Source organism: Prinia subflava, chromosome 4 (genome assembly GCF_021018805.1).
Source record: "Prinia subflava isolate CZ2003 ecotype Zambia chromosome 4, Cam_Psub_1.2, whole genome shotgun sequence".
NCBI classification, from domain to species: domain Eukaryota; kingdom Metazoa; phylum Chordata; class Aves; order Passeriformes; family Cisticolidae; genus Prinia; species Prinia subflava.
In genome coordinates this window covers 15,298,191-15,370,279 of record NC_086250.1, presented here as the reverse complement: position 1 = coordinate 15,370,279, position 72,089 = coordinate 15,298,191, and the positions used below count along the sequence as shown (strand labels likewise).

Here is a 72,089-nt window from a genome sequence, read left to right as displayed (position 1 = left end):
GCACTGGATGCAGTGTCAGAGGCAAGCAGCTGGCGCTGATCCCACTGCAGAGGTTATCAGAGTAGACCAAATGTATTTTCCAATGGTGCTAGTGCAGGGTAGGGCTCTCACCTGCTGTTTCTCATTGACTGCATCTTATGGACCTCATTTATAGACTTGGGACTTTTCTTACCTGGTTTACTGAAGTGAAGTAACACGAATATAAAATGTCCTGCTAAGAGAAGAAAAGATGTATTTCAAAGCCTGGTCTCTAAAAAACCTGCTGATTAGTGCTAAAGAAATCAATTTAACTCAAGAAAACTTCATAGAAGCCTATTGACTCTGCAGAAAAGAAGTGTGTTATTCCATGGGGAAGTAAATGAAAGAAGCAAATATCTATCCAGACAGCCTCTACAAGATTTTCCTTCCCTAAAGGGTCCTTCTGTGTGTAAATTAAACCATTCTACTTGAAAGTAGTTGACTCAAAGAGAGAGTTGTTTAAAAAACTGACTTGCTATTATGCACATACTTTAGGGTCCTGGGTTTGAAAGATTTATTTTATATAAGGTGCATATGATATTTATTTAATTCATTACACAAATAGTCAAGGAACCTACTGCAATATTGCTGACTTAAAAATTAGGAATCTCTTCAAGAAAGTTTGTCACTTCAAATGGAAAACAACAGAAAACAACTGAAAAGCCTTCAAAGAACATCAAAACCCCTTAGATAGTAAACAAAAAATGTATAGAATTTATAAATACTTTATAAATGTTTAAACACATGGACACAAGTGGGTTTTTTTTTCCCTTGTGTGATTTAATTTTTGTATTTTGTCATTTTTTGCTTCTATCTTAGAAAAGCTGCTGATTTGTCCAAGGGAAAATATAAATACCTCATGCCATCACATATCCACTTTTTCTTGATTTTCAGGATTTTTTGGAAAACATAGGCAATCAAGAACAGCTTTATTGCTGCCAGGAAGTTTTTCTTGGTGTCACCCTGCCTAGTATCACTGACTTCAACTGTGTTTGCATATTTGTTCTGCCAGAGAATCTGGTCAAATAATTGCCAAATGTAGGTCTAAGAAAGAAATGTTAGAATCCACATTTGCACAATCCAGATCTAGAAATCACTCCCTAATAAAATTTAGACTTTGATGTTGATGTCCCCATTTTTCAAAATTTCCGTCCCTGTTGTTAGGAGACAACAACAAAAAACCAGCAACTCAGGACATGTTTGCTATAAACTTTATCAACTTTTTAAGAAAATTACTTTTTCTCATGAAATCTCTGCCACATACAAATCAGAACTTGGGGGAAAAAAAGTACAACTGGTGTCAAAGTAATGAAAGAAACTTTCTATCTGACAATTCAAATTTCAACACCCATGTCTCCATGTCATGAAAGCTGCAACTTTGGGTCCTCTTGTGTTAAACTCCAGCTTCTGTCACTCTTTTTTTTTCAGTGTTTAGTCTTTAGGTAAGTTTTTTGGTTTATTGATTTATATTCTAATAATATCATGTAAAACATCCTGGAACTATAATTTATATATATATTTCTTTGAGGTCCAAATTCTCCTTAGACTTTGCAGAGAAAGGAGAAGGCATTCTGGGATGAGTCTGGGGCCTTTTGTCTTCCTGCAAAGATCAGATAAATTTTTATTTTTTACACTTATGTGAGACAAGAAATTGACTTCAAAGACATAAATAAGGGACTAAGGTAAGGTAAGAAAGGTGAGTCCGCCAGGTTAAGCTTTCTATGTGAAGATGCCCACCTCTAACAGAAGACTTTTGGGTTCTGGATCCTGGAACTAAGGAACTGTTCAAGCCTGTTCCTCTCAGTCACTTGTCAGTTTCCAGTCTTGTCGGAGGATTATGGAAATTCATGCCAATTAAAGCTATTTTTGTCTGAAGTTAAACGTTATTTATAATGCACCCAAACTGTTAATTATACAGTTAACTTTCAGATCAGTTGTTTACTAAATGAATTGTTTGATATCTAGCAAAGACATTTTCTGCAGAGCTGTCAAACCAAAACATTTTATCTAAGACATATAGTATGTGGTCTTCAACTTTGTACATCAGATTCTGCCATGACTTCTGGCCAAATGTTCACTGTAGTCAGTGGATTTGAGTTGGCTATGGAATACAGCTCAGTTTTATGACATTTTTGATAAATGAAAATGAAAATCCCAACCCCAAACTCCAGGACTATTTGTAGCCTCACAACAATCTAACAGTAAAACTGACAACACAGAAACCAGAAGAAACTGAAGTCATAGAACTGGTGCTGAGTTTTTACCATTACCATTTAATTTGAAAGCAAAATAGTAATAAACAGAAAATAAAAGAATCACAGCAAACCAGCAGGGAAGGATGTTAAAATGTTCCTCATCAATCTGCTAGAAGGGCAAGACTGGACTGGAACTACTATGACTCAAAATTTTATTAAAAAAATTATTGCTACTGTTTTTCTCTAGAGAAGAGGAGAAATAAAAACAACTTACTTATGATAGATGTAGAACAGTACAGACTTCAAATTATAGTTTTAGGAAGGGTCCTCTTGAGGGTCATCCTCTGTCCATGATAAACCTGTGTTGCTCATAAGCAAGTCTCCTCATTCTTTTCAAATTTTACTTAGTAAAGTTATCCATGTTCTTCGTTACACCCCTCGTGTTGCTGGTGAACTTGGCACAGTGTCGCAGAGTCCCAGGAGTGGAGAGGGCTCCTCTGTGTCACGGCTCCCTGAGGTCTGGCAGGGACACAGCTGCTGAGGAGAGGTACAAAAGGAGAGGTACAAAGGACCTCTTGCCATGAAAGAGTCTGGTTCATCTGATTTGGGCACTTCCTTCACACATGAAAGCCTTCCTATTGTTGCATTTCACCTCTCCATTCTTCTATGGTCTTTATTTTTCACCTCTTCCCACTGTAGATTGGTATAATTTTTTCTTACTGTTTTCCTGATCTCTTCATTCCTCATTTTTTATCATAACTGTTACTCTTAGTGAAACCTATACCATGTTATCATGGTACACAAAAGAGATTCAGGTAAGGGCTGACCTTTTATTTATAAGGATAGTCAAAAGTCAAACACCGCTTCCAGCTGAAGGAGGATCAGGTAACATCTGGTAGCACAGCTTCTGCACGGTATGGTAAGTATTTGCAGTGGAAATAGGAAAGATAGACAGGACCTCAGTGCCAACACACCCCATTTGTACCATTCAGAAACTGCAAAGGGCCCAGATTTGCCTTCTCAGCAGAACCACCTTAGTTAAAGAGAAGTTTATCACAAATAAAACCTTGTAGCTGCTGGCCACACACTCTCCATCTTCCAAATCCCAGGGAAGAAGGCATTCAAGAAGTGTTGTTATGGTTTACAGACAGCATGGAATAACGACATTGACTCTCAATGAAGAGCAGAAATGAGAGCAATCTTTATTCTTCCATATCTTCCTTTTATACAGTACTTCGGTACAGTGAATATGATTGGTCATTCAGAGCCTACATCCCTTTGTAAACAACTTTCCAGAAAGCAAGTTAAAAAACACCACCTGCTGATGGTTTTTCACTTCTCAAGGATTGTTTGACTTCTTCCTTACGATTTTCCCAGGCCAGAATGAGAAAGTTGCTCGCTTGTCTTTCACACAGACTCTAGCAGTGCCCGAAGCCTAAAATCTGACCACTGTCAGTACCCACAAAGAAGAGGCCAGAGTCTGTGAGGAAAGTATGCCTGATGTGTTCCAGTGCTCCTGGCTGCTTTAACATCACTGTGGAGCAAACTAAAATGGGCAGAATTGACTCCCAGAATTTTTCACTTGAGCAGCACTTGGATGCAGTGAAGGATTTTCTGACACATATGGCAATTGCTCTCAAATCCACATGGTGCTGGCTTAGCTCACGACTGACTCACTGGTGCAGTGACTGGCTTTTTCTGAGACACAGGCCTTCAGGTAAACACAAAACTTCTCTTCTGCATAGATCAGCCTTTTGCAGGACTTTAGAAGTTATATTAATTCAAGTTTCTTTCTTCTTAGCTTTTCCAGTGAAGCCAATTATTCGGCTATGTGAACAGTCAATTAGCTGGTGCTTATTCTTTCTGTATCTGACAGTCACCTTTTTGAAAGTACACAATGGGAAGCGTCCCATGATGACACTATAATCAACAAAAGTGCCAAATGTTCCTCTAATGAGTTACACCTCCAGTGCTGAATGCACAGGATTCACACTTCAAGTTTTCTTAGCACGATTTAACAATGGCAGAAGCAGAAATAACAACCTTCTTTTATCCTGATTGACAACTCTTCATTTGCAGGACAAAATGCATCAGGACGACCACAATACTTTTTTCTCTCTTTATTCCTAATTTTTGTGCCTATTAACCCAGCATTTTATTTTTGGAATTCAGGATCATGAGAGAGACACACAGAAATCTAAAGTCTAATTAATTTCAAGTGAACAAGGAACACATCCTATAACCTCATTTTAGAAACTTTTTGAGGCTTTTTTTTTTCTTTCCTGTTTTAAAGGTCTTCTACCATTTTTCATTAAAATAAAGATTCCAGGTGAAACAGGAAGTTTTTAGAGTGTGGACTGCTGGGTTGGATACAGTTTTCATTTACTGAGTTTTTGCTGTACCTGTGTGGTCACAGCTACTCTGAACTACTACAGTGGCCTCACTGGCCACTGCTCGTGTGGTTTGCAGGGCATGGCAACTGAACATGTGACAAAAAACAGTGACAAAACCATTTCCCACCATTCTTCTCCTCTCCCCCTTGAATCATAGCATTATGTAGTGCCTTCATTTTCGTGGGTTTTTGTGGCTATGCTAGACTGCTGGAGCACTGTTAAGCTGTTGGCTACCTGAAGGCAACTTCATGTGCCCCAGGCAAGATGTGCACTCCCAACCTTTTCCCATGGAGAGGTATTTGAAAGATACACAAACTTCAAAGAAAGAAACACTTCAGAAGACATCTACAAGCTTGTACCGAGGCTCTGAGCAACACTGAAGAGGGTTCAGTCTGGCTGCAGAGATGCTAATACTCTTAGAAACAAAGTTCAGAGATTCTTCCTATCTCAACATAGAAGCAGAATGAAATGAAGAAAATGACATAATTTAAAGTAGTCATTATCTTAAGGATAAGAATTTTCTTGGGCTCTGTATGCATGAACAAGACAGAGAAAGTGTCAGATCTATGTTAGCATTACATCTGAGATAGCTGTCCTTCAAAGCTATTTCAACGCCCAGCACACTCTGGATATCTGGCATCTCATGTGCCCATTGACCTCCTTGGCAACTGATGCTCAGCTGGAATTTCAAAAGAATACAGACCCAGCTGTCTTTTCAACCCTCACCACATTTTTTTCCATCAGGAAGCCATGACAGAGTGTCTTGTCCACCTGTCATGGTCACAGGACTGCAGCACACAGAGTTTAGATGAAGGCTGTGGGCTAGACAAAGAATTACAACCTTGTGTGGTATTTTATATGTGGCGAGTGTTTCCACGTGGACAAGGGGTACATCTGAGGGTAGATAAAGTGGATGAAAAATTTGGCCTTGATCTTGGTAGTTTTCTAAAGCACAAACCTTAAGGCTGAACTCTGAGAACTCCCTATTTTTATTTGAAGAAGCAAAGGTGATAGGGAAGAGGGGAAAAACTTATTCAAAGGACAACTAGTTTTAAAATAATGGAAGTGCATTGACTGGAGACAAAACTCTTATTCTGAGCATCTAAAATTACAAAAGCTAGTTATTTCTAGCTACTTTAGATGCATGTATCTATATTTTGTAGTATTTATAAAAAGTAGGAACATCTGAGATGACTGTCCCTAGCCACTGCTTGACATTTGTCCATGTTCTTCCATGATCCACATTGCTGCTCCAGCCTTTGGGTGTTTCTGGGTGACACCTGAGCAGGCAGCCATTCCAATGACCTCCATCCCTGCTCACTTGCAAAGTAGTCCTTGAATTCTCTGGAAGGCGTTCACACAGGTGGCTGCAACTTGATGTAGGCAGATCAAACACTGTCTCTGTTGTGTGTTTGCTTTTATGTGAGAGGCCTTTGTAAACTCCGTAGCATAGACGTAACAAAAATGCTTACAGAAATTTGGCTTATTCTAAATGATTTCTCATTCCTTTATTTTTCATGAAGACTGTGTTACTTAACTGTGTTTATACATATTTAGACTACATATGTGGCTTTATAAACTGTAAATTTTTAAATTTTTTTCATTTTTCTTGGGTGTTTTTGTTTGTTTGGTGGGCTTTTTTTTACCTACTTAGCAATTGCAAGCACACTGCAAGAAGACAGACCAAAGAACGAAAGATGAGGAGAGAAAAGATGTTTGCTCTGATGCAGCTGAGTTTGCTCTGATGCAGCTGACAGTCGTGCAATTAAACTGCCAGGAAAGAAAACCAACATGCTTTACTTGTCTAAAGAATGGTTTTAAGCCAAGCACATTTTGTACTGCATATTCAAGGAAGTAATTAGCATATCTGGCATTGTAATAGCCCAGCTGAGGGGCAACAAGATATTAGTCACTGCAAATAGCTGCAGTTTGTGACTAAAGTAAATTACACGGATGCTTGTTTGACACCATTTATTTGATGAGAAAGAGCACAAAAATGCATCCAAATAAATTAGAATGCAAAATTACATTTGTGCCTTCCTTTGGAGAGCAGGATTAAATTTATTGAAATAAATTTTACGTGCTTGCCTCACATTGTCTTGTGTATTTTTTAAGACTAAATGGGCTGGACACAGTGGGCAATCAGAGATCCTCTAGCTTGTGCATTAGCACATTTGCTCTAAGAGCAGCAGAGGTAGGGATTATTCTGAGTTCCTGGCTTACAGTAATCATATGGACAAATCCAGTAACGTCCCATATAATTTTTTGTGTAGGACTCTATGTTCCTCATGTGAGTCAAAAACCAACTCATCTGAATCAGGTAATCATGAAAATGCAGGTATAATACATATAATAATAATTCCTTCCTGACCTTGGCAGTGAAGAGTAATGCCAGGGTAAGGAAGGAAATTGTTGCAAGGAACTACACTCAGGCCCAAAATGTCAGTGTCAAATGGGAAATAGGTCAGCCTCTCTCCTCACACTGGAAAGACTGAGATCAAGGACAGCCACATTATTTCTTTTTCTGATGGAAGCAAAACAAAACACAACAAAAGCCAAACCATAGAAGGAAAATTTAGTTTTCTTTCCAAGTATTTATTTGCATAAAGTTTCCACTGGGGTGGTTATTTGAGTCTTTAAAAAGCCTGTGTGTCCCTCCATACTCAAGGATATCACATGCTCAGCTGACACAGTATAAATGGCAGGTCTGATAAAATAAGTACGTGTCAGCTCACAAGTGACAGCAAGCTCAGAATTAAATTATCCATAACCACTCACTAGATGAGTCTTTATACAAGTAAGGTCACAATGCACAGCAGATCCCTGTGCATTGAGGGATACTAACAAAAGTTCTTTGCTAAACAGGACTGTTGGTACAGAGGCCATGGCATTGGCTGTAATCACCTTTTACAAGATGCTAATCTTAGATAAAACTCACCATAGACAGAGTGACAGAATGGACCTATCAAACAATCCCACATATGGCAAGGCAGAGATTCTATTTTCACCCAGAAAAAATCTGATTTTAGGCACCCAGTGAAATGTCAGCTGTGATTATCAAGATTACTGCTGTAGGCAGGTATCCATAGGCAAATTGTGGAAAAGAGACAAAGCAGCATATTACCTGCATCTATTATTGATGACATAAGAAATTCTGGGTACATAAGGGGCTCTGAAGAAGACATCCAAGAGGGATATGTTTACTTTTCCTAAATGCCTCAAAAGGCACCAAATCAGTTTAGTTGTTTGTCAGAGGACTCATTTCCATTTTATTGACCAAATCAAATTGAACTTCAGTAGTTTTAGATATAGTGTTCTTGGAGGAGTCATCTATTAGGAATCTCTCTGTATAGCCCCTGCTGGCATGAATGTTAGCATTTTTGGTGGAGAAACACAGACGTAGAACTGCAGACTCGCAGGTGGAATTGCAGTTTATGTGTAAGGAGGAACCACAGGGGAAATTTAATTCTCTTCAGGGGAAAAATTCTCTTCAGAAAGGATGGCATTCTCTCTTATGTCTCAAGAATTTCTTCCCTCCTGCTGCTTTTATTTTGATTCTTTTTTGGTTCTTGGCGGCAGTTTATGCTTTTATAAATTGGCAGTGGGAATACTTCATGCTTCCAAATTCTCACTACTGCAAATGTTCTCATTGTTCATTCAAGAACTAATCCTGCATCTGGAATACAGTGAGATTCCTGTTCCTAGCCCAGGTAGCTGCTATGCACTGAACTATCTAGCTTTTTATTGTTGACACATACAAAAGTAAGATTATGACCTGATCTGAATATTAGCACACACAGAGTTATGTATAGTGCTTGTGTCCAAGGTCTCTCCTGGAAGAGCATGACTTGACTGGAAGATGAGGGCTGGTCTCCTGAAATAAGTGATTTGAGTGCTGCCACTGGGGCCTGTCCCTATTCAACCTTCCTTCCCCTCTGCCTTGTTCCAGGGCCTCTCTGGGTTAACAAAAGATCTTTTTTTCCTGCAGAGATGAGTGGACATTTGGTATGTATATAGATGTCTGTACAAACTGCAATACAAGAGTATGGCAGGCTCAAAGAATATTTTACTTTCCCTACTTATATATTTTTTGAGACTTTAGAATTCAAAACTTTTAAAAATAATAAATGGGTAAATCTCTCTCTCTCTTTTTTTTTTTTTTTTTTTTTTTTTTTTTTTTTTTTTTTTTTTTTTTTTTTTTTGTGATTTAGATGCCACTTTACCAAAATGCATGTTACATATGGCCAGTATTAATTTGTTCTGCTTTAATGTTTTTGGGGTTGTTCTGGGTTTGTTTTAAGGCTGCTATTTTTCTGGTGGGCTTGCCTAAGAACATGATCTTATAATTTGTAATCTACTTTACTTCCACATATAGTTTTTGTGCAGCTTAGCAGGTGAAATTCATCAGTGATTTCATCTACATATGCCTGTTCAGGGGACTGCAGTGCAGGAGGGAATGTACCAGAGAGACCTTGTAGTGTTCCAAGGTTAGGATACAAGGGAAGATGCAGCAAAGGGAAAAAGAAATTCTTCCACTTGTTGTGACAAAAAGAGAAGATACTACTTTCATTTTTAACATAAATAGGGTGAGGTATATGAAGCTGATGCAGCTGAGGGAGGCAGAGGGGGACTGGGGAGTTTTGAAGGGTACCAGGTATTCTCAGGGATGAGCAGAACAGGAAATATTTGTTCATGAAGATGGGTAGGATAGGGGATGAATACATAAACTTGAGGTCTGTTCACACTCTCTACAGTTGAGGGATCTTAATTTTGCCTTAGGAAGAAGAAGGCCATCTTGCAAATTCTTGTTCATCATCTCTTCAGTAATCCACACAGGAAATGCTTAGCTTTGATTTCCAAATGGCTTCAAAAGTGAAGGGAACTACAGACTTTTCACAAGTGTAAATGCCAGGTTCACAATTCCAATAGTCCCAAATTCACAGGACTAACTTAAGTGGTACTTACTTATGAGTGATTAATGTCAACATTCACTTGTATCTGAAGTTGTAGCCTTCCAGGCACGCTACAGTTGCACTTTTCAAATTTTCAAATTTCATATTCAGTTGGATATTTTTAAATATTTTTTTTTACTTAACAGCCAATACCTTCTTGTGGGGCCAAAGGCTGAAATTTTGGGGAACAAACAAATCCCAAATCCCTCAGAACAAATACTGTAGGATCCTTAAGAAACCTGAGATATCTGACAACTCCCTGGTCAAAAGGACCAGGTCTGTATTTTCATTTGTCCCTCATACAGACAAAAACCCTATCCAAGATTAAAATCAAGGCTGTAGTAATCTTGATAAGCAATAAATAAATAAGCATGAATTTGAAAACCCTTTACAGATTGTATACATCTGCCAGTGTGCCAGTGCTCCTCAGAAACAAGAACAACAGTGTCACCTTGGCCTCAGTCATCACAGAGGGCAATGGGACTGTTCCAGAAACAGGACTGTGAACTGCAGTGAATCCACCTGCATATTCAGGGACTCTCCTTTGGATGCAGGGAGTAAGAACACTCTTCTTCTTGGGAAAAATCCACCTTTGTATGCAGAGACATGCTATATCTATCTATTTACCTCATTTGTTTCTCTGGAATGCATAGTTATATTTAAATCAAAATGCTTGCAATTTGAATGTATGTTCCAAAGTAAGATGCCTTATTGATGTATTAAATCTAAATAATACAAAGTGACACTGAACACGCAGAGTAATTTGTCTGACTGCTGTCACCAAGCATAGCCTCTGAAGATAGATGATAGAAATCCTTGAGTTTTTCTGTTTCCTAGGTAAACAGCTGAAGGAAATGTGTCTGTGTTCCTCTAATCTTGCCCTAGGGCATTTGGATTAATATTGACATCACCAAGCCCTGTGCCAGTGGACCGAAAGAAGAATAGCACATTCTGGTGACTAATTCAATACCAACAGGAGCAAGCAGCCTGAATTCAACATAGAAAAATATTTTTAGTGGATCTCTCATGAGTCTAGGACTGAAACCAGCCCTTGGCAAGTGTCATCACTCACCAGACAATCAGCTGGAACTTTGAAAGCTTTTGAAGATATGAAACAATGTATTCTTACCCTTTAGCATTTCACCTTGCACAATCAGTTTTAAATTCAGCTTCTTTGAATTAACCAGTAATTCAAATGTATCTGGCAATCTGCAGCACTGAGCACAGAACTGTATAAACAAAAGCAAACAACACCAGCAGTGGTACACTTAGAGAAATGAAATCACATGACTTTAACTGGAATTTAGCATGTTTCCTTCCCTTCCCTTCCCTTCCCTTCCCTTCCCTTCCCTTCCCTTCCCTTCCCTTCCCTTCCCTTCCCTTCCCTTCCCTTCCCTTCCCTTCCCTTCCCTTCCCTTCCCTTCCCTTCCCTTCCCTTCCCTTCCCTTCCCTTCCCTTCCCTTCCCTTCCCTTCCCTTCCCTTCCCTTCCCTTCCCTTCCCTTCCCTTCCCTTCCCTTCCCTTCCCTTCCCTTCCCTTCCCTTCCCTTCCCTTCCCTTCCCTTCCCTTCCCTTCCCTTCCCTTCCCTTCCCTTACCTTCCCTTCCCTTCCCTTCCCTTCCCTTCCCTTCCCTTCCCTTCCCTTCCCTTCCCTTCCCTTCCCTTCCCTTCCCTTCCCTTCCCTTCCCTTCCCTTCCCTTCCCTTCCCTTCCCTTCCCTTCCCTTCCCTTCCCTTCCCTTCCCTTCCCTTCCCTTCCCTTCCCTTCCCTTCCCTTCCCTTCCCTTCCCTTCCCTTCCCTTCCCTTCCCTTCCCTTCCCTTCCCTTCCCTTCCCTTCCCTTCCCTTCCCTTCCCTTCCCTTCCCTTCCCTTCCCTTCCCTTCCCTTCCCTTCCCTTCCCTTCCCTTCCCGCACCTTCCCTTCCCTTCCCGCACCTTCCCTTCCCTTCCCTTCCCTTCCCTTCCCTTCCCTTCCCTTCCCTTCCCTTCCCTTCCCTTCCCTTCCCTTCCCTTCCCTTCCCTTCCCTTCCCTTCCCTTCCCTTCCCTTCCCTTCCCTTCCCTTCCCTTCCCTTCCCTTCCCTTCCCTTCCCTTCCCTTCCCTTCCCTTCCCTTCCCTTCCCTTCCCTTCCCTTCCCTTCCCTTCCCTTCCCTTCCCTTCCCTTCCCTTCCCTTCCCTTCCCGCACCTTCCCGCACCTTCCCGCACCTTCCCGCACCTTCCCGCACCTTCCCTTCCCGCACCTTCCCTTCCCGCACCTTCCCTTCCCGCACCTTCCCTTCCCTTCCCTTCCCTTCCCTTCCCTTCCCTTCCCTTCCCTTCCCTTCCCTTCCCTTCCCTTCCCTTCCCTTCCCTTCCCTTCCCTTCCCTTCCCTTCCCTTCCCTTCCCTTCCCTTCCCTTCCCTTCCCTTCCCTTCCCTTCCCTTCCCTTCCCTTCCCTTCCCTTCCCTTCCCTTCCCTTCCCTTCCCTTCCCTTCCCTTCCCTTCCCTTCCCTTCCCTTCCCTTCCCTTCCCGCACCTTCCCGCACCTTCCCGCACCTTCCCTTCCCGCACCTTCCCTTCCCGCACCTTCCCTTCCCTTCCCTTCCCTTCCCTTCCCTTCCCTTCCCTTCCCTTCCCTTCCCTTCCCTTCCCTTCCCTTCCCTTCCCTTCCCTTCCCTTCCCTTCCCTTCCCTTCCCTTCCCTTCCCTTCCCTTCCCTTCCCTTCCCTTCCCTTCCCGCACCTTCCCGCACCTTCCCTTCCCTTCCCTTCCCTTCCCTTCCCTTCCCTTCCCTTCCCTTCCCTTCCCTTCCCTTCCCTTCCCTTCCCTTCCCTTCCCTTCCCTTCCCTTCCCTTCCCTTCCCTTCCCTTCCCTTCCCTTCCCTTCCCTTCCCTTCCCTTCCCTTCCCTTCCCTTCCCTTCCCTTCCCTTCCCTTCCCTTCCCTTCCCTTCCCTTCCCTTCCCTTCCCTTCCCTTCCCTTCCCTTCCCTTCCCGCACCTTCCCTTCCCTTCCCTTCCCTTCCCTTCCCTTCCCTTCCCTTCCCTTCCCTTCCCTTCCCTTCCCTTCCCTTCCCTTCCCTTCCCTTCCCTTCCCTTCCCTTCCCTTCCCTTCCCTTCCCTTCCCTTCCCTTCCCTTCCCTTCCCTTCCCTTCCCTTCCCTTCCCTTCCCTTCCCTTCCCTTCCCTTCCCTTCCCTTCCCCTTCCCTTCCCTTCCCTTCCCCTTCCCCTTCCCCTTCCCCTTCTCTCCCCTTCCCCCTCCCCCTCCCCCTCCCCCTTCCCCTCCCCTTCCCCTTCCCCTTCCCCTTCCCCTTCCCCTTCCCCTTCCCCTTCCCCTTCCCCTTCCCCTTGCCCTTCCCCTTCCCCTTCCCCTTCCCCTTCCCCTTCCCCTTCCCCTTCCCCTTCCCCTTCCCCTTCCTTTTCCTCTTTTTTGTATACTTTTCATCAATCTAGAAAGGATGGAAGTAGTGTCTAACAAGAGCAGATACTGATTGGCAAGGCAGAGAGGCACCCTTGGAACTGAAAGTTGTATTGGTAGGAAACAAGCTGTGCTGGTGGGACTTGGTTTTTGCAGGGAGCAGAGGACCTGGGTTCAGCCAGTTGCTTTGAGGACAGGACATGATCTTGGTTACACAGTGGAGAAAGACAGAGTGGCATCCCACAGTACCTTCTACAACTGCTCTGCATTATGTCTGTAGCCATGCAGAGCAGAGTGGGGTGGTTTTTGTGTCAAGTTCTTCCTCTTCATGCAGGTGGGGAAGGAGAGAAGGTAGGAAAAGGGCTCAGCATGGCTTTTTTCAAAGTATCATTTCAAAAGGAAATGGCCTGGGTATGAGGAGACAGTAGCTTGTTATGAGAAGAGTCACATGTGCTTTCTTTTCTGAAGCGAAAAAGAGACCCCATGAAGACATGAAATGGCACAGATTACACTGCTTCAAGCTGATTCTGGATTTTGCAAGTTCTGTTTTGGGGAGAGAAGTGAGGCTCAATCCAGTCCCCTAAATATCCCCCATGAAGGGTGAAGGACAGGAGCTGACTGGCACAGAGGTGACATGCCTGCAAGGGAACAACACAAATTTTCCTTTCAATCCCACAGCTTACGGAGGTACAGTCTGTACCAGGAACATAATAGAAATTTATGTTCATTGGCAGATGGGAAAGAATCTAGATGTGAGTTTCCTAGTCCCATACATAGCTCTTGAGGTAGGAGAAAAAAAAGTAAACTCTAGAAGATTTAAATTTCTTAATATGCTGACTAAGTTATTCACATGGCATGCACTTACAAAACATTATTTGTAGATGTTCAATTAGTTTTCTGAAAGCTATGCTTGGTATCATATTACTTGAGTATGCAGTCTGCATTTGTCTGCATAATAGAACTTAAACATCCAAATCTAATAAGAATTCAATGTAAATATTTAAATCTAATTTTTACTAGCTGACAAGCACACAGATAAATATTATTAGACTACAATGTCAGTCAAAATTACACATAATTCAGTGCACTTGCAAAACAATCAGAGTTATATGAGCTTGTGAGGGCTTTATGCAATTAAATGGATACCAAAATTAGCTTGCATTACCATGCTGCAGGCAGATTATCACAATCCTCTAGCTAGAACCCTGTATGGCATCATGGTTGGGCAGTGTCAGCTTTCCTTCTCTCATTTGAAAGAATTAGAAACTAAGCTCTACTGCTGCTCAAGTAAATGGTTCTATATGCCTGAATGACATTTGTTTTTCTGCTGGAGGTACTTATGTAAAATTGCTTTAAAATCAGGCCAAGAGAATAATGGGAGCCAGCTGAAAGCAGCCAAACATTGTGGAGTTTGACAATATATTTTGTTTTCTTTTTCTTATCTACCGTGGATTTCTTCCTTCTGTCTCTCCTCAAAGGCTGTGTCTCTGAAACCTCCTGAATAGTGGTTGAATTTATGGTTATGCTGATCTCATTAAGAGCCTTTGTGCCACAGCTAGAGCACAAGACTCTGCTGCCAGTGAAAATATTTGTGAGACAATGAGAATGATCCCTTGTGTTATTGCAGTGGACAGTTGTTTTGAATACAAAAGTGATTTCAAAGAGCTTGGGAAGAAGATAAACAAATACTTCTTCTGAGGCTTGAGACTATTTCATGCTTGTGTGATGGGTTCCGTCCCCAGCCTTTAACCTTAGTGGATTGATTCTATCAGGTTTTGGGAGTAAAGAACTGAGCAGTAGTTTAGGATTAAAATTTTATAAATAAAAAATAGACTTAGATTTCCAGGAACACCTACTTTCAATTTTTAGCCAGTAGCCACAACTCCTAACCAAAGTTTTGCTCCAACTTTTTCTGTGAAGAGGCCAACCGACTCCCAATCCTACTGTGCTGTGTGGAGGTGATGCTCTCCAGCCAGGTGTTTCCCATGCCCACCTCAGCAAGTAGAAGACCTGGAATTGTCTGAACCTCAGCACTTTTCAGTCAGAGGCACAAGCTACAACAGAAAAGCAAAGAATTGTTGATGCTGTCCCTCTGGATGCCTTCCAGGTTTGTGAGGTTGGCTGCTGTGCTGGTCAGGGCCCCGGCCTTAAGAACCTGGGCACAGGTACTTCCTTGTTTGTCTGTGATTTGTTAATGATGAGGAGGGTGCTGGGTGACTGGGGTGGTTATCCAGCTTGCTTATGATTTAGAAATGTCCAAAGTGATAGTTATCACTTCGTTTAAACCAGATGGATTTAGCAAACATATTCTAAAGAACAAGGCTAAAAGCAAGAAAAACTTATTAGGCAGGTTCTTTATGGGCTTCATGGGCTCAGAGCTCAGAAATAAAGAGCTGAAAAGTCAAGAATTCCCAAATGTAAATTCCATTCTGTTAGTTTCATCTATAATCAAGTACAAAACTATTATTATATTTCAATATTTCTGCAATTTTTTTTTAGTAATATGAAAAAAATAATATTCAAAGAGTGAAACACTATCAGTTCTGCTTAAAACATGTCTGCACAATCCTACTATTGTTAAGACTTTACAAATGATTTATTTTTATATACTATCACATATAGCATTTATGTGTATACTAAATAGTCTCAGATATTGACTTGGTTCCTGAATCTCAGTGAGCATGTCATGACAGAAAACCTCACAGAAAGTCTTCTTCAGTCATTTCAGTTTTGATCCTCAGATGCTCTGGGTCTGTTAGAGTTGAGGCACACAACAGCCTCTGGCCAGTCTCACACTTTGGAGCAAGGCAATTGTGCTCACCATTTTTCTTGAGAAACAGCACTAGACCAAAGAACATTTCTACTGAAAAGCTATGAAGGAAAATAAATGGGGAAACTGTGGCTGGTCAACCAAACTGGAAATGCACTCCATGGGATGTATAGCACAGACACAAAGAGAACTGCTATTTTTTGAAGGCTGAGGACATAAAATATATTCTGGAAAAGGCAAAAAAGGCACCTGAGTGTGAGTATGCTCATCCCTTAGGCAGAAGAGTTTAGACTGTGATTGCTGCATTTTAAAATTCCAAAGGGGAGAGTAATAGGTCAACTTAAGCACGGTGGGCATGTTAAGAAAAATCAATGAATGTGCAAATCAGAGCACTTGAACTGCTCCCAAAATGCCACTTTTCAGAATGTGACAAGTGATAAAGATTTCTGTCTTTATTATGCCATAGACTTTAAAATAATGTTTGTATTACTGTAACCAGCATTGTGATCAATGGAGCTGCATCCAAGCAGCACAGGGAAGGGAGTTCATTCAGCACCTTTTGTTCTGAAAATACATGTGTCTGTCTTTTGAGTTGAAAAACAGGTGTTGTTATCTACAGCAGTAGCAGCAGGAGGGTTTTTATTCAACTTTCCGAATGACATAGTAAACAATATTGTGAATAAATCATATTTCTGTCTCCTTATCTGAACCAGTGTGTTTTAGCAGGATAAGAGGTTACTATACATAATTTTAAAATCATTTGCTGCCTCCTTATGCGTCACAGCTTTTCCTTTGGGAGGTTCTCACATATTCCATGCTAAGCAGAAATCCAAGTAAAGGAATGGGAGTTTTGTGGTCTAGAAGACAGGAGATCTAGATTCACTTCTGAACCCTGATTTTCTCTGCATTGCTTTTAAAGCTGTGGTGCATTTTGTGCGGTGATTGAAAGACAGTGCTCTTCTTTGTGTGCAAGAATACTTTATAATTTTCAAGATTTTATAATGCATATTTTTACTGGGCTTTGTTTGCCTTTTTTTCTTCTCCTCTTTTCCTGAAAAATCTGCTCCCTTCTGGTTCTTGCACCATTTTAAGCTGCACGTACTCCAGCTTTTCTGTGGTCTGGTAAATTTGATTATTGTAAGGAATGAAGATACATTCAGGACTGACTGAAGCAAAAGGTTTAGGACTTCATGCAGAAATTATATTTCACAGACTGCTGTGAAATTTTAAAAATGATCCTGTTGCTTCTATGAGAATTACAGACAAGTTCAAAATAAATAACAATATTCATAATCTCTAGAACCTATCACTCTAATGAAAATTAGCATTTTATATGTGTGAGAGAGAATATTAAAATTAAAGGCAGTGGCAAACTGGAATGACATTACCCATGCTAGAGAAAGACAAGCAGTTTTCCAAGGAAACAGAATCTTTAAATCACAGATGTGAATCAAGTCCCTGAATTGAAGCAGAGATTTGCATTTAATAACTTAGCAAGAACTTAGCCTAGTAGAATAACTGGTAGAATAGAAATAGATCACATCCAGCTGATACTGAACACTTGAAGATTAGTTTTCCTCTTTAAACCATCCTTGTAAGTGCCAGCAAAGATCTAACATACTTGAACCTGTCTACCCTGGATCATCGTTGCTTCATAAGGTGTTGTCATTAACACCAAATCAGTTTAAATGTAAATCCTTTTCAAATCAGGCAATTCTTTTCCATTTAATGGTGGTAAAGTTCTTGTCTGTTTGATCTACATGATTGTGCAACTAGAAACAAGGAAGATGGAAACTAGGCTTGTGTCTCTTTAGTGAAATACTTCAATATTCTTAAATACTTTAATAATATTAAATTGAATAGTTAATCCATTATTTAGAACATGGTCTAATGACTTTGAAGATTACAGTAAACAATATCATAGCAGGAAATGGAAGATAATGTGAAAAGAATTACACAAAGTAATAATGGAGCTGCTTGATTTAATTGTTTTCACTCAAAGGCATTCTGTGTTGAACCTTGCAAATCTGGTGGCAAAAATATCCTTTGCTTCTTCAGGGTGTAGAATTTTAAAGTAACAGTTTCATAAGAAGAAAACCCCTCCGATATAGACAGGGCTGCTCTACATGGGGCCATTGTAATCTACTGACCTTGATTTACCTTTGAAAAGTTTGCTTTTGTAAGAATGACAGAACAAAGTGAATAATTTTAGTCACTTTATTTCTTGTTCAAAATACATATGAAACAATTAGAATAAAATTATTTCAAATGAATTATTTTATTTTTCTTGTCTTTTTTAAATATAAAATTATCACAAACTGTACACTTCATAACATCTTTTGAGGTTTCATAGTTACATATTTTTTTTCAGAACTGACAAATAGATTCACACTTTCTAGAGAATACATTGTAAAAATACTGAAATGTGTTACAGCTCTCAAAGGCTAGTGCAAAAAAACCCATTTACTATCAGTAGTACAATTTATGTTGCCGAGTTTCACAAATGGCCATTTAGCGCATACAAAAAGCCAGTAACACAAGTTCAAAAGGTTTTGTTTTCTCATCTCTATAACGCAGAAGCCAAGGATATTGACTTGAACAATGTTTAGGTATCAAATCACAGACTTCATTTAAAAAGTCACATAATGAACACTGAATAAAGGGTACTAAAACAGGTATTTAATATTAGATCTTGGTCAGCCAACACCACATAGCAAGAAGAGACAAAATCTTAGAAGAACTCTGCAGTTCTTTGTAAGCTACATAGACTTGGCAACATTTCTGATCTAATCATAAAGATAATTTTAACGGTAGGGGGTTCTGTTAGAGTTTGGGCCAATTAGGGCCTAACCCAGAACCCTCACTGTCACAGCAAAGATGCTTATCCTGACAGGCATTGTGCTGGGTGCTTTCTTTCAAGATATCAAAATATTAAGTGTTTAAATATTAAGTGTTTTTTTTAGCTGTCAATATTTCCTGTGGCCAGGAACTCCATTTTAACTTCCTACCTTTTGAAGCATACACTCAGGACAATGCCTTCCCCACAGGCAAGCACATCCTAGGAAAACATGATGCTCTGTGCTGAGGCAAAGATGTGGATAATTTCCATTCTCCTCCCCCTGCTTCGGTTTTCACGAGGAGCGCACTGGAGCAGTCAGCTCGGATGCAGCATGGACTGCAAGCTCATGGAAAGGAAGGAGAAGCTTTTTGGGACTCCCCTCATGGTGGCTGGAGGAGCATGTGGATGGTTCAGAGGAGGATGTAAAACTAGGATATAGAACTACCCATATCCCATCCTTAGACGTGCATTTAAGTCCAACATATCCTACAGAAACCTAAATAGAGGAGCACAGAAAGTATTTAGACCTATACTTGGAAGAAAAATAAACAAGGAACAATACTAAATATATAACTATGCTTTTTCCTTCTATTGAAGGAAAATAGTTTTCTATTTATTTAAAAAAATTAGACTTTGTTCAATACTTTTTTCCATAGAAATATAGACTGAAAAGAAGTGTTTTATATCTGATGTGCAACAGGATTATCTAAAAATTCCATATGAAAGGTTTCATCTGTACACACACCCTCTGAGCTTCAAAACAAAATGGCATTTTGTGGAAACCAGCAGGCCACCATTAAAAAGGAAAAATCTGTAAAAATATATCACCTCCATGTCTGACTACATACACCAAACATTTTAATTTACCAAGTCAAGCAGCTGAGGCTCATCTTTCCTACCAGTATTAGTAAAATCAGCATTTGCAATAATACTTCATACCCTAAAGACATGCTGAAGAATTCTAATATAGTCTGAGCTGTCAGAAAGTGACAAAAATCCATGGTGGATGTAAGAGAAACTCTGCTTGCCTTGAGACTGGGCTCATTTCATAAGATTCTATGACACATCCTCACGTGCAGAGTGCACCGAAATCAATAGCAGTGGTCCTGCTGGATTTCAGTGTTGGGCTGGGCAAGTACAGAGTGCTGAGCTTTCAGAGGAAATTATATATTCAAAAGATCTACAAAGTGATTTTGCTGGGTACATTTAATGGTCTATTGTAACAATATCAAGAAAATATTTTCATTTTAATTAATACAAGAACAACTGATGTATGAAGTGATTAGCCTAAAAGAAAGAGCCTTTTGAAAGTATGCTAGAATTCTTGTATATTTGAACTAGGGTGATGAATAGATTTTTTAGCAATGCAAAATATATAAATAAATGTATATTGTTAATACTTACACCTTAAGAGGCTGAATTGAATCACTTTTATTGTGTTATATTATTCCAATAACTATTAAAACTACATTAGATACATTTACCCTTTTGTGTTTTTCTTAAGATAACCTAAGAAGGGAGGTGGGATATTCTAATTCTAGTCTGAAAAAGTCCCATCAAAAGCAAAATGCTTTTTTGTCAGCATCTTTATATTTTGTTACCACAGAATTTTTTTCCTGAAAGCTTGTTTTATTTTATTTTATTTTATTTTTTTTTGCATCAATATTATTTTCAGTGCATGAGTAGATTGGTACTTTAGTACCACTATTTGCCCTGCTTGAGATTAAATTGTAAAATTCTGTCTTGAGAAATAGTCCATTTTTAACAACAGTACGTGAAAACAAAGAAAAAAAAAATCAAAGAAAGAAAAAGTTATGTTGGTATTATTTGAATAGAATCTCTTTTCTCAGCACAGATTGCTCATCGTCAAGCCCTCCTTGGGTAGGACTGCTCCTCGGCTTGATAGACTGCCCTGTGCCTGGAGGGCAGGCAGAATCAGAGCCAGGATTTTAGGGGTTAATCCTCACAGCTTCTCTGAAACCTGGCTGTGCCCTACAATTATTTGTCTGCTACTGGCAAGTAGCTAAAGTGCAATAGTGCCAGGCTCCCTCTCAGAGGAACACAGAAAGGTCCAGCTGTGCAGATTTCGGCTGCTGGCTAAGGTAAAGCTCTACTTGCTCATTAGTGGTTTTGATTCCCTAGCCCAAAGTTACCTCTGTGGACTAGGAACTGAAAAGGTTGTAGGTTTAAAGAAATGAATCAGGTTCTTGTGCTATAAGGATAATTAAGATCATTAGACATTTATAATACACGAAGCTTGAAAGGAGTAGATGTAAGAGTGTGACGTGCTCTTTGGAGAGTCCCCAAAATCTCATTTTTCATTGTCTGTGGTAGCCAAATCTCCATCTACAGGAAGAAAGATACACCCATCCACACATGCCCATTTGATAAAAATAATTACAGCTGGCAATTCTCTGCCTTGTTCAGCTATGCGGTCATTTCCCTCATAGCTATTATTACACAATTAAGCCTCAGAAAACTGTAGTGAGAGAAGTAATGGTCCTCTATTGATCACTCTGATTTTTAATAAGAGGCAGCTACTGCCAGGGTGAAACATTCACAGTACACCCTCTACTAAGTGACAATCTGGGACAAAAGAATGAGAATTCATTATTCAGCTGAACCTCCATGAACAGGAAGAACAGGAGGAGATGGGATTTGGCTGAAACCTCAGTTCCAGGACCCTATTCATACACAAAGACCTCTGGGACATTAAGGTAGAAATACACCATAATTATGACTTCAGACTTTTGAGTCATCAGAGAATTAACACCGCAGCAGCCCAATGACTTGTCCAGCATTTTGTGGTGTTAGTGGAGGCTGGACTTGAGAACAAAACCAGTACCTTGTGTACCACAGCAGCATTTCTAGAGGTGTATCCTGTTGGTGATTCAAGCACTCTTTGTCAGAAGCTTTGATAATGTGAAGGGTGACATTATATAAAAATGTTTTTTCACCTATTGGACATCTTCCAGCCTATGTCAGGTGCAGATAGATAGGAGGCCATTACAGCATCTAGAGAGGAATATGTCTGAGTATATGCAGGAAATGTCCTTTTTTTTTGCCTCAATCGTGCTTCAAGAAAAAGACCAAGGGGAATAGGATGTGCCATGAGCAACTACCAGTGCTCTTTGCACTGTGAATCCTCTGAGAGTAAGATCTGAGGGGCAGAGGGTTGTTTTTAGTTCAAGAACAGACTCAGGTTGGGAAATTGGCTCCCACTACCCTTGTGAGCTTGCAATGACCATAGAAAATATGAGGTAAGGGAATCACATCAAAAATACCTTTTCTCCTTGGAAGTATTTGTTGCACATACTTTTTTTTTCTAATGAAAAGACTATTCAACCCCTTTTTATATTTTCCACTTTTCCTTTTAACAGATTTTTTTTGTTTATTGGTGTTATTTTATTTTATTTTAATTTTTGTTAATTTTTTTTTATTTTATTTTCTAGAGGCTTCTTTTCATACTCTATAGGCTCTTCCTCTCCTCTCTTGGTTCCTGTTATGGCTCAGATGTCCCAAGAGATTTATTTTAAATATCTTCTTCTTCAGTCCACTTCTTATCCTATTATGAGTCTCAACTCATAGCACATTGAAAAAATGAGTTGTGCATTGAAAAAACTCAACCCTTTTTCTCTCTCCTCTTGCAGACTACTTTTATGGAAATATAACTGTTTCACAAAAACATCCAACAGCCTACAATTGCTCCTGGTATTAACCTGGAAAGTCTTCCAAAAAACACATTCCTTATTGCTAGTGCTAATCTTAAGTGCCTAAAATTCATGTCTGTGATGCTGACAAATATTTGTTGGAACATTTCTGATATTTGAAATCTCACATGGCCAGGCAACTAAGAATTCTATACCTGCAGGAAAATATTGCTTTATAATCAGAAACACAGTCTTTCCTTTTTAAACTAAGAGGTCCCAGGATATTAGGTCTTAAATCTATATGATTATTCTACACAGGAAAGCAATTTTAAGTATGTACTGAGCTTTATGTATTGTACAGAGAGTTTTTACTCCTTGCTCTTGTTTAAATTTTATTTTCCTCATGGGTGGATGAGTGGATAAATTTACTTTACTTCAGGGTCTTGAATTTTTAAGGTATGAAAATATTCCAAACTGTTTAAAAGCAATCTCTCAAAAACACTTATATGCTTGTATTTTGAAGGAGAAGAAAATTGTATAAAAGGTAGGTTGCTGCCATGAAAACATGTTTCTGGTACCCTTTTTTAATCAATAACTTTGTGAGCCCTCAAGTTGTGATGAAATATCTGTGCCCTCATCCTTTCCTTGGTCTGTTTTCTGTTCTTTTTTTTTTTTGTGTCAGGCTTCCTGACTTCACCTCTCCAGGGGAGAGGTAGGATTTCACAATTCTTTAATTTTTGGTGGGCTTTGGGACACTGTGTCTGTCATATTTGTGCCAACTCAGGCAGTCTGAATGGATTTGCAGCTTTTCTGTTAGGGAGTCTGTGAACACTCCACTCCATTAAAAATAGAATGGTATTTAAATATTTAATCTTAAATATGCAAACTTAAATATTTCAAATAAATGGAATTGAAAATAACAGTCTATACACATATTTGTGTTGCCACAAGACTTCCCATCCATTCATGGGAGAGCAACCAAGCCTATTTTCTCTGTAAACTACAGTACCAGCTTGCATCCCCAGCCTGCTCAGACATAAATCTTGTCTGCTCTGAATCAGATCTCTTGATCTTTCCTGTGCCTTTTATCCTATCCCTGCTTGGGCTTTTGCCATTTTAGATGAGATGCATTTTTCAGACTGACTGTAGCATCAGCAGACTCTCCCAGGCCACCAAGATGGACATTAACATTTTATACAACTCACTTGCTCCTGAGCAACACTCCCCTGTCAAACATTTTCTGCCCATTTTTCCCTAAAGTAGATTTATTGAATGCACCTAGCTCAGGACCAGCAGTCAACTCAACATATTGTATTCATAAATTATTACAGAGCAGCTCCACTTTCATCATAGCAGCTCTGTGACTTCCTGCAGATCCAACTTCCAGAACGTACTGCCTTGATTTATTTTTCAGAGAGTCCTCATTTCCACAGGAGGGAGCTTTGGTGTTCTGGCAACCTATATAACCTGTATTTATATGGATTAGTTATATTTTGACAGTGTTGGTGCTGCGGATCTTCAACAGCATCGACATGGCTCAGCACCAGGGGCTTAGCCACAGGGTGCTGTAAGAAATCCCTCCCTTGGACCAGCAAGGCACAAACACTTTGTCCTTAGTACCAACAAAGTGCCCCGTGATGGCAGAGTGCCCAATTGCTTTTTCCTGTTCTGCAAATTTAACATGCTTTCTGCCCTTCCAGGGGACTGAGCCCCATGTAACACAAGAATCACATTCTACACTTGGGCAGAAAAAACCTCACATGGCAATAGCAGAGGCATTCTCCTCTCTGAGCCTGTGAAGAGGTTTCCCAGCAACAGCAACATTGTAGAGGTGTTATCAGATAAAACATAAAATCACAGCCCTGAGAACCTGCTATCATCAAGCATCCCTTAGCACTCAGCACAAGATTGAAGGTGTTAGTTCCATTTTCCTGACCAGATTCCCCTGTGAAATTCAAATCCCACCTGCAGCTTCACTTTCTCTTAGATGTCTAGCTCCTGGTTTCCTGCATGCTGTTAAAAATCTACCATTTTCCAGGGTTAAGAAAAAGCAAAAATGTGCAGGAGATATTTATTAATCTAGATTAATTAATCTAAACAAAAGACACTTTTAGAAGTTAAGGTGTTATTTGCCTTGGAAAAGGCAAATGGCTATGGTCAGCACCTCAATTAACTCCTATGCTTAATGCTGATGCTTCTTCAGGAACATGCTTCTTTTGTCCTGTTTTACAGCAGAGGAAGAAAGCACAAGTGGTAAAACTGTTGGAATTATTATCAGTTTCAGGAGGAAGGTTTCCATTTCAGGGCATTTGCAGTTGCATGGAACAGCTTTGTGTCGACTGCCACATTTTCCTTCATCTTTCCTAGCCCTGTGGTCTGTTCTGTGCCATAATTCAGCTGTTTTCAGAGAGCTCAGTTTAGACTGGCAAGGCTCAAGAAGCAAAATGAAAGTGAATCTCGAGTTAAACTGAGTCTCTGCTGTGGTGTGAATGAGAAAGAAAATGTCCCATCAAAACATGCATTAGTATTTCTGATATATATGGTATATTTTATCCATATTTTTGGATGGTCCAACATATATTACAGGAGCTTTGCCCAAAAGTCACCTCACTGTCTGATTGACATATAGGTTATATTTTAACACCTACTGAATTATCAAACATGTTTATTTGCAGAAATAATGTCATGTGAACTTTTCAGGGCCACTCAGTACAGATTTGTCAAGAGTTTTTCATGAACTAAAATGTATTTCTGATTAGTTGTGGATATTCTATTGTAACAGAAGTGCTAAATAATAGTGATTGTTCATCCAGCAAGTGCAAGTACTCCTATGTGCAAACCTAGGTTTTTGCATGCTCAAATAAGGTGATTTTCAAATTTGACAGGCACAATTACAGATTTCTGAAAAATTTTACATTTTCAGCAGAAGAACTCTATAACTGGGTTCTGAAATACCCTTCTTTTAAATGTTTGCACACTCAAAAAATACAATCAAATTATTTCAGATGTATAAAGCCTGTTAAATTAATGGAGTATAATAAAAAGTTAGTCCATATAAAAGTTTATATAAAAGATAGCAAAACAATCTTGGAACTAGACTATCATGTATATGTTGTACATCATCATGTTAAAAATTTTTAAAAGGATTGCGTTGAACCCAATTAAAAAGCTGAGAAAGAGGAGAAAAGGATGGATCAAATGAGTCTTTTAGCTAAACTTTTTCTTAATATTGCCCCAAAATTGCATCCACAGAAAGAAATTAGGTAATTAATTGCTTTTTCCCTTGAAAAAAATCAACCTCATGAAAATAGTTATTGTCAGCTCAATATTTTCATCAAAAAATATTGGAAGTGGTGGTGATTCTTTAAGAAAAATGTGTAATTTTTTTGCTTAAGCATAAGAAGTCCAAAGAATTGCATTTATTGTAGAAGAAATTTTGCAGGGGAGGTTGCTGGCCACGTTATCTCTGACCAACATTCATATTCCTAAGCCCAGCATGGACAAAAGATGGTGAGGAAAGAGATGGTTGTTTGCTGGGAGGGCAAGGAGAAGGGTCGTGTCAGCAGGACAGTAAAATGCTGTGATCCAAAGTTGAGATCATGGAGTGCAGTACATGACTTAAACCTTCATGGGCTTGTGCTCACCTGTGCAGTGTGAAAGTATAAAAAAAGCTAGGCTGTGCAAATATAATTCTTATTAAGTACTGGTGCTGTTTCCAGTAAACTGCTTTAAGAAAAAGAACCCAGACCTTTAGGAAAGGAAGCTTTTCTAACTGTTGTAAAAGCACTACAATATATTTTAAACCAGCCTTTGGCTACATTTGATTTTTCCCAAGTTAGGGTAATGCATGAGATATGGGAGAAATGTGGATAAGTAGAAAAAAAATCAGTATGGGAGCAGGGAACTTGCAACTTCTCCAAATTTCCAAATTAAAATGTTTAAAATTCTTTAATAAAGATGTACATTGAGCAACATATTCCTTGACTTAAACTGTGCTAGGTTCTTCCTTGGTGCTTCTATGATGTCACTTCTGAACCAGGCTCCAAAGCCAAAGGATGGGTTATACTAAGCGCATATCCTGTCTTAATGAGATAGCTAAGGAAACAACAGATACAAGATAATCTTTTCCACTAATTCTATTAATCACTGCAAAGGGAATAAATATAATTACTTAGGGGATCATTTTTGAAGTTAGATGTCCAGATGATTTTGAAGCCTGATTTCTCCTAGGTGCAGAGCACCCATCAGTCAAGTTTAGACACAGAAGTCATTCACTATTGTTATTAACAATACCAAAAATAACACAACAAAGAGGCACAAACTGAGCCTTTGGTATTTGACAACAATTAAAATTTAAGAAAATGAATCTTGAAATACCTTACTACCTATGATGAAACATACAGGATACTCATAGAGAACAGTACAACAGGTAAAAATACATTGCTCATTGCTGAACACTTATGCTACATTTGATTGTGAATTTGTTCGCTTTTTGGATATTAGGTGCAAAAAAGTGCAAAGAATATTTAATTAACTGTTACAGTACCACATTACAAAAAGTATTTTCTAGGCCACAAAGGCCACTGTTGATATAATTTATATTAAGATAAATGTATACATAAAATAGTTTTTCAGTCTCCATATATATATATATATACCTCTTTCTGTATCAGCCTTGCAGAATCATGTTGAAAATGATCTAGGCCACAGAATTTTTTTAGGATAACAATGATAGGAGAGAAAAAAACCTCACAGAGGAAAGTTTCTTCTCCTAGTAAAAAAAGTTACTCATCCAGGGCAAATGGAGAAATGAAATTCTGCAAGGCTGCTCTGTATTTATGGTGATGAAAATACAATCTTAAGCAGGGAGGATCAGTGTTCAGCATTACCAATCCTCTTTGGGAGAAACCATTTCTGCCTAGAGGCCATGAATAACAACCTGAAAAAGGCATTCAAAAACTTGGGCTGCAGCCTTTTCTTTTTTCCCTTTTTTCTTTCTTTTTTCCCCCCTTATTTGTAAAGACTGTCTGAGAGATTGATTTTTATATTTATTTGCTTGCTTGGTGTGTTCATATGCACAGGAGGCAAGGTATAAAGGAGGCAAGGCTGCCTCCTGTTTTGACTTTGACTCAACATGTAATGGTGAGACCAGCCCTGCTAGCTTTTCTGGAGTAGTTAAGACACTTCAAGGTATTTTTGTCAGTCTTAGAGATCAGTCAGTGGCATGGAGGGACGGGGTCTTCAGGAACATATTCTGTATCAGCCAGGCTAAACCAGCTCAAAATGGTTCTTCAGAAGCTTGCCAAAATGACCTTTTTCTTTGATATCCAGATTTATTTTCAAAATTTCTTTCATTTTCATAAATCAATCTTCCTTTGGCGTTTTTCTCCTGCATGACACTTCTGTAAAACTGCTGTTTTGGAAAACACTGCCTCCTCAGTTTTCTTTATATATATTGCAAAGATATCAAAAATGCCACCACCCATCTTTTTTCTAATTACAGTCCAGTTTCCAAAACCTCAGACCCAGTCATGATGTCTGTGCTACACTCTTCACAGAAAGAAAGAAAAAAGGAAAAAAAAGAAAGCAACTATCTGATTTATCTGATTGAGGTAAACTGTGGTGTTTAGAGATAAATCCACAAAATAATATGCAGCTCTCTGCTAGTTTTTAAAATACCTGACTACAGCCAATAGATTTTTGTATTTGCTGTCACTGTGTATTCTAATAAATGAGTTTACTTGCTTGTGAAATAGTTACATTTCAACTTCTCTCTCCACAGACTGACAGAAAACACATCTGAAATTCATATTTAGTATATATGTCTAGAGGCATCCAGCCAGCAACCAGAAACTAAATTCCATGTGTGCTGTGCACTCAGTCAAAATAACTCAAAGAAATCCAAGTCTGTCACATTAAATCAAGAATCACAAAAACATTATGGGTAACTGCAGTATTTGGTCAATTTTGTGAAGAGATAAATCACATTAAATCAATTCCTTTATGTCTGAGAATTCTCTCCTCTGCAGTTTGACTTGTGTAGAGATGCAGCTGTCATTATGAGTGCTGGAAGATTATAACTGCATAGATCCAGTTCTCATACCTGTTTCATAAGGGCTGGACTAAACCCCATTGAAGTCAGTAGATCCTCCTCACTGGCTCCAGTGGGCTTTAAATCAGCCCTTCCTCCCTGCCTAAGGAATGAACTGATTTTCCAGACACTCAAAACAAGACAACTGTTGGGTTTTTTAATGCAACATTCAGTTTGAAGTATGATTTTGCAAAGTCATAGAGGATTTAGTGCAATTTAGAAGGAATTTACTACATGAGCTGTATATGACTATTTGCTTTCCCTCAAAAGAATTAGGTGTTAAAAGCTGCAGTAGTTTTGAATTGCTTAAGGGATCTTCTTTTCTGATTTCTTGGCCTATGAAATGATACAGGCCCCATCAAAACACTGCTTGAATATGACAATGGATGTATGCCAGAGATAAAACAGGTGAATGAATTTGCACAAGGAAGGGTTATATTTGACCCGAGTCAACTTCATTCACACATTAACAAATTGTTATAAACTGTCACATAAGACTTAGAATAGCAAAGATGTATTTTGATAGAAAGATACGGATACAATTCATCTGTGGAAGCCAAACCTTCTGTTTATGTAGGTATGAGCTGGGAGGGAGCTCTGGACACTGGCCACGAGGAATCACTGTGGCTCCCTAGGGCGTGAGCGGAGGTTTGGGAGAGGAGCAGGATCCCTGGCTATCAAAGCTGGTTGCTCGGCCAGGTAGCTGCAAGGAAAGAGTTATTTTTATAAATGTCATCATATCTGCCTGGGCACCATGGTCCTTTCAGAGGATGAGAGACTCTCTCAAAAAAGAATCCAGATCACATCTAACCCTTTCGAGTCTCTGGATCAAAGTCTCCGGCAGAACTAATAATCGAAAGGAAATTTCTGAAGTGACCTTCTGAAAATGCCTCTGACTCGTTTCACAGGAGCGGGTTTATACCAACAGGGGTGCTACCTCTGTCTCCTGACTTACATAAACCAGACAGAGCCATGAACCTCTAACATGAACTTCTCTGCTTCCTTGACTCAGTTTCCTTGCCCTCACACTCTTCTTGGTGTTTTATTGAAGCCTTGGTATTGTGCTTTTGTTACCTGTCACAGGACATGTTGAGCAGCCATGTGCCAGAGAGTGGGGAAATCAAATGACCTCAGGCAGCAACTCATTTTTCTACAGAGATTGCTTTTGTGATGGGCTAAACAGTGCCCCTGCTGCTCCTTAAGGCTTCAATGGGTATCTTTCTGAGTCCAGAGCTGTGAGGGTTTTGTGCACAGAACACCAACAATGTGTGGCCACAGCAGATCGCAGAGGGAGTCCTAGCCCAGGGACTTGTAGATATAATCACTCCACATTTGAAAAAGCTTCCAGTAAACATCTGTTGAATAACTCTGGAGGGAGCTGCTGGTATGTTGCCACAATTTAGTCTAATTTGCAGGCCAGTTCCAGATTAATGTTTTAGCAACAGCAGCTTATGCTAAAGGTTTTTGAGTAGGAAATGATTGCTTTTGAAATTTTTGCAAATGATCTCTTCTAAGTAGCTGTAAGCTCTTTATTGTAATCTCTGGAAATTTTAAATGTCTAAAAGTTATCTTACAATGCCATCAGAGCTTCATGGAAACTGTTGAAAAGGCCCTTTTAAGTGATAGATAAACCCATGCAATTAGATTTAGGCTGTGCTAATGATCTTCTACCTGATCTATAGGTGCTACACTGATTTTTATGATCCTCAGAAGTCCATAAATGTGAGGGACAAAACCATTCAATATCAAGGAGAAAATTTTGCTACTTCTTACCTCTACCAGAGGGTGCCAGTGAGTAATTGGTTTACGTGGGTAAGCCAGCATTTCATTCCAGTGATCTCTTCCAAGGCCTTCGGCATCAATTCCTGTCCGGCATACTCCAATGACCTCATTGTGCCCTACTCTGAGAATTGGAGAGAGAGAAAGAATTTATTTTTAATAAAAAATAGTTTTAATAACATCTGATATACAATTCTGTTTACTGGTTTAGTGTGGCACAGAATACATGACCAAAGTGTTCACACCATTTATTACAGATATTAGTTTTAATGGTAGTACAGTAATATTAAATTCTGTAATGGTAACATCAAAAACCTCCAGCCACTTCCAGAGTGCTTCTAGCAGCTATAAAAATAGCAATGAAAACATAATCCTTGCCATTAAAAGGTTACAACCCAAAAGACACAAGGATAGAAAAGGATCATAATACACAAATTTATCTGAAGGAAAAGATGCTTGAATTTTGTGGGAGAGGAAGGTGAAAGAAAATGGTGGGGAGTACATTTCCTGCTGAAAATGCTTCAGACAATTTCATAAACTATTTCTCACTCAAGCTGCTGTCATCTTTGGAAATTCAGTCAAAAATGTGAAAGCAAAGAGTCATAGCTGCAATAGGCTATACCTTAATACTTTGAGCTCCTCACAGTGCTGTAAACTGGTTAAGGAAGACCAGAACGTAATTTTCTGTACCTTGACTCTGTGTACCCTAGAATAATGCTTTCCAATTTCCCCTTGGCAAGTGCAAGTGCAGGGAAAGGAGGAGCTGAGGAGGACTGAAAGTGTGCAAGCTGCTGTGCTGCTTCCCTGCTAATGGCACAGTGGTGCCACTCACGTCTGACTGAGAAGTCTTCCTGGCAGCACTTGGAGAGCAACCAGAAATCCGATGGCGAGGGAAAACAGTCTGAAGGGTGATGTTACTAAATTGGACTTTCATTGTTTATTTGCCCTGCAATCTCAAGAGCTCATTACTAATAGCACTTGAATGGAGCAGACTTGGCTTGGGCAGAATTCTGTCAGTCACAGTCTTGATCAACCTGCAGTCCTTGAGCCACTCTAAGCAGGAGTCTCTTCCTGTCAGTTCTCAGTGAAGCCATAGATAATTAGCCTTAGTTATCAGTGAAGGCTGAACCCAAAAGTTACATATTGAAAGGTTATTTTACTGATCATCCGAAGAATTAATTCAATGACGTAATTAGCATCTAATTCCTTTTTAGTCATTGGAATTCTCTTTAGTTTTAAATACCCGCTATTTAAATAGAAATTAGAGGGGTGAGGGACTTTTTTAAGCTGGAAGACACATTTGATTTATAAAGTTTATACATAATCCAGCCCCCATAAATGGACAGGAATGTATGTCAGGACTAGTGACCTGAAAGAAAATTGAGTAATATTTCTTTCTCATCTCAGTTATTTATGACACAGATAAAATGCCATGTGCTCTAAAAGGTGTGGGACCTTTAAACCTCTTCAGGAAAAGGCCCCAAGGCTTTATCTTTTGTGACACTGAAGCTGCTTGTAAGCTCAAGGAGGCAGAAAGCAGTCACATGCTGTGATCAGGAAGTGTCTCAATGGTCACAAAGTGGGCTGTGCTTACCTGTCATAATCCATCACTGCAATGGAGAGGCTGACCTGGTCCACGTTCTCTGGAGGGATGTCAAAGATGATGGCCTCATTATAAACAGGATTCAGCGTGTTCTTCTTTGTGGTTGTTTTCCTCTTCTTCAGTCTCCGTCCCTCGCACATCAGCGACACTTTGACGTAGGGATCTGAGTAACAGGCAGTTCATGCATTAAGACTCAAAACCACTCAAATGTGTAGCATAAGAACAATATTTGTGGTAGGAATGTTATACTGCTAAGGCAAAAAGTTGCAAAGATTTGAGTGACCCTGGCAAACGCTGCTTTCATCATGTTGTAAACGCAAAGGAAAGGTATGGGCACTCTGGACAGCCACACTGGCTGCCAGACCAAAGACAGGCACTCCATCTAAACAGGTATCCATCTTCCTGCTACTTCCATCCCTCAGCCATGTTAGGCACACAAAACCCAAGGTCTTATTCATCCCCTTCTTGAACAGACTCTGCCTTGTTGTTTAAAAAAAACAGATTCACCTGATGCACCAGTTATATCCATTGCTTTGAGGTTCCGACATTTGATGACTGTCAAAGTCATTCTCCCAGCAGTAGGCAAATAACAAAGGGAAAACATGATCTCACCCAAATCTATGCTTTCCTGAAAAAGAGAAGCAATTTTTAGAAACCTGCTCATACTACCAAAATTCAGTTCAGAACCTGCAAAACCGTAATTTTTTTTTTTTTTTAACATGGACAGAGGCTTCTTTTGTAGCCTCAGATGCTTCTAAAGAGGTCACAAGCAATTTAATTCAAAAACTATTTCCATAAAGTACAGGAGGAGTAACAACAAAATAACATTTTAGGGAAAAGAACTTCAATTATTAAACTAAGAAATTAAAACAAAATCAGAGACAAAACTTTCTGGATTCCTGGTCTTTTTTGTTGAATTAACATGAATGAAGAGGTGCTGAAAGTAGAATGTCAAGTTCTGCTCTTGAAAACACTCATACTCCGTCAGCCCAAATAGAAAGAAATCTGATGGAATATTTAGATCATGCACATTTACATGCCCTTTAGACACTAGAATTTATGTAGGAGAATAATTTCTGCACAGGTATGTGTATAGAAGGCTAATCTTGTCTAAATGCTTCGAAAAGAAGAACAAGCTTGTAAAAGTTGCTCTCTTTACTGCTCTCAATGTGCTTTGAGAGGTTGTTGTGCTTCAGAAGAAAAGCAAAGTAAAGGAGTATCACCTACAGCTTTCCTGGCTCAACAACAATGTTTTGGAGGATAATATACTCAGAAGAATGGATAGGGTCCATATGAATGACAATAATCCTCACCAAGAGACAGGTTCTATATTGACACCATGTGCTAAGTACTCATGCAATAGGACCTTGCCATACAGTTCAGATGCTTCAGATACTTGAGATGTGTAGCCTAAGGAAGAGAGTCTCTACCAGTTCTTATTTTTTCCTTTTCTCAGCTATACAGTTTTCCTAAGACTGCAAAAGTTTAGGGTTTGGGATGTTTGTTATGTTCTAAATTCTTCCTGTTCTAAATTTTAAATACACCTTTGCTACCTTCTCACCTCCCAAAAAATTGCATATTAAAAACTTAGGATATGAGTTTGTAAGGGGCACATTAAGGAAGCCACTCTGTAAGGCAGCCACTTTCAAGCATGCTCATGTGATCTCAAAGGACTTTTTTTTTTTTGGCTAATAGTAAAAAGCTTATTTTTAACATCTCAGTTTCAATATTTTTTCTGTTAAAACTACAGTTACCCTGAGAGTACTAATTCACTTGAGAGCTGCTGGATTTATGGTACAGCTGTTCTAGCATCAGAAGGCAAGCATAATATATTTTTAAATGAAACATATTAAAATAATGATAGCTGTGTAGATGACAAATATATTGTTTACAGTTATAGGACAAGACTGAGCTTCTTGTTCACATTCTTCAGCTGCTTATGTGAACAGTTTTATTGATTTCCTTCAGGCTAATACTCTGTCTAAATTGAAACAAGTATTTCACATCTTTCTTGAGCAAAGATGGACTTAATCACATGCTTCAGGGTGTGGGGTTTTTTGTATTTTGTTTTGTTATTGTTTTTTCCCCTTGCATTGCAGACTAGATTGAAGAATACTGTTTTGGAATAGCTTTAAAGTCTCTGTTGCAGCAGTAATAAAATATTGACTTTTGTGTAGGTTGGTCAGTTCACATAGTCAGTCATTTTGCTGGGATTTTGTTTTGACAATTACTACTTTGATAAGCATGTAAACATGCACTGTGGGCAAATTTCATGCTTGTCAGAATTTCAAATTTCTCAGAATTTCAAAATGGTTGAGCTCATTGAGTTCACACAGGACAAATACAGCTATATGACCTCTCCCTTTCTTTGTCACAAAGAGTGCAGAATTCTGTGCCATGGATTAAATTATCAAACTCAATTCTCTATTTCAGAAAACAAATAGAACTTGAACAAATGAACAGTGATTCTTTTCACTCATTTGGTACAGAGGCAAGTGATGTCTTCTTCTTTACAGTTCTGATTTATCTGAACACAGAGCATCTCTTACTGACGTTACTCTCTGAGTTCAGAGTCTGATAATTGTTTCTCATAGCCATATATCAAAAAGACCTCACTCTTTTGTTTGAAAAGAAAATAGAGTTCCCTGAGTTTCAGTGCTTCAAAATTACCTAAGGTCTGTGTTGAGAAAGGTGATGAAGATGGGATGGATCATGAAACGTCATGGATAGCTCATGAAATGATCTAATTTTTTCTTCAGAGAAATGGCTTGTGCAGCTGAATAGAGAAAAAATAATTTTTGAAGATGGGAGGGTGAACTTGAGTGTTCTATTATTTCTTTTTGAAGAGAAATTGGGTAGACACTCAAAGATTTGTGTGAGCTCAGCTGATAAAGCAGAATACAGACAGGACTATGTACAATGACTTAAATACTTTAAAAGAAGCATTGCTCAAAATGCTTGTCAAACTCACTCTGTTATTACTCTCCACTACATTATTGAGGGGCAGAAGAAAGCAGTTTCTTCTCTGAGTATCTGCCAAGACTGGTGATCTTTATTTATACAGGAGTGTGAGTGTGTGAAGTTCTAAATGTTTTGAAGAATTAAGATTAAAATTATACCTATATATTATAGTATAAGAACCTGTGTATTGCATAAAATCTCTGAGCTATCTCCATTTTTGCACACACAATTTTACTGTTAATTTGAGCAGTAGAGATTCAGAAATTTGGAGCTGAAAACACAGATTCAGATCTAGATTATAAACATAGTAATGCTTTGTTTTGTTGGTTTTTTTTTTTAAACTTGTTATGACAGTCTTTGTTAATCATGTTGATTATAATGAGTAATTTTTTTTAAATTCCCTGTATCTTTAAACATTATCAAGTTTAGCTGGGATTTAAATATAAGATTCAATTTAATTTAGAATCTCAGTTTTGTGGAAAATTCATGTTTTTCTCACTTTATAATATACTAGATAATTAAGCTGACACAAGTAATCTGACAGGAGCCCTTCAGTACAAGCAAACCTGAAGAAACCAAGGCACAGACTGCTTCCAACAATCACATCTGCATTTTATTACAGTGTGCCTCCAACAGAACACAACTCACAAGACACAATCCAGTGGTTGTCATTTGTGCATATTTTAAAATAATCCTCAGATTGCCTTACTTGTATCACATATTTTCCAAAAATTGCACATGACTTAGATAACTCCCATGACACTTCATCTCTTTTATACATGTATTTTGAGATTTCTTTTTCTTCTTGAACTGAATTTGGGTTTCAATTAACAGCTAGCTTTATGGATGTTTGTAATGATTGCCTCCCACTGGCTTCCAATAGCAGGTACAGAAAAGCCAGCATCGAGCACAGCTGCACTTATGCAAATGAAAGCATTTGTTGACACCTCATATCTCTCCTTCACTTATTTCCCTTCTGTATCCACCAGGCATCACACAGTACTAAGGACCTGAAACAGTGGCCAGCACTCTACCAGCTTCAGTTACTTTCATAGCTACCATTTTACCTCTACCCCATCCATTTTCTGGTATGCTGGGTCTAGAATAAAATAAAACAGAGAAAACAGTGGTCTCATATGCTCATATCAGTTATTCTGATGACCTCTGTGGGTTTTGAGCTACAGAATGCAGATTTTTTAAAATAGCGTAATTCTCATCCCACATGGGTAACCACGTGAATGAATGTGCTAATAATATTTTTCTGTTACTTCCATTAGGATGGATCCATTAGGATCTGTCCACTTTCTCCGCCTTGTGGGCTCTTGGGAAATTAGTCCAGGAGTTGGCAGAGTCAGAAATAAAAAGTTCCTTATTCTATTCTGTTTGTTATCATACCCAGTGGACACCAGTGCTCTCATTTTCACACATATGCCTGTAAAAATTGCAGCATTTCTACAGAGGCTGTGCTCCCCACTCGCAGTATGGATAAAAAGAAAGGGATGTGAGGAGAAGTTTGGAGAACTTACAGGGAAGCATCAATTAAACAGATTGAGGTTTTTGAACTGCTGTTTCTGGAAAAAGCTTTGCTGCCACTTACTCCAATTAATTATCTCAGTTGTTTCCACTAAATTCAATAAAAGAGACAACTTTTAACTAGAAATCTCCACAAGTTCAGTGGGGAAGGTGGCTATAGATCCTTCCTTGTTCAGGGTGGTTTCTACTAATGTATCAACCCACATAACTCTGAAACACAACCGGGAAATTGTTTATTGCCTATATTGATAGTCTAGCAACCTTCATAGCCTCCCTCCTCTATGCCAACATCCTAACTGATTTCCTGTGACAGCAGAGATAAAAAGCTTATAGGGACCTGATATATGAAAAAAAGTGTCACTTCTGAGTCACAAGTGAACTTTAGACCACTTTTTCACTGATGTTTGTTTTGTCTTTTCCACTAGTTTTTCAAGTTTTGAAATTGAAGCAAAATCTCAAAACAGTAATTTTTCTTACTGTTTCTCTTTCATGTGTTCTTATAATGAACTTTGTAAATGTGACTGGAACTGGAAAATTTACGTTTTCATTGTTATTAGTCTCTCTGTAATATCCATGGTTAAAATAACAAGTATCTGCATAATTAATAGTGCAGTAGAAATTAGATTCCCTCAAAAAATTACTTGTTGCTACTTTATTTATCATTCAGATTATCATAATCCATGTAACAATTTCAGTTCTTAATCTCAATTTTAGTATCTGGAACTACTTTCCTATTAACTGGAAATTGATATTTTAAAGACTCCATATAAGAGTAGCATAACAAAAATACTAATGGCAGCATGAATTCCATTTGTACTTGATTTCTAAACAAATTATTTGCAAATTTCATTCTCACTGTTCCTGCTGTATTTTGAGAAAACAGCCGTAATAACTAATAATAGTAATTTTCTTGCTGCCTGAGAAGATACTCAGACATTTGTTTTTTTAGACTTTTAGCTGTTTCCTTGAGTAACATTGAATACTGTTTTTCTATATAGCATGCAAACTTAAAGAAAAATGCGTTGGCAGAGCTAGACCTTTGGATTTCTTGAATATCGCAGAAAGATAATTCCCCCGTAGCACAGATTTCTCTTTCTCTGTTTAGAAACATTTTACATTTGTTTCGGCTCTCCAAGAAAAGCTACTGACATTAGGCTTCAAGAATCAGGGATAAAATATAACAGTGAGTGTTATGAATTGGATGGAAAGAGAAAGAAAACCTGTCCTTTGAGAAAATTAGCTAAAAATGTATTAAGGTATTTTTTTGTTTTGATATATATCAAGAGTTAAAAGAGTGATAGGAAAGAACAGAAATCCACCAGTCTATTTTCTCATTTATGCATTTAGAATCTGATGGTACCCTTGCTATCACAGAAATTATTAAAAGTTCAGTGAGGCTCAAACTGGAGAGCTAATTCTACCACCTCTTGAGGGGATTTTCCTTTGGAAACCAGTCCCCACTGCTAATATTTATTTCTGTCTTTTGTTATTCTTTGCATATCAAACCCAGCTCCTTCATTCCTCTCAGCACCAGTTCCTGATTGAGCTGTTGCCCTGGGAAATGAATCAATTAAGTTTGTGTTTGTTCTTGCCTCTGTGGAAGACAGTAGGGAAGCAGTGGGGCCTGTTGCTCTATTTTGGCTGTGTCTTCTGCTTGTGGAGGGCTAGTGCTTGTCTGAGCCTGTCACCCTGATGGCTCTGGGTGAGCTCTGCTGCTGATTGCAGCCCTGATGGCAGAGGGAGCCTCCCTGGGGCTGCAGAATGCCCTCAGTAGCTCCCTGGAAGCCTCCTGGGTGCTCCTGGTGCTGCTCCCTCTGTACAGAGCCATCTGTCCTGTGCACCTGGGGGTTGTCACATCTTGCCAGGCAGCAAGGAAGCCCATTGCTGCCTGAGAACTGCTGAGAACAGAGGTGCTCCTGTGAGCTAACTGTGACAGGAGGATGAACCACAATGTGCATGGCCTCCCACAGAGAGATGCTTTTCCTAAGCTGCAGTGCAATGTCTGCAAGGAGACTTGGCAGTGAGAAGCTCAGAGAGCTCCCAGGTCAGACAAGTCATGCACCTGCAGCTGCCACAGCACTGTCTGGATGCAGAGATGTTAAAATCCCTTGAGGAAACCATTCCCCTTATTCACCTACTATTTATTACATGTAGGATAGAGTGAAAGTAGCAGTTTGCCCCTAGAAGATCAAAATATTCAAATAAATTGTTGTTTCAAATGAAAAGAAGTATTAAATAATAGTAATAGAAACCTTCCCTGCCTTCAGTAACTGGATGGAAACCCACCTTTTGTCCATTGTTTTTTCTAGTTATCAACCAGACCTAAAGCAGTTCCAAACATAAATTAAGGTCTCTAAAATGTTTCCTCTAAAGACTGATCCAGAGTGTTCTTTCACCTGCTCAGCAGCAACACTGGTCACATGGATCCCTTTTATCCCTGGCCCTGAGCAGAAATGACAAATGCCAGCAGTTCTTGGCTTAGAGGAGGCTATTCCCACTACAGAGATGATAAATGTCCCTACATGGACAAGCCCTGAGCCTTTCACACCTGTTTAAGGTTCTGTGAAGCCTTTCAGGTGCATTTCCCCAGACATCCATAAGTCAAAGAGTATTCTGAAGAGGATGGGTAGCTGTAGAGCTTAGCCCACCACATTGCTGGTGATAAAACCTTTCCTCATAGTGCTGCTCTTTGAATGCTAAGAAACAGGACAATCCTAAAAATGTGGCCTCGAGGTTGGGCTACAAAAGACACCTCTGTCAGCTCTCTACCACAGTTGCCTTACTCAGGGAAAGGTCTAAAGCTATGTCCACTTACAAAACAGGGAATATGGAGAAAACAAAGCAAATAATATGTTCTGGGTGAAATTCAGAGGTGAGCTTCATTCTTGTATGATGAGGAAATCAGAAGGATCTATTTCCATAACAGGGGCCAGCAGCCAGCAGAATTACCTGTGTTATGTTCTACTCTGCCAAGTGTTTGATACAAATGAACTGAGACAAATGTTACTGTCCTACTTATTTAAAAATATATACATTTAACCACTTCTGTCTTTCCCAGTGATGCTGTTAATTATATTCCAATTGCTTTAGAAACAGCAATTATGCACCACAGACATCACATGAAGACTGTCCTTACAAAATCTGCTTTTACATTCCACTTCAGAAATGAACAAATTGCAGCACTGAACTGCCTGGTGTTGGGGAACTAAATAATAATCAAATTCCATCTGTCTACATGAGATCATTCAAGAGGCTACAAGTACATGACAATTTTATGACTAAGATCCCCAAGAGACTACCACTGTTGGAAATGGAAATGACTTTCATCAAAATTCTGAGCTTTAATTTTTTTCCCCCAATTGTATAGTTTCCTGTAATTGCTTACTCTAACAGGATATCTTCAGAGAAAAAAAAACCAAAAACCAAAAAACTTTTTGACAGTCACTTGCCAATTATTTTAGGCAACAGTATTAGAGGAAATTTCCAATGCAGGTGATAATTTTTAAAAGAATTATAGGAACTTAATAAATGTTTACATGCAGAAATTATTGGATTACAAGCAGTAGATTTCTTGCCTAGAAAATTTTAGGACAATGAATATTAGAAGTGCTTGTTAACAATTCAAAAAATAATTTTCTTTTTTAAAGTAAGCAGTATACTTTTATAGTAATGAAACCTTAGAAATTTATGCAAAGCTTAAAAGCACTCGAGAAAAATAGAAGCCTCATTTGTTGATTAAACAATCCATTTGATATTATTTGTTTGCTTCCAATGTTATGAATTAAATTTCTCAAGTGTAGTGAGAATTACAATATTCCAATATAGTGAACAACCTTCACAGGTAGTCCAAAGCTGCCTCTTGATTTTTTTTTCTTTTATAATTAATTCAGTGAACAGAAGCAAATGATGTATTATTAACTGAAAATTCAATCACCAATGTACAAGCAAAATTTGGGGATATATCAGAGATCTAAGATACCTTTCCTACACTACTGATTTTGCTCTAAATTTACATTAATAATCTAACATTAAAAAATGAATATACTTCAGCACTTAAATGAGGTACAAGTTATATTTTATAAAACATGGTGTTTTCAGCACCATATATAACAGAGAAACAATGGCATGAATGAAAAAATAAAGGTAAAAATCCAAACTACAAAATGTGAATGAAAATCAGCATCTGAAAACAATGAGAATAAAAATGAGTGTGTCTGTGTGGGCCAATCCTGCACTTTCATAGAATAATTTCAAATTATTATTAGGAGTAAAGAAAGTGTATTAAAACTGTAGATTCACACAGAGTCATTGGGTTTAGAGACAGAAGGACTCAGCGCAAACATCCATCTGATTTTCCCAGATTGGGTTTCCTGTTACCAAATAAAAATTCTTTATGGTGTGCAAGCAAATATTGTAAAAATTATGTTAGCTACTGACAACGAGTTGTTGCATAACAAAGAATCTCCTGATCTCCTAGGGAAATTTCCTTCACAGGCAAAATGTTGCCATCCATTTTCTTGCTAAATCTCACTAGTAGTGTTTAAGACTGTAGAGTTTGGTGTCATAAGAATAGATTCTCTTTTACACTGGTAATAGGAATTGCTTCTACCCTCATTTTAACTTCTGAGTAGAAAATTCTTGACTGTGGAAGAGATGTAAAAAATTCACAGCTGAGGAGAGGCTGCTTCCACTGGTTTTTTAAGTTTTGGAGTAATTATTTGATCTATCAGTTCTCTTATTTTCCATATCTATCATTTAGCAACAGCACAAGCAGGACACTCAGTGTAGGAATCATGTCTGAACAGGGACAAAAAACTTCTCAGAACATGCAACAAAACTGAGCAAAGGTGAAGAAGTTAAAAGCATGAGAGAAATGTATGTGCAGAATGGCATCTTGGTTCCTGGGCTGTACTGGGTGGGTATGGCCTTTTCCACTCACAGAGCCTACTTCATTTGTAGAGATTCTTTACAAACACCAAAGCATATTTGCTTGGATTAGAATTATTTTCCACCAATTGCAGAACCAGCTGGATCTTTCTTTTTCAAGGCTTATCAAAGTTCAGTTGACTCTGGCCAAGATTAGTCATGTGACTGCTAGTTAGTGACTTTGGTAAACTTTAAATCTGGTGTTTAAGACAATAAGTCCTCACTGATTAACATCTCACACTGTTTATTCCTGTGAAGGCTTGGCTCTCTCAATTTACAGTTTCTGAAATGCCAGAACTGGAAACCTGCATTACTCTTTCACAAAACAGCTCAACTAAAACACAAGGCAGCACATTGCACATAGAGTTACTGGACATCTTCTAGGAAGGCTTCATTTTTCCAGGAAAAAAAAAAATCAATCGCCAGTTTCTTTCATAATTTTCTGAGAGTAGGATAAGGTTTATGAAAGCTGATGAGGTTACCCAACATTAGAAAATATCTCAGTTTTATGTACCTCTCTTTGATGGTTTAAGTGCAGACAACCTTTTCATACACATGTACTTTATACTGACTGAAAGGCTGAAATTCAAAACCCTCATGCTTTCTCTTAAACTTGACACAGAAGAGAACACCAGTAGAGTGAGTTAGGCTCTAAACCTGCATGCACTAACCCTTAGTGACAAAGAAACTTGAATTAGGGTGCACTACCAAGGTTAGCAACCATTTTTATCCATGTGTGTATTAGTATCAACCCCAAATGCATAATCTGATATGGCATTTCAATCTGCTCAAAACCGGTGAAGAACAGTCCACAGATTCTTATTTGCTGAACCTATTCTAGTTATCAGTTAAAAATCTCACACACACACCTGCTGGAAGTGACCAGTGAGCTTTTAAGTAATTACTAAAGTATTAAACACGGTATCAAAGCTAGAAGAAATTTTAAAAATGGTTACTTGGACTATAATTCCAAGACCTCAAACACGGATTCCATTCGAAGCTTGAGAACACAATTCCTAAATTTACCTTAAATCTCAGCTTGATCAAACTAAGCATACACAGATTCAGATTTCCTGAGGTATGCTGAAGGCTGTTCAGAGCAGTTTAGTGGACCCAGCAGTCAAAATAAATAGCTGCTGTTGTGACTTCAGATTTGAAAACTGCCTCCACCATTCCACACTCTCTGGTATTTCTCCTTTCTCAGGGATCACAGTGTTCATGCTCAAATTGGTGAGGCCATATCAGTGCTCCTTGTCCTTCTAATCATGCAGGACTAGACCTGTCTGTCCAGCAGGCATGAACGTCATGAAAGGGTTTGGTGACAAAGGCATGGGAAGCCTCTGGCTGCAGAGAAGGGATGCTGTGAAGCTTCTGTCACTTATGTGAAATATTGGTTTGTCCTCTGTTCATCCCCGTGTGGAAATCCAGCCCTGCTGAAACCCTGGCATGAGTCACACTGTTTGGGTACACCCACAGAACCAGGGACGGGAAAACTTCTACATAAATAGCATGCTAGCTAAAAAAGAAACTGAAACCAAAGCCAAAACCAAAACAGACACCCTACACCTCACTATTTTAACAGGTGGTTTTTGTTTTTTGGTTTTTTTTTTTTTTTACTTCCAATCTCAGCCAGGGAGTATGAGTTTGGAATTCAAGGTTAATAAAGCAATATCTGGAGACTGCTGTTCTCTGGTAGCCTGTCATTCATCCTGTCACTCGTGCACAGACATCCTTTTCTTGCTTACAACAATAAGCAAATTAATTTCTATTTCCTAATTCTTCTTGCCTGTGCCTCTTGAGTTTTCCTAGCAACCAGCAGCAATGCAGATACAACTACTGGGGACACTAAGCACAGTGTAGTCTGCAAAAAAAAATTTACACTTCAAGCACTTTCAGCCTCTTTTCCTGGGCAAGATTTCTAACCTATGAAAATTTCCTAACAAGAGCAGGATAAGATGGGCTTTTTTAAAAAAATAGATGGTCATTTTGCAGGACAAGGTGTTTTGCTAACAGGAAAATGTTATTAGTTCTGGATAAGCAATGACTTTCATGATGTAACACTTAATTTATAAATGTAATTTATATACACACAGTGAGCCATAAAGATGACAGTATGCTCCCAGAAGATTTTTTGGTAATTAAATTTTATATCTTCCCAAGCATTATTCTCTGTGCTCAAAGGAAAATATTGACAGCTCCTCTTTTTCAATTTATTTTTTTTTATTATTTTGGACTCTGCTGATAAACAGGGTACACTACCAAAAACTACAAAAGAGAAATGAAAATATGACGTTAATGCTTCTGTAACACATTACTTACTGTGGTAGCACAGTGGATGTCTTTCCATACATTGGCTTCCCTGGAGAGATCTGAGACTTCAAAAAAGTTATCAAGAATAACTTCCCCAATCATGTCATGTCTAGAAAATCTGTCAAAATCATAAACACTGAAATGCAATTTCCTGTTGCTGAGCTGGTCATAGGCTACAGGAAACTGAAAGGTTTCATCAAAGACAGGATTTAATGTCTTTCTGTGAACTCGTGTCTGAAACTTCTTTTTCCTATCTGGAAGCAGATAAATCTTAACGTAGGGGTCGGATGTTCCTGTGAAGTCTTTAGCAGGCAGATCTAAGGCTTTGACAATTGTGACAGCCAGAAGTTCATTCTCATAATCATACCGGAGAGTGAAGTTAAGCTTTCCACACGTTTTCACATCTTCTTGTTGCCCATCAGAATCTACAGACTTCTGCTTGTAGAGCTCTGGTTTTATTCTGCCAATGCTGGTTGTGGTCTCTCCCCTTTGCAAAACTGGGTCTGTCCCCATGTTAAAATCAACGCTGGACACTTGCATCTGCCTTGGCAAGTGCCTCCTGAAAGAATTGTGCCTGCACACACACACACACACACACACAGAACAAGCCATGGTTATCTCTGCGAAAAGACCACCTCTCAATAGGAAATACAAGAACAAATTAGTGAGGGCTCCTCTCCTTAAAATAATTTAAAAATAATTGTCTCCGCACCCCCTTCAGAGTTTTGCAAATGCTAAAGCATCCTTGAGAGGAAATGATCATTATGAATTAATTTCTTGTCCCAGGGGACACCCGCTTTCCCGGAAATAAATACATTTATCACTTTGCTTTCAGATGTGCAGCTGAAACTGAGTTCATATTCTTTCACAGAACAAGTTGACAGTTCCAACATCACATGATCCCACTTGGCTAGGGCCAGGGTAAAGTACGGTCAAATAGAAAATAAAAAAGCACTTGCAGAGTTTTCATGAGTACTTTCTGGGTTTTGGAGGCATTCCATGGTGATTTTCCAATTAAATATTTACCAGCCTTCACACTGATGACCGTGAAAGGCGCCTGAAAGGGAAATGCAGGGCTGTGTCTGGAGGTTTTTAGCATAGTGCTTTGCCATCCTAGAACATCTTATATACACCTGCTTGGCATCTGCTAAACTGAAGTGCAGGCTGCCTTCTCCAAAAGCACTGGGAATATTTTGTTCTGCCTGCAATGTATTTCAGAGTTTTGTCAACAATTTTCTGCCACATTTTTTTTCCCTTTTGTTCTCATGGTCTGCTGTGCAGTGCATTAGAAAACTGATTCCTGTACAACTAGAAAGAAACAGTATGTTAAATTCCTTGCAATTCTGAATACAATGTTGCATAAGCATATGTATTTATGGGCTTATCTTGGCTCATGAATCCGAATGGAAAGTTGTGCTGTTCCTACTCAGAGTGAAATCAAACCCCTGGCATGCCACACAGCCTTAGAGTAGTATAAAAACACTGGTCAAAAAGCTTCACAGTATTTATCAGCAGCAGATGCCATTATGACTACACTATCCAGTTTACTTTTTAGGCATTTTCACATTTCCTTGGCACTTCCCTACCCCAACAATCTGTGCTGCAGAAGATTACCACCTCCTCCTGTGAGCACACTTAGTTGCCATTAAAGAACAATCCGATTGTCAGAATCTCCTCTGCTTTTTGCAATCAATTGCTTATTAATGCCACATGTAGCCTTGCCTTATTGCTTGGTTTCTCTGTGGTGTTGTGTTCTCAAAACAAGAGGTGTCACAGCTGCGTGTTTCTTTCTTTCAATCAGAAATGTGAATTGTCCATTTGAAAGCAACCAGGACTCATTTCATAGATATTATTTGTATTTTTGTTGTAAGTGAAGTGGTTGCAGAAGGCAGGAAGCACAAAACTACTGCAGTTCAGCAGAGCAGAGTTACAAGAGGGTAATTTGCAGCTATTAAATAATAGACAAGAACGTTTCCCCTTTCAGCTGTTTCAGTCCTGCTAGGTGCAGGGAGCAGTCCCAGCTAACACAAGAACAGGGCAGGGAGAGCTTCATAGCATGGACTTGAGGTAGCTCAAAAATATCCAGATGTTTGAATGTCAAATTCAGATGAACAATACACCCCTCTTGTAACACACTTTGCCTTTCTTTCTTTACAGATAGACAAGTAGAAAGATTTTTTTTCTGTCTTAAATGTTAAAACTCTCTGAATTCATAGTGTCTGATGTCCACATTGGAATGGAGTGAGAAATGAAAAGGCCCTGACTGGTCAGAAAAGTAGAATATTGTCCTCAGGGAGTTTCACAGCTGTCCTTGTGCATTTGCCCTTCAAAAAGTGCAACTCATTGGTGCGCCAAAACATGGGGAAGGAGCTGAACTCCACCCAAAATATAGCACAATGAATTCCTGGGCAGGCAGCAGTTTGGGAACTATTTTTGTAGTATCTTTGACTCATACTGAGGTCCAGGAAGACCTATGTTACTGCTACTTCTGTCAGTGCCAAGGAAACCTCTGCAGAGAGGCCTTCCTGAGTGCTCTTCACGGCTGCAGCTTCACTGCTGAGTTCCCCAGAAGATCCCAAAGCCACAGAACAGTTTGAGCTGGAGGGGACCTTAAAGATCATCCAGTTTTAATCCCCCTGCCATGGGGGTGTTGTGTTCAAACCCTGCTGTGCATAAGCAGCAGCAGCTGGAACTGCCTTCACAGGGAAACAGTGAAGCTGATTGCACCACATCAGTTTGAGCAAAAACAGGTACATGACAAACTCTCTGTTCTTCAGCTTCTTTTGCATTTTTGACAATCTGGGTTAATGCAAGCAAAAGCAATGTATAAGACCCCAAATACCATTTCTAAGGTACCAGCTTTCTTTTAAACTTTCGGGCTTCATGCACTTCAGATCCTCTACTGAATTGTTGTGAGATGTCAGTCACAGTACAAAAATGCAGTTGTGTGGCTGTTCCCTGTGGGAATCAGCAGCACTTTTTGCTCTAGTAAGCCAAAGTCCTAATTACACAGTGCCTAGTATCTGTTCTGAGTCACAGCATTTCACCAAGACAGCTAATTGGTCTGTTAATTATTAAGATGTTTCATTGTTGTCATGGCAACATATTTATGGTCCTTTGTTCTGCAGTAACAAAGGGATTAATGACTGTGATAATGAAATACAAGGATGTCAGAAAACCAGGTTGTTAAAATGTGGCACAGCTACCAACATCTGCAAATCCAGGTACTTCAACCTCTACTGACTCTTACAGGCAGCACTCCTAAAGCAGACTTGCCTTCCATAACAGAACAAATGCATTTTGAGTGATAGCAAATCTCTATGTAAATCTAATATAAAGATGTCTTTTTGTGGGCACAATGACACTATGAAGCTGATTTCTAACTCAGTAAGACTGCTACATCTGTGACAAAAGGGAGGGATAGGATGCTGATTTATGATATAACTAAAGATTTATGAGGGGTGACTTGGGTCTAGTTTTCCTAGATGGCATTGGAGCAATCTTTTGGTCCTAATCCAGAAAAGGGCATGATCACTGGTGGTATTTAAACAGAATAAAAGCTTATCTTTTCTCCTTACAAACACTAAAATCAACAGATATGTGTGTTTTTCTTTACCCTAACAAACCCAAGCACCTCACTTTTGCCTTTGTGCCTCTTGGGAACTGACTGGCTCAACATATTCCTCTCCAGCTGATGCTAAAGAGCAAAAAGCATATTCTTGGAAAATATAGGTGAATGTTTGAAGGAGGGATTTTCATAGAAGCAATAAACTATATTGCAAAATATTATCACAAAGTGTGGGAAAGGATGGTTCTCAAGAACATAGAGCAAAATCATTTGCAAATGAGCACCACTGCTGCAGTACTTCTGCTGTAGTGTACTGGTTAATTGGTGTCAAGGACTAAAGAGCTTTTAACAAACAGGTCTTTTCATATTATCAGGGACTATGAAAAATATGTAGTTATAACTAAACAGAAATGCATAATTTTCCCATACTAACACACCTCTGTGTTAAATGTACAGTCTAAAAAATGTGATCAGGCACATTTGATTGTTTCTCTGATTGGCTTATTAAAATGATCATGCTTCAATTACAATTATGTAATATGATTTCACTTATTTTCTTAAGAGCTGATGGCTGCATGCACCCATCATAGGACTGGTTACAACCCTTCCATTTGCCCCAGCTCAGGTGAGATCAGTGTACAGGGGACAATCCGGACAGCAAACATTTCTCTCAGATCCTTTGTCAGTGGAATACATTTAGGAGAGGGTGCATCTGAATCGCTCAGGACTCCTGAGGACAACAAAACAGTGATGCACTGAAGATGGTGCAAGAGAAGTTGTGCTACCTCTGCATCTGCCATTGGTGCCTTTTTATTTAGAGGCCCCCTAGTCAAGGACACCAGAGTCAGGTTTCAGTCATTTTGCTGATACATTGTTGCCAGCTGGGGTTAACACACAATAAGGAATAATTCAGAAACCTGGTGTAAATGTCCAGCCCTATTCTCATACGTGATACTCTTGGCAGCAGCAATTACTCTGCACTGTTGTTAGGATTCCCTGTAAGACAGACAAAGTGTCAATAAATTGTGTTTACAAACAGAAAGTTCACCATTTCTGGGTAATTTTTAAGGCACGTCATTCTAAACATGTTCTGTAAAAGGATGCAGAATTTTTCACCAAACTCTGAAAGAAGGTGATGTTTCCAAACACCCTGATACTGGTTGGCTGTGGTGGGACAATCAGTTACTCGAAGCAGAGGAACTGTCCCTTTCAGAGGAGGAGATTTAACTCTGATAATCTTGAGAAGATAAAAAGAAACCTCCCTTACAAGGTTGCACAAAGATTGTTATTGATAGGAGGTTTTACTTTTGTAAAACTGTCCTTGGCTTCACAAATATTTTGTACTCATTTAGATCACAATCCAAATAACTCTAGAGAGCTGTAAGAATATTTTCATTGCCTGAAGTTGATCTGGAGAATATCCCTGGAACTTCTCTCTTCCCCTATAGTACCACTGGGACCATTCAAATCCATTTGCCAGCCAGCTATTTCTTCTGTCTATTCAGGAGGTCAGACAGTCTGGACACTTGGATTTGATGGATAAAACTCTTTCAGTTAACATCCTTTTAGGTAGCAGTGAGCTGGGTAATGGGCTCATCATGCTAAACTGCGCCAATTTTTGTTCCTCTGTGTTTGGTGTAACAGTTACAAGTTCTGAGTGTTGTGGGAATGTTCCTTGGTGTAGTTTGCATACTGTGCTCCTGTTCTGAGCAGATGGACACAGTAGCAGGAACCAGGCAAAGCCAGGGTAATGTGGCTTAAAGCCAGCTGGGCAGTCTCATAATTTAGGAGATGCTTTGGCTGCTAAAGTCAGTCAGACCTCCTCTGGCTGGAGTGCTCTCCTTTTGGGAGCTTCCTGTGGCTTCCTGTTGGCTGTTCCATGAGGTTGGGATAGCTGAGGAAAAGCACTTGAGCACTCACTGCCACAACAAGTGCACTGAGCCAGCCAAACACTGTCTTTAGGGCTCCCAGGAGCCCAGCAAAGTATGTGCCCACCCAGTGCAGAGCATGTGTCTGCTCCTCCTTTTGCCTCTAGTTACTGTGAATGTGAGCCTTTTTTGTTTGTCTGTTTCTCTGGGTTTAGTGGGTTTTTTGTTTGGTTGGTTTTAGGATTTTTTTTTTTTTTTAGTTGGTAACATGTTTCCTTACCAAAAGGCATTCTGAGAAAAAAGATACTCCCTACACAGTATCTGTACCATAACTTATGACATTACACAATACTTCAGGTGGCTTTTTTAATCTTAATTTTCCCAATCTTTGCTTATAATACAGTCCCCTTTCTTATTTCAGGATTTGATCTTTGCAGTTCATTGTTTGTTTCTATGCACTAAATTTGCTAACAGCTTTTGAAGAAAATCCCATTTGAATCTATAGGTCCCTGCACGTCTCCACTGGTTTTCAATATAAAGTGGCATCTAATGCAAAATTAAAGTTTGTATCCTCCACTTTAAGACTTTAGAAACCACTAAGGAATGCTGTGTGCTTGTCATTTATTTATAGACTTACATGGAATCTGGACAGCTTTAAGATCAACCCATAAGGATCTGTATTTTTAGACTGGAATCTTAATTCCTTTGTAATCAGCAAATCATGTCTTAAGGAAATTTGCCATCAAAAATGAGTCTATCATTTATTTGAGAGAGTTGAGAGGGATACATTCATCTCAAAAACAACTGATATATCTCTAAAAAAGATCTCTCTGAAAAATCTAGGCTTGCACTTCTTAAAAAAACCCCACTGTTTTCCTGCGATCAAAACCCAAAAGGGAAATGCTTGAAGTAGCAACATCTATCTTTACAAAGTAGTAGAAGATGTAGATTTCACTTTCATATGTTAAAATGGTTATGTAACTGAAGATACACTAAATGTTTCAGAGTATTCTGAGCAGAGCACAATGTGGCTTCACATCCACATGACTGATGTTTCACCCATAACTGCCGAGAAGCCTGTGAATAATCCAGGATGCTGGAAATTTTCAGCAGCGTTCCTGCTCTGTTTGTTCCCGGGAGAGGTGCCACAAGTGCGGTGCCTGTGACCTACCTTGAGGAGGACGTGGGCTCGGTGATCTGCCTCTGCATGCGAGCGTGTCTGATCAGGTGCTCCTTCAGCGCGTTCTGGACCTCTGCTGGTATATCAGGTGAAGTGTGGCTGATTTTCAGCGCCGCTTCGAGTACCTTGGTCGTGGCTTTCCCATTTTCTTTGACTTCCTTTTTCTCGCTGTTCTCCAGAACCTCGGCGGGAGCGCTGGAGTTGCTCTGCGGGACATTGCTGGCGCTGGAGGTGAGAGGTTTGCTCCTCCAGCACGGCCAGCACAGCTTCCAAAAGACAAAAAGGGACACCACCAGCAGGGCGAGCCCACAGAAGCTGACCACGACTGCCAAGAGACTGACTGAGACATCTGCAGGGAGTTGGAAAACAAAAATCATCGTGACAGACAAACACGTAGAGAGAAACAAAAAATTAAAAATGACACAGGAAAGGAATAGAAGCATTTTTTATTATTATGTTTGTGTAAAGCTTTAAAGTCCTATTTAAGATTGTGAGTATTTTTCTTTTTCTTTTTTATATCTAAGCCTGTACCTTTAAGATGTTATTATTTTCTGATATCTGCTTCACAAACACCCCTTTTATTGTTCAGGCCAAGGGCCAGTTTATGTGCCACTCACCACATACTCAGACATCCTTCTGGGGAAATTTCCTTCTCAGGAAGTAAGGAAACAATCCCAAAAACTCCCAGCCATTGTTGGGTAAGGACTTTGAGATCAGTAGGTGAAAGAAATACAAAATATGAAATCCTTTGCTAAAGCAAAGTTATTATAATCAAACAACAAATGTCCTCACTGAGATTTAAAGCAAACATATGAGAATTCTGTTCCCAAATCTAGATTTTTAATTTTGAAAGCACCTATGTAGACAGATTTCTTCTTCTGGGTAATGTGCACATCCCTTTACTTACTGGCTTCAGGTGGAGGATTCAGCTCCTGAAAACATCAATAACTTTAACTTCAGTCAGAAGGGCTGATGTTGATGCTTAATTCCTTTAGAATGTATATTTAGAACATCAACAACACGTTGATGAAAAAGTTAAACCACAGTTAACATTTTCTATCAGTCCACATGCATGCACACACACAAATTTCTTCAAGATCTTGAAGAAAAGTCTTCTGACTCTGTGTGCCAAACTTCTGACTCTGTGTGCCAGCTGCTTCAGAAACATTTTAAAATCTCACATTTAGGCATAAATAGGTACAAGTCTGTCATAAAGAAGAGATTTCTGTGGTTAAATCGTCAGCTCTGGAGCAAGACTGTGTCAGACTAAGCACAGATGTATCAGTACCCAAAGTTCTGCTGTGAAAATGCAGCTGGCTTCAGAGAGCACACTGAAATGCCCCGAGCTGCACAGATATAATGCTGCACACTGACCTACTACTGCTGCCCTGTATTTGACTTTTGCTGCCAAAACTGCTTAGAATATCCAGTAGCCTGGCTAAAGATGGGAGAACAGATTTCATACCAATAAAATTCCATGGACACACCTGTATTTGAGGAGATTGTGGATCACCAGGACAGCCAGTTAAGTCCTAATTAGGAGTGTTATTCTATGTGACATGCTTCCATTTGATTTTCCCAGTATCCTGTAGCATTATAACTAAAAAATCCCATTTCTTTTCAAAAGAGCCTTTTGTATGTCTTAAAATTATTCACTAAACCCTGTTTAAATATCCCTCAAGGAAGAGCTGCTGCTCCTTGTTACAAATTTTGTCAGTTTAAGAGCTAATAATTTGTATCCATAATTCCAGGCTGCAGGCCACTAAACTGGACAAGTGCAAAGAGAGTTTGAGCATATTTTTATAGATTTTCACATGAGCAAAAAGGTATGGATTAGTTCCATGGAACAGTATGTACCTCACCAGACCTTGTGAGAATTGAAGACGGAAAGATGGAGCAGCATGATGAAGACAGAAAGCTGAAGATCAAAATTTGGGAATGTTTTCTTTATTAATATATAATATCCAGATTCATCTCTCAGTAGCAAGCACTGAACTTACAGACCACTCCTCATGAAAATTCATGAGAAAAGCAAAAATGTATAGAAAATGTTGTAGTCTGGAGATCATACCCTCCCAGTCAATTCCTAGCTGTGGATCAAGAATTAGAATAGGGAAATGATCATTCTTGGTGGGTGGTTTGGATGTAGCCCTTCTGTTTCAGCAAATGACAGATATTAACAGCAAAGAGAGAGGCTCTTGCATGACCTCAGTGCCAGGGAATGCTCTGTAGTGGGCTGATGGACAGAGGACAGAGGTCCATCAAAGCTGCTCTGTCAGTCCCCTCCTCAGATGGACAGGGGAGAAAATATAACAAAAAAGCTTGTGGGTCAAGATAAGGACAGGGAGAGACCACTCAGCAATTACTGTCATGGGCAAAACAGACTTAACTTGGGGAAATAAGTTTGTTACCAATCAAATAAAACCAGAAAACACTTTTCCCCACTCCTCCCTTCTTCTGGGGCTCAACTTCACTCCTTTCTCTACGTCCCTCCTCCAGCAGCACAGGGGGTGGGCAATGAGGCTGCATCAGTTCATCACACGCTGTCTGCTGCTCCATCCCCTTCAGGGTTCCTCACACTCTTCCCCTGCTGCTCTCCTCCCGTGTGTGGTCCCTCCACAGGAGACAGTCCTGCACAAGCTCCACCTTGGGTCCTTCTCACACCCTGCTCCAGGGTGTCCCTCCCGCCGGGAGCAGCCTTCGGAAGCAGAGCCACTACAGGGTCATGAATTTTGCCAGCAAACCTGCTCCAGTGAGGGATCCTCCCTTTCCACAGGCCCACAGACCCTGCCAGGAGCCTTCTACAGCCCAGGGTGGGCTCCTCACAAGGTCACAGACTTCTTTGGGAATTCACCTGCTTTGGGATTGGGATGCTCCATGGGCTGCAGCGGTGAAGACCTGCAGAGGGAGGCAACTCACTCTCACACCTGGAGCTGCTTTTCCCCTCCTTCTTCTCAGACCTTGGTATCTGCAGAGCTGTTCCTCAGGAATTCTGACTCCCCTCTTCCAGCTGCTGATGCACAGTGGATTTTTTTCTTTCTTCTTGAAAATGTTTTCCTGCAACCCTTGTGTCCGGGGGGGCTCGGCCTGGGCCATCCTAGAGCCAGCTGGCCTGGGCTCTGCTGGCCATGGGGGAAGCTTCCAGCAGCTGCTCACAGAAACCCTTCCTGCTACCAAAACCTGGCCAGACAAACCCAATGCACAGCCAAAAATGAATTTACTATATTCATACAGAGGTAGGCCTCGCTGAAGAACCCTCTTTGAGAGATTGAGCCAGATGAACCATCAGGCAAGTTGAATGGCAAAACCATCAGGCAAAATGAACCATCTGGCCAAATTTTCATCTGTTCTCAAAGTGTGACAAAAAGTAGAACTCTTGAAAGTGTTGATGGTCTGCCAGAAATAAATAAAAATTAAGAAAAAAAAAAAAGGATAGAAAAAATAAATTCAATTTGGGGTGATTTGCAATATTTCCAGCTCAGTTTAGGGACGGTTGGCATAATTAGGTCATATTTTGAGAGGAAGACTTTTAGAACTGAAAATTGTAGGGTTTTTTTTTCCATTTGAAAAATGTTGAAGGAGGATGTTTTAACAACTTTGAAACTGCTGGAAACATTTCAAAACCAGAAATATGAAAATTGATCCCTTCCAGCAGAGCTTCAATTTGATGAATAGATACTATCAGCTGAAAAACATTACATCAAAGCATTTCTAGCCAATTCTAATTTAAGTTTTTCACTGCAAGACATTTTTCAAGCCTTCAAATAACTTGTTGTCTCCTTTCAACACCTACTCCGTACTTCAACTTTCTCTAAGCTGTTTTTCTCTATTTCCATTAAACTCTTCAAAGTTGAAAAAGCTCCTGAAATCTCTACAGAAAATATATTTTTTTATATCCATAAAATAATCCCGTGAAACATCTAAAGTTTCACAAGCAGAGATAAAGAACTAATTCTATAAACAGTTGTAGTCTCAATTTTTGCTATTTTATTAATGAATTAAACAACCTCTCACACTGAATTTCATAGCGCAACAATTACAGGAAATATTTAAATTGCCAGAAAATTGACCAAACAGTAGTTCACCATTAAAAACTATTTAATTACAATTTATTAATTACAAACCCTTTGTGTGTTAGGCTGGATATGTCTCATATTTTTATAGGAAGTTTGGTTGAAGAATGTAAAACATTAAGAGAAAGTTCCACAGACTTGGGGCTTCTTTACAGCCCTTCCAAAGAATCCTGGTTGGGAAGAAAGATGGGTACTGAAGAATGGATTTGTCATCAGACCAGGTCTGCATTTCACATACATAAGTATTTTTTAAAGATATAGAACTGGTGACAAAATCAAAGACTGCTTAATTTTGTAAGGACAGAAGGAGATACAGACACTGCTGGGACAGCATTAATTGTCAACATTGTGAATAAAGTTCTCACTGGTCTGTGGTCCAAAAGAAAACAAAAACCATCTTGAATAACTCTTTCTGAACTGGTAATTGCAGCTTGTCTGCAATGATCTAGATTTGTACATAATCAGACATCCCTCTGAAAATTCAAAAATAATACAGAATTATGCATTTCCCATTCTTGTTCTTATGTTTGGTATACTCAGGAAAGTCAAGAAGACTTTTTTCTTCTCACACCTCTTTCTCGTCAGTGGGAGATCTTCCAGTGATGTCATTTCACTCCTAAATGTCATATTTTTAGTCTTGATAAAGTTTAATAACTGAAAGCATCCTGTTTCCTCATGGTTTTCTATTTAATACAACTCTTTCAAGATACAGAATTTTGGACAATTTTACATTTCTCATTTAAGAAAGGCATGTCTATTGAGAACCCTCAAAAATTCTCCGCAATTTTATAATACCCTCTGATACATTTCTACCATAAAAGTCTCCTTGATAGCCAGTCTTTCATACCAGGCAAGTACTTCAGAAATATCCCCATGTGCTGCTGGTTTTTTGTTTTGTTTTTTTTTTTTTTTCTGGATGCTAAGTGATGTATTGAGCATTGGGTTTGGTACTACAGATTCCAAATTTTTTTGTTTGGTACTCGCCTCAGAAAAGTTCTGCCCATGGATCTGTTTGCAAACATGCACTTTGGCAGAGTTCCATTTCAAAACCTAATTAAGATCACTTACATTTTTAGGCAACATCTGCCTCATGAGGCTGAATTTGGAAAAACAAACTCCACAAATCCATGATCTTGAGTGGAGACAGAAACACCACACAGTGCTCTCATGTAGATGCCCAAATGTATGAGGGTCAGGAACATCTGATGTGGACCATACTAAAGAGAATGAATTCTTCCCAAAAAAGGAGCAGGGGTGAAAGGAAGACTTGTGGAAAATCAGGGTTCTAGTCTCTTCTGGCCCATTTCTTTGTCTATATCTGATCTTGGTTCTCTTTACTATTTAAAATGCAATGTCTGTAACCTGTGTTCAAAGATATTTTTCTTTAACTTTGAATTTGTTCTCTTGCTCAACAAGACATAAGGAACTTCCCCCTTTCGGGAATAAAGGAACTCTTGTGTGTGAAATACCAGGATTCAGATCAATCAGATAAATTATTGTCTCTGATTTTTTGGGATTTGAAAGGAAGCAGGGCCCTGGTAAATCATAGAAGGTCTGGGCCAATAAGTTTCCCCCATCCCTACCTAGATGAACTAGTTGGTCCAATCCATCATATCTGTTGTTCAGTTTTCCTTGGGGAAATTTTAAGCACATAAAAACTTGCTGGTATTAATTTTTATTCTATATCAGCAGACCTTCCACAATTACCTCTGTCTCATCTAAATCCCTTCAGATGGGGACATGACACTCTAGCATGCCTCAGAAAGTGGCAGGTGCAGAGTCTTGTATTTGCTCTCTCAGTCTGAACTTGTCAAAACACCTGACTTAGATATCAAATGGCAAAAAACCACTTTCACATAAAAGAGTAGGTGTGACCTCCTCTCCTGTTCTTGTGGAGAAGCATCCTTAAAAGATTTCCCTCAAACTTGTATTCTGGTCTTATTGTGAATATGTTCCCTCCCTGTTAGTTCATTCCTGTGTCTGAATTTGTTCCACACAGCCACCACCATCTTCTGGCTGGTAGATCACTTAATGCCAGCAGAATTCTGTAGTAGCTTTTTTCCTGACAGGAGGGGAACCAAATGAACTGAGGGATCACTATGATTTACTGCACGATCACAGCACACAGAATTATTAATCTCTTGTCAAAATCAGTTTATCTAAGCTATATTAGAGATGATGGTTCTCTCTTTTACCTAGCTGGGTCTGTACGTTATTGGTCTTCACTCTCAAGAGTTTTTCTGGTCTACATGCTTTTCTGCTTGTTGACTCTCAATTAATCTCATCCGGAGGGATGCTCTGCTAGACCCACACTTGCCTCTTTAGCTTTCCATTAAATGAAAAACAAACAAACAAAAACAACCCCAGCCTTAGGCTTGGTTCTGTGCAGTTCTCACCCTTTTGAGGATCTCTTTGTGTCTACCAGAAGCCCTCATTATCCTCTTTCAGATGAGACAAGTAAATTAGAGCAGGTCATAAGCTCACTGGACTGCTGTTCACCGCAAACATAGAAGGAGGTTCATGCAGCTCAAGCGTCATCTTTGAATTGTCATGGTTATGTTTATTCTTACCCAGTATTATATAACAAACATCTCACACATATGACAGGAGCCAGGAAGACACTATGTCTCTTCATCATCTTTGCAGATTTGTCCTCCAGATGGTATAAACCTTTCTGTATTTTTCACCTGTATTTCTTTACAAAATGTGTATAGAGGAAGATTCTTCTGTAAACCTCTTGTTTTTACTGTGTATGGCTGCTGTCTGCATTGTTGTGACTGCCTTCACATTTGCTGTAAATAAATCTGGTCTCAGTGGCACTTTTACCCCCCCCTCCCCTGCCCTTTACTCTGCTGAATAAGTTCCATTTCAGGTTTTCACAGCTTGTTAACACTGATTTTGTAAGTTATGTTTTTCAGTAACCCTACACTTTTTTCCCCCAATCCTTATTTCTCTGATAGTAACATTGATCTAACCAGGTGATGGACTGTACGGTAAATAATTTGGCTGGTCTGTTAACTGTTAAAAAGTTCATTATTTGCTTTTCTCACATTCCCCTGCAGCAGAGACACTGTTTCATTTCTCTGTAACAGAATGCTCACTTGTTTCACACAACAGTTACTTTATCACAAAGAAAAATGCTCCTTTCTTGTATGGCAGTCCTACACTGATCACAGAACCTTCACGTTTGTCCAAGCCGTTTCTCGCCGCCTTCTGCTTACTTTGGCACAGTTAAGAAGAATTTACAAGCACTCTGTAGGGTAAATCTGTTATTCCCCCTCCCCTAAATACATCCAGGCAATGCAAGCATAGCCACAGCTCACAGTGTGAGTGCACTGTGTGCGTGAACACAGCGTGTTCAAAGGAGCCAGGGCTAAATGCAAACCACCAGCTGCCATCCAGCAGGTGGAGAAGCTTCTGGAGAGCTGTCAGAGAAGCTTCTGACAACCAAGAGGAGGCTCATGCCAGCTACAACAGGAGGACACAAGACGTTGCTTCTGGGGGAAGAGTGAGTCTCTATTACAGCTGGCCATTTGCAGGATGCTCCAGTGCTTTCTTACTCCCTCTGTACTTTTATAGCAAACTCTCAGGCAGAGGTAGGGTTAAAAACTTGGTAGGCTAGGCTGTTATGTTATCTGGATAACTGTCAGTAGAATATTTACATGAATAACAAATGATCCCCTAGAAGCTGATGCTCTTTGCATGGTCATCTTTCAAAAATCAATTGTTTGACAAGCAAAGGAGCAAGAGTGAGCATCACTCTCCAGATATTCACTACCCACTCTAGTGGGCTAAAATATGCCCTCAGTATTTATAACAGAGATGGTTTTGTTTTCCAGCTCTGTAATAAACATTGGTCACCCTTGGGAAATGATAATGAGAGAGTAAAGTTTTGCATGACCAGCAGGCCTAAAAAAAGGCAAAGAGCACAAAGTACCCACCATTTGCAGAGGACATAAAATGAATTTTAAACATGTGTCCCTAGAGCAGAATGTCCAAACTCCTCTCATTATGCTGTATGCAATTGGCTTAATCTTCAGAAATGCTCACAACTGGGACCTTTGATGTGCTTGGTTCCATTGAAAATGAGGAGGGATGCTCAGCTGGAAAAAATTAATTAGAGTCCTTTATTAATGAGATAATCTGAGCCAAGATAGTATTATAACCACACTGCATATATGAGTTTGGGACAGTTACAGAAAATTAATAATTTACCAAGCTTAGAGAGAAATTTTATTATGTGAAATCCTGCACATCCAGCTTCCATTTATTTTCCACCTTAATTCTTATAATTGACATCTTAATTAGTTTGCCCAGCTATATTGGAGGTGTAAAATAAAAACAAAACAGCTGCATATCTAATTGAGCATTTTCCCAAAAATGCTATAACTTTCAGAAGAAAGCTCACAGTCATCTAATCATACAAAGGTACCATAAACTTAAACAGCTTCCTCATCTTTTCACTTAAACATTTCCCTGAGATGAGTGAATTAATAGTTCTTGTAATTACTGGGGCAGAAAATACAACAACAGATGTCTACATTCACTTGTCCAAAGCTCTAGTAATTTACAAATTTTCTGTCTCATGAAGATTATTTGCCATGAGTTCTGTGGATTGATTGTTCATTACAGTAAAAATTATTACCCCTTCATGACCCAAGTTGTGAGCAGTAATTGAGGGTCCTAAGGTGTTGGTGCTCACACTGAGAGGAAAAAAACTGTTGAATAATCAGTCATTTCTTGGATGTAATCTTGTCTGTTCCCTTATTGTCAGGAAACCTGAATATCTCCCCTTTCTGCTTTGTTGCTTCATTTTGTTATACTCTGCCTTCCCAGGGCCATACTCACCTTTTTTTTTCTTCTGACTGGGTCTCCAGCTTCCTCTTCTTGGTTTGTTTGTGTTATCTTTTTTATGCTTCTTTCTCCCATCTAGGCATATACACTATCAAAAAAATCACTGCCCAGCATCTCTGCTTCCCTCTGGAATTTCTTGGGTCATGGGGTCAGTATTGCCTCACATTTTGCTTTGAGCCTGTAATTGGGTGATGCAGTTTCTGCCTCAAGTAGCTGATTCCTCTGAGAAGCTTGGCTGCTTTTCATGGTCTAGCTGAACAGAAAGCTATCACCATACTCACTAACATAACCAATCAATGCAGTTCTGGTTGCATTTCACAGAGTTTTCAACTTCCAGAACATGTTTTCATCCTTGTGTTAAATAGAAATGGTCTGCTTTCCTTTTTACCATCTACTCTTTTACTTTCTGAAAGATCCTTTCCAAATATGTCTCCTGATGGTTTACAAAATAACAGAATATTCTGAGTTGGAAGGGACCCACGAGGATCACCTAGTCCAACTCCTGGCTCTGCACAGCACCATCCCCAAGAATCACACCATGTGCCTGGAAGCATTGTCCAAATGTTTCTTGAGCTCTGTCAGGCTTCATACTGTCCAGATGTCTTTCCTTTGGTGACATCTCTTTAGTGATTTTAGCCCATTTTACCTTTGTGACACTTTTAGGTATCTTTTTGAGATGAGGAAAACAAGGAACTTAACATTTCCACCTTTAATGCAGAGGATCTATGGTTGTTCAATGGTCTGGACAATATTAGCTTTATCCATAGAGGTGACAAGAAGCTCTAAATGCATTTGAAGAGAAGAGATATGGCATGGCTCAACTTTCAATGACACCACTTCTCTCAGCTTAAACTGAGAAAATTTAGAGTATTTCTGCTCATGACATTGATGCAAGTTATATTTATATCTTGTCTACCCAAGTGTTTACGTGTTAAAATATTGTCAATTATCAACAATGACTGTGTATCTGTTCCTCCTCTGGAGACAAATTATGTTCATTAGCAATGTTGTTGATGAGATAATGCTCAATATACTGAGCATCTCAATAAAGTTGACACCCATCATCTAATATCGGTTTCCTTTTAAGGGGGAAAAAGTGAGATTCAGGAATTCAGCTGAGTTATGGTACCCAGTGGTTCCAGTTCCTGGTCTGTTAACTATTTTTTCCCTAATCCAACAATTGTAAGGTAGTTAGGGTTTACAAATGGAAACCCAAGAAGATCATTGACTTTCAAGAAATGTTTAAAAAGAAGCTCCTCTTTTTATACATAATGCAATATCGATCCAAGTGTTGAAGATTCACATTCTCTAAACAGCAGATCTTGGTTTACCTCTTGGAATGTTTTGTGTCCCTCATATCTCACCTGTTTATACACCAACTTTGCAGAGCCAAATTTTCAAGGCTCCATAGGGTAATGCTATTTTCATTCAACCTTCTACCATTCAGACCATGAAGATTAACACAGAGCATGATCAGAATATTCATGATCTGTGCTGGGGGAAAGGCTGCAGCCCCCTCACCCCTCCTTGCCTTGCTGCCCTGCCGGGTGGCTGGGATGGGCTGGGCTGAGTAGGGCAGGGTCAGAAAACAGTGATTTTGATTTGAGATACTTCAAATAACCCGAGATTTGTGTTAAAATCTGTGGGTATTCAAAGAAAAGAAAACAACAACAAAAAGCCCATCAGCTGCTGCGGCAGCGACAGTGCAGCTGGGGCACACGCTGAGAACCTGCTGCTTTACATGACCCAGTGTTAATTTATTTAATTTGCACTGTAACACTTGGCATTTGCTGCCCATAATGCAAGCTGTTCATTTGCATTTGTGGACAGACAGCAGAGGTTCTCAATCCCGTCTAGCAGAAATGAAGCACAGAACTTCGAGCGATTTTCAAGCCTAAAAATAAGTGCCAAGGAAAACAAAGTGTCCAGAGAGCACCACACGAGATAATGTAAAAGTGCAGAGTCGGTTCCAAAAGGTGCAGAAAATCCAGATATCAGGGACCAAAGACATCACTAATAGGACTCAAAATCTTAGTTTCAGTATGACAATTTTTCTGAATTTGGATTGTTTAAATTAACCCGGATTTTCTCTATCCACCCTACCCCAATTTTCCTGGGCAAGTGTTCTGGGCCGGAGCGAAGTTCTGCCCTGACTCCGCAGGTTCCCACTGCCTGTCAGACGGCTCTCCTGCCTCTCCCAGCGATGAGCGGAGAGGATGCAAAATGCTCAAACCCCGCTAGAAAGGGGAGACAGCGAGGCGGGACCGCCGAGCCGCGCCCCGAGCCCCGGCTGCGCCCCGAGCCGTGCCGAGCCGAGCCCGCACTGCCCGCACTCCCCGCTGCCCAACCTGTTGCCCGCGTCCCCAGCATCACACGCCAAACGCGAGGGACGGCCGGGGACAAGAGAGGGCGAGCGGGTGCAGCCCATGCGTGGCTCGCCCGGCGCACGGAGCCGCTGCCCGCCCGTGCCCAGAGCATGGAGCGCAGCCTCTGTCCCGCTGCCCGCCCGCACGGCCCCGCACGCACATGCATCGAGCTTTCCATACAGACAAACTCCCGTCGTGGGGAAAACCTTGCCGAAGCGGAGCTGCGGGTGGCAAACGAGCGAGCTGCGGGGGTACGGGGCCGTCTCCGGAGGCGATTTTTGTCCCCTGGGTAGCTGTCCGTGCTCCCCGGCCCCACGCCCGCACCCTCGCCCGCTGCCCCGCGTTTGCCCCGCAGCGCTGCTCCCCGCTCCGGCGGTCCCGGCGCTCCGCTCAGCGCTCCTCGGCAGCCTCGGCGGGCTGCGAGAGGGAGCGGATTTTAAAGCGGGCTGCGAGCCTGCCCCCCCTCCGCCCCCTCCGCACGCAGGGAAAGCAAAGGAAAAAGTTGCGCTCTCCGGCCGCCCACGCCTCGCTGTCCTCCCCGCGGCGGCGGCAGGACGAGCCCGGCGGCGGCGGGGCCGGTGTCGGTACCTGTGCCGCCGATGCCCTGCCGGGCGCTCTCCAGGGGGAAGATGCCTGCGCACTTCTCCCGCTCCACCTGCCCGCCCAGGCACAGCTCCGAGATGATCTGCAGCGCCTTGTGGCAGAGGCTGCCCACGCCGTCCTCCGCCGGGAAACTCATCTTGGCGCGGCCGCCGCTAGGCCATGGCCGGCGCGGGACGGCTCCGCGCCCGGCCGCGCTGCGTCCCGCGGGGAGCGGAGCGGGGCGGAGCTGCGGCGGCGGCGGGAGCGGCGCGAGTGAACCCAAGAAGTACTGAAGGAGCGGGGGGAGGCAAAATAAAAAAAAAGAAAAAAAAAAAAAAAAAAAAAAAAAAAGGAAAAAAAAAGGGGGGGGGAGGGGAAAAAAAAAGAGGGGGAAAAAAATAAACATCCACTTAGCAACGCCTTTTGTGTGGCTCCGTGCTCCGGCAGGCGGCTCGGCCAATGGCAGCCCGGCGCGGGGGGCGGGGGGCCCTCGCATCCCCCGGGAAACTTTTCCCTCCCCCGCCCCGCGGCCCCGCTCGGGCGGTGCTGCGCGGGGGCGGCGGGCGGAGCGCTGTCCCCTCCCGGCAGCAGCAGCACCCCGGCCCGGGGGCAGCGGGGGCAGCGGGGCGCTCCGGTGCCGCTCCCCGGCCGCTCACCGCGCCGCCAGCACCGGGCGCAGCTGGCTGCCACCGCTCCGCTCGCTCCTCGCTCGGCGTTTATTCCGAGCTGACCTCGGCGGGGGGATCTTCAGAGCTAGCGAGCCGCGTCCGATAACTTCATTGACCGAAGCACCGTCTCCGCTGCGCTTCTCCGCAGCGGGGGGAGCGGGACGCTCGACTTTGTCTATTTCTTTAACTTCTTAAAGAGTTAAAGGAACCTTACGGTTGCCTGGTCTGTTTCCTCAACAAATTCTGTGAAGTTGGGTTATTTTATGGATAAAAAAGTTGGAGGTACAGCGTGTGTTTGAATATACTTCTAAAAACCGGTGCAGCAGATACCGCTAGTAGTTGTTTCAGTTGTTGGCTGTGGAGCTGAACGAGACTTCACCTGTTAATTTGTTCATCTACTTAGTGAAAGTCTGACACAATTTTATGTTTGTGAGGGAAAATTCCTCTAGTTCGATGGCATACATATGTCTTGGAATGCTTAATTCTAGCTAGGCATAACTGGAAGGACTTCTGTTAGCAGTTTACATAGCAGAGCTGCCTGTAGTCTGCTGCTTGGGTGCCTTGGTTTCATGGGCACCAGAAGTTAACTTCTGTGCTGCTGTGCTTTCTTTCCCTCTGGATTTAGAAGTTTTTAAACTGTTACCTATAAATTAATCTCTCTAGCAAACTGTCAAGTTTAATAGTTGAAAACTTTATAACCATCCTTCAATAGCTGAATTACAGAATAATAAAATGAATTATTATTCCAGTTTTAATTCTGAAATTCCATACTTTATATAGCATAGATGCTTGTTAAAAACTCAAGAAGATACTTCTAAACCCCAGCCTTTTGGTGTTTTGAAGGATCATGCATTTACATGGATGAATTCATACACATACAATTTTCTAAATCTTAGGACTGGGTTGTACACAAGCTGTAATATCAACCCAAAATCTGTTCCACAGAGCTGTTTTTCACAGATATAACACATATGTCAGAAATACCAGATGCTGCTAAAGAAATTGTTCTCCATTCAACACCTTTCCTGAGACTAGCATTGTCAAAACCTTGTGTTAATGCTGCAAAATGTTCTGTCAAATCTTAGAATGTTTAGACTGTAACTAGTCAGGGCACAGAACTGTGGAGGTCTATTGAATACTCCTTTCACCCTCACAGGGACCTAAATCGGTATAATTATTAAAATAGTCTTGCTAGCAATAAAAAAAGTGTGTAGATATTTTCATTGCAGTGAAGACAACTGCTGCCTACTTTCAAACTTCAAAATATGAACATATTTACTGTCTGTGTGACATTTACAGTCCTGTTCCCAAAATTCTGTCATGCATCACCAACTAATAATTAAGCAGTCTGTTTATCTTTGAGACATACCCAGAACTCTAGCAAAAGCTAACAGGACACATAGAAAAGGTCTTAATCAGAAATTGGTTTTAATGAGAGCAAGGGCTGCAATTAAAGGCTGAGACCTAAGCCCCTCCACTTCTGCTCTTTTCCACAGACTGTGCCCATGGATGTATCACACTGTCCATGAATGAAATTTTCTTTCTCTGAAGTGAATGGCAGCTTTGCCACTGACTATAGTAAAGTTTCACACATAGACCAGTTTGCTATCCTGCTTGTTTATTTATGTAGTGAGACTTTGGTGTATTTTTATATCACTTGTCTTTGCAGACAAGAACTTAATTCCAGTGAAAATCACACCACCTTGGTGTTATTGGTGTTACTGGTGTTATTGATATTATTGATGTTATTGATGTTATTGATACTATTTGTGTTATTGATATATACATAGATGCAGAAAATCACAAATGGGTATATTCTACAGTAAATTTAAAAAAAAACAAAAACAAAAACAAAAACAAAAACAAAAACAAAACAAAACAAAACAACAACAAAAAAAAAAAAAAAAAAAAAACAACAAAACACAAAAAACCCCAAAAAACACCAAAAAAAAACCACAAAAAAAAAACCCCACCAAAAAAACACCCCTGCTTTTGAAGATTTTGAGGTAGGTATCTGGAAGTGGATACTCAAGTCATCTCTCTTAGACGTCCTAAATATTAAAAAAAAAAGCTTTTAGGTATAAAGCAAACACCAGCCACACTAACTAGTATTACTGTACCTTTATCAGAGGCATCTAAAGTATCTAAATCCTGTTCTTCAGTAAGTAGCATAGAATATAAACTTAAAATAATCAATAAAATAGTTTTTCTCAGTCTAGGAACTACGAGATTAGTTTCACTAGGAGATTAATGATTCTTCTCGTGAGATGTGCTGACTAATCTATCCTAAACCAGTTCCAGGAACAACTTTTATTGTTGGAGTCAAGTTATTGATGAAGAAGATGCTTTATTTTCTATTGAGGATTTTAGTCTTAAATGTAAATTCAGATTACCAATCACAACATTTTTCCTCAATATGTTCTTTGAGTAAAAAACTACTTTTTCTGCGTGTGGAAGGACATAACAGCTTGCTTTTGAGCTACAACTCCCACTGCTTTGATTTTCAATAGCCTGGCAATTTTTAAATTAATATGCAGCTGCATCATGTGCCTTGGTATGCACAAAGACCATTAATTTTCCCTCTGGGAGTGTTCTTAGATGGTGTTTTAGGACACAGTAACCTCTTGCTTTATGGGTTCCAGTTGGTGGAAGGAACCAGACCAGACCAACTCTTGCTGTTCTGACTGCTGGTCATTACCAGGTTCATACTGGCTTGACAGCTTCCTGCTGACTAAGGCAGAAAATTTCTCTTTTTTCAAATTAATACTCACATCTTTATGCTGTCCATGAAGTATCCAACCAGAGGTAAGGGTACTATTCCCTGGACAGGAAAAAATGCTCGGTTTTGTAAGAAATGTCCTTTAATGAGGACTGTGTTGAGGGTTTTGAAGTTTGAAGGGAATATAGATAGCCTATATATAAAGGCAGACAAAAGTTTTGGCCTTGGTCTCGTGATTTAGAATCCAAAAAGGATGAAAAAAAAAAAGAAAAAAAAAAAAGAAAAAAAAAAGAAAGAAAGCATTGAGGCTAGAGAAAAGAGAAATTTTAACATTCAGCTTTTAAGAAGCTGTAAGTAGAAAAGACGGAAACCATAGGTTACAATCACAGTTTGCCTTTGCAACACTTACAAATACTTTTTTTTTCCCTGATAACATCTCTGTAAATTCCTTGCAAACAGCAAAATAAACCCTGAAACATTAAAGATTGCTTTACTCTATCTACATATTTTTAACCCTCTACTTTTGAGTATGAAGTGAAGAAAAAAAAAAAAAAAGCATACAGCAGTCCAGGAGTCAGCCAAAGCTGAATCTTCCTAACTTGAGAGTTGGAAAGAAAGGTTGCCATGAGCACATATGAACAGACACTCTACCTTGGTTTAAGCAGTAATATATATATATAAAAAATCTAATTTTTAATATATATTTTTACCATTCTTATCATTTTTTTTGTTCATGCTTCCACACTTTCATATCTGGTACTACAGAGTGTTCCTCTGGGTTGCTTTTTCCAGCTTCTAATTCACTGTGAATAAAACTCATAATCATAAAGAAAGCTCCCCATATTTTGTCCAAACAGATGCTTCTTCAATTTTCAGAAATGCTGAGCAACCGTTACTTTATTTTTTTCCACTTGATTTGGTGCAATTGGTACTTTAGACTACAAATCTGAGCAAAGGCATTCCTTCAGGACCTGCACAAACAGATGAAGCCACTTCTGAGAGCCAGCAGCTAACCACGTTGGCAGTTTTGTGAAAACATTTTTTAAAAGATGTATGGCATGGAATAATTTATGAAGATTTAAGATAAATCCTGCAGAATAATTGGTTAGGGACAGAGGACAAAGTGATTAACTGCTCTATTTTATTTCAAATTGTGCTTGGTAAGTGATACATTGAAAAATTTTTGGTGTCCTGGAGCCCTACATCCACTGTGAGTCGTTTGTTTTTTAGCTACTAGCAGGTAATTACATAAAATCCATTTTTTCACTGCAAAATCCTGAGCACAGGCTCTTTGAGCAGGAGGAATGGCAGAGCAATCAACTGGGAAGCCAGTAGATCCCTAGAGCTCATCCTGGCAATGGGGAGAATAGATATAGCTTGTCAAAACTTAGTGTGTCCAGTGGACAGACTGTTGGAAGAGTAAGAAGGGCAGATTAATGAGAGTTTCTTCCTCTGGTAGTTTTCTTTTTTTCTTTTTTCTTTTTTTTTTTTTTTTCCATTACTAGATGAAGTATTTTTGAGTTCAATCAACCTTTTATATCTACCATTTCTCAGCTGAAGGGTTTTCTTGTCTCCTGTCTGTGTCTGTATCCACACAGTCTCTCATTTTTATCATTTTCACCTAATTTTTGAAGCAGAAGAAAAGCAAGGTCACAGAGAAGCAAGGTGTTTGAGCATGTACGTGTTACATGAAGCCTTAAAAGGATATTCTATTGAATCCTAGCATATTAGCAATCTCTGTTGCCATTTTTCTTCCTATTACCTTCCCTTCTTTCTCTTACTTGCACTTACTGAGGAATGAGGTTGTGACTGGCATTAACAAGCTTTCTTCTGCTTCAGGACAAGATATCATACTGAAATAATTTCATGATTCACAAAGTTGGTTGGTTTGCAGAACCCATAGAATAATGGAAAAAAAGATTTTTCTTGTCTCAGTATACTTTTCAAAGTTTTTCCTGAAAACAATCTTTCTTAAAATACTCTCTGGTAATACAAGCCAACCCTAAGCTTTGGTGAGATAAGGTATTTTTTCTACTAGAATTGTTCAATGCAGCCAGGTTTTGCTGATTAATTTGGGCTATTCCTCTGCACCTAATGAATTTCTGTCTCTGTGTGCCTCCTAGTGAGATGGCTGTGAGCATGCTCCTTAATGATTTTCAAGCTCTATTATCAACCTAAACACAGACACAAGGAGTTCGTTTGGTGAATATAATTTTTGTTCTGGTTTTGTTCCTCTGTACTTGATTTCCATGGTAGAGTGCTTCCTATAATAGCTCCAAATTACTTCTTCTAAAAAAATATTTAATTAAAAATCCTGATAAATTCAGGATATTGTGGCCCATTTGGTTGTATCCTGCTCTCACAGCAACACTATTTAGTGAATGTATGATTTGGTCCTAATGGAACAGCACAAAACTCACTGAAATCATTTGTGGTAGTGCAGATACAGCAAAAACATTTGCTTTGAAGAGCAACAGTTCTGCTGCAATACATTTAATTCATATCCTAAGATAATTAGAGTAAAATAGATCAACTATTATGAAATTACCTACACTATCAATAGCCACTGTAGAGTTGCACATGTAGATAATAAAAACATTACATCTATATAAATCATTAAGTTCCACATAAAAGAAACAAATAAGTACTACTCAGCATTGTCAAAAGAGTAAAGCTCCATGCTTTTGGAAGATAGCAGCTATGCTCGACATTCATTCATGATAAATGACCCTCATTTCAGCATTTGTTGAGCACAGGAGACCTTTATCCTGTGACATTGTTCTATTCCACTGTCATTATTTCTTAATTAGCTCTGTCATCACTAGTTTGGAGCTTGGTATATGTTACTGGCCAAATTCAGCTTTGACTTAAGTGAGTACAGTGTCATTTACTCACAACAGAACTTATATTCATTTGAATCAAGACTGTGCTTAATTCTCAGCTTTTAACCAGTGGCTCATGGTTCAGTTTCTGTGTTCAAAGCAGGTGCTGGAAAACAAACACAGAAAACTAACTTTTAGAATGAGGAGATGTCACTCACACATCTGTGGATGGGTGTCACCCTGCTCCCTTCCTCCTGTCCTTGTCACCTGCCCCACGTTCTGCGGGGGACTGGCAGGGCTGCCCAGGGGTGTCTCTGCTGCTTGCACAGCAGGATGTGCTCTTGGAGGGTCTGACAGTGGCAGCAAGAACTCAGTACTCCTTGGCCACCCTCAACCAGAGCAGTCCTCTTGGGCAAGTGAGAACTAATCAGATTCTCCCTGCTGGGCATTTTGAACTTATAGCTCCCGCTGCATAACATTTTGGCTAGGTCATGGAACCTTAGCAATGTGCCCAGTCATAAAGTGATATCTCATGTTCTGGTTCTCAGAGAGCCAGTTGCCCACCTGGATCATGGTAAATACATTCTGTTAGGTTTAAATTCATGTCTTCCATTCTCTAATAATTTGTAATTTAATTTTTTTTTTCAGTGAGAGAAAGCAACTAATCCCTGGTAATCCTAATTAACACAACTTCAATTTTGCATAGTCATTCAATTCAGGGATTTCTTCCTAGCCCTGAATTGCTGCTCTCAATTTTATTTTTCACATTCAGGGGAATAAGTCAGACACAATACCCAGAGACAATGTATTAGCAGCATGCAGAGAAATGTTTATGGGGTCTTCCATCAGCAGAGTGTGGTTTCTACTGGCTGGAGTCTTTGGAAGAGGTGGGGGCTGGCAGTGTGCAAAGCTTCCCAGAAGGGATGGGAAGGAGCACACAGGGCCATAGCATCAGGTTTTTTTCCAGCACAGGCTGATAAAATGGGCAAGTCTGCCACACTGGCAAAAGTGTGCTGCAAATTTTTGCCCTCAGCCTTGAGGAAGTGAGATTTCCTGGTGGAGACCCACAACTGTGGCTTAGCAAATGACCCAAACAAATGGTAGAAATGCTGATGCCTTCTACCCCACCTCAAAGTCTGGTTGCCCATCTTGAGTTAGCAATCATATCACAAAGTACAATATTTACACATTTCTTGAACTGGTGTGTGAACACTGGGGAGACTGACAGCAGCAGAACCTGCCTAAAGGTCACAGCAATTAATAACTATGAAGGCTGTATTAGGACTATTTTATTTAAAACACACTTTTTTTTTTTTTTTTAATGTTTATAGAAAGAAAATATTTCTCAGCTTGTTTGAATATGCTGTCAGATTGCCCCACCATATTGATAAGAGTCCTGGGATGCATATGAGGGTTTTGGAAAGGATAAAGATATAGGGAAGTATACCCAGAGGAACAACCCAAACATGTAAAAATCACCTCTCAAATGTAGCTGAATCATGAATGTTTTCATCAAGATTTCATATCATGGGTCTCTAACTTGTCATACATTTATGGTGTATATATATGAACAGTATTTAAATAAATAAATTCTGGTGAGGCACAAAGTGAAAGGGGTGGAAGCTGTCTCAATCACTCTTGGGAGGATATCTGAGTCTCTAAAACATGTGATTCACTAACTTTCATGGGAACCTTCTCCTCCTATCTCATCTCTGTGTTCTTACAGGGAGGTGTTGTAGTATTTTTTAAGTCCAGAAATAACTACCTGAGAAGGAACATTTTAGCACTGTAGAGGATGCTCTACCATTTAAAAAGAAAATCTATACCAGCAAAATGGCACTGCTACATTTATTTTTCAAAATTAGTTCTCACAAGTACTTTTTCTATTAAAAGTGTTTTTCCCGAATGGTTTACAATGAGCATAGTCAAAGGAAGCAAATATAATGATAAAATAATATAATGATGCTTTGAATCAGTCATACATTACCTGACTGAGAGCAAAGTTCTCTAGTACTGCAATTACAGCATCTTCCATTTACTGTAAAATTCAGAAATCAAGGCACAGTTTTAGGGGAGAATCACTGCCAAATAACTGTGAACATGGAGTGTTTCATACTCCTAACTGTGAGTGATGCACTTAGGGAGAAAACTCGGAGATGAACTTTAAAAATGCAGGTTTTAAAGCAAAAGAATAGCGGGGGAAAAAAATAAAAGCAAGCTTTTTTGTAAACTTAAAAGCTTTTGCATAAATTTTGAGTCAAGCACTGTAGGCAGCAGTTTCTTCTGCTGAAAAAGGATAGGTATATGGCTGGACTCTTTTCCATATCAAATTGTCATTTGATGTAATGGAAAGAAGCTCACAAAGAAGCCACTTGTAGGTCCAGCTGTGAGACTGGTACTACGTTCATGTTTTGATGAAGATTTGATATTTTGCTTTATTTCAGAGCAGCCTGAAAGTTTTTTCAATATATACTCTGATAGACAGTGAATCCATTGTGCCTGTCCATTAGCTTAAAATCAGCTAGAAATCAGAACTGTCAAGTTCTGAAGGCCTTAGTCTACAACAGAAGAGTTCAGAAAAATTTGTTTGTCTTATCTGCATTTAGCTATCTACAGTATAGATGTGTTACCTGTCATCTGTTTATAGTTTATGGGCAGAAGGGGGTACTGTACTGTGGATTACCTGAGCCCTCTGACTTGTTACCTTAAGATGAGATAAATGTTTTTTTTAGCATACCTATTCTGCATTGGCTGTGGAGGGATGGCCAGCTCAAACAGGAGCATGACTCGCAGTGCAGGACAATAAGTCTATATTGTTATAATATTTGGGACAGCTGAAATAATGATATAGAAAACTCCATTTTCTTGGAGGGAATAAAAAGCAGTGTTTATTAAAAGGCACGTCCTTTTTATATAGTGTTCTGACACAATGAATATGATTAGTCATTCAGACCAATGTCCCTTCAAAAACAACCCTGCAAGTAAAAAGTTGCAATAACAGCAGGTGCAGAGATTAGGAATTATTTGGATTGTCTTCCTCCAGAGCAATGCATGGGAAATTCTATCTGACTTGCTTTCTCACAAGCTGCTTGATACCTGAGAAATTCTCTTTGACCACTGTCAGCTCCCACAAAGTCCAACTCTCAGATTTAGAATTTCAGTCTTCAAAGGTAATGGCACCCATTGAAAGCATCAAGATGTTGCAAAGTTCCATGAATTCTGTGAAACTGTGGAAGTAAGAGGTTTGGGGAAAGTGATTCCCCTTCCACTAGCCTTCCAGTTCTCACACAGACTGATCTCATGGGAGTTTTTGTTGGTTTTTTTTTTCCATGATGAACATCATCTGTGATGCAAGCCATAGTCCAAAATACTTTTGGAGTCTCCTTGTAGAACCTTCTCCTTCAGCTACTCATCTTTTGGAAAGCCAGAACCCTTCCAGTGATCTTGTACACAAGAACATGACTCAGAAAACATCCATGGATCCAGTTGGTATTGCTATGTGGGTATGGGGAATTACTTACAATGAATACAAGTGTGCCCTCTATAAACTGGTAAATCTGTTCAAAAAATGAACATAAATAGACTGAACTGGAACATCCTTAATAAAAGAATAAATTAAATGTGTGTGCCTGCACACAAATGCACTTGTATGTGTGTTATACACATTCTGTATGAGGAACAAACCTAAATAAAAACTGTATTTGTGGCAATTTTTCTACATCATCAACATGAAAACATTCTATATTTTCTAAATCTGAAGGTGATCTGAGCTCCTTAGAGAGAAAAGTAAGGCTGGGAGCTAGTGAACTAACCATTTTATATCAATATTTTTTATATTGATTTGCAGTGATGGTGAAAGTGGTTTTTTGTGGAAGAAGGATTGCGAGGATGTAATGGAGACTGATATTTAAGTGATCCATTAAAAAAAATTTAGAAAAAGTTGCAGTGCACAATATTTATATGATATTTGGTGAACAAGTCT

General features: G+C 39.7%; 1 protein-coding gene across 1 annotated transcript; it reads right to left on the bottom strand.

Moving 5' to 3' along the window:
- Positions 1–26,525: 26,525 nt before the first annotated feature.
- Positions 26,526–62,188, bottom strand: SYT10 (synaptotagmin 10). Its single transcript, XM_063395603.1, has 7 exons — positions 61,905–62,188; positions 50,015–50,372; positions 43,417–43,981; positions 32,185–32,305; positions 31,669–31,840; positions 30,069–30,198; positions 26,526–28,998 (listed from the first exon to the last, which is right to left on the bottom strand). The coding sequence occupies exons 1-7, from the start codon at positions 62,053–62,055 to the stop codon at positions 28,927–28,929; spliced, it is 1,569 nt and encodes a 522-aa protein (XP_063251673.1). The 5' UTR covers positions 62,056–62,188; the 3' UTR covers positions 26,526–28,926.
- Positions 62,189–72,089: the final 9,901 nt, after the last annotated feature.

Bases quoted from the DNA above. Each gene is read 5' to 3' on its own strand.
- SYT10 (XM_063395603.1), bottom strand. From the start codon at position 62,055: ATGAGTTTCCCGGCGGAGGACGGCGTGGGCAGCCTCTGCCACAAGGCG. The intron at 31,841-32,184 runs GTGAATCTGTTT...CCTGTTACTCAG, and splicing joins GGATATAACTGGTGCATCAG to ATCCCTACGTCAAAGTGTCG. The intron at 28,999-30,068 runs GTAAGAAGTAGC...CTTTCCTTGCAG, and splicing joins ACTGGCACCCTCTGGTAGAG to CTACCTGGCCGAGCAACCAG.